Genomic DNA, 69,252 nt, shown 5'->3' with positions numbered 1-69,252 from the left:
TGCATCAGCAGAAATCCTACCTGAAGAAAACTATGAACTTGGCTAAATATGAAGTTTCCAAGTTTATGTGCCCATGAGCTTCCTCCTTTGGGGGACTGGTTCTCCCACAGAACTAAGCTTAAACAACAGCAACCTGGGAAATGCATGCTTAACAAGCTGCTATGGCCTGAGCTGAAATCGGGGAGATTTTTGTTGTTGTTGTTGTTCATTCTTAGCTATTTAATTGCTGCTTAATAACAAAGACCCAAACCATCCTTTTCTAAGTGGTCATCGTGGAATGTCGCGCACTGTGATACATTTAGTAACTGTCGCGGAAGCAGTGTCACTTGTGCGATGTCCCCCACCTGTCCCCGAAATAGCCCTGTCAGTTGTCTGAAGGCTCCTCCCCGTCTGTCCAAGTAGGTGGCGCTTGGGTCAATCTGAAAGCTGGTCAGCTGTCCGCAGGAGCGCCTTCCTGGAGCTATTTTGGGCCCGTGGAATCTAGAGTCCATTCCTCACCCCGGACGTCCCAGGGAGGGAGGCCCCACTCCTTCAGAAATAGGAGATGGGTGACCCCAAGTTGCCTGGGGCTCCAGGCTGCTTGCCAAATGGTGGTGTTCCTCCTCTGAAATGTATTAGACTTTTCCACCCAGGACTTTAGAGGGGGACTTGGCATGGTTATGAGTTACGGAGCTGGGCTTTTGTGAAGGGAAGTGATTTTGTCCCGGTCACTGCTGGACGGGCAAAAGAAGCAACGTGTACTACGCGGGACACGGACAGCTGTAGGAAGCTGATGAAGAAGGAATCTGGAGGAAGTTTTATGAGAGGTCAAGCTGAAGAAGGTTGAAATAAATTTTATCAAGTAAGTGAATTTGAGTATCAAGAGTAAGTCAATGCAAAAGTTAAGATGTTTTCTCTCTCTTAAAAGGGACTATGATCTGCTGCTGGTATCACAACAAGGTTTTGTGCCCAGAAAGCAAAGATGCTGAGTTTTTTCAAAATACTTTCTTATTTAATGTTATTTTAATCAGGTCTTTAATCTCTGTAATGGTAAGAAATGAGTTTTGCTAACATTAACGTAAACTTTTGTATTCGTGTTTGAATTCTTCTATTTTCACTTTGGTTAAATGGATGACTAAATATTGCTCCATAATGGCTTACGATCCTATTTCATCAAATGTCCAGATGGAAGGGGGGAGGGCGCTACGGGGAGGGGGGCAAGGGAGATGTTGAGGGGAATATGAGGGGGGGATGCATTCAGGGCAACACTAGAATCTATGTAAACACAGTAAATTAAAATCAGTAAAAAAAAAAAGTAAAAAGAAAAAATGTCCAGACCATTTATTTTTTTAAAAAGTGCAAACCGCCCTGGCCAGATAGCTTAGTTGGTTAGAGCATCATCCTGACAGGCCAAGGTTGTGGGCTCGATCCTCGGTCCGGGCACATACAAGAATCAACCCATGAGTGCATAAATAAATGGAACAGCAAATTGACATCTCTGTCTCTCTCTGCTTTCCTTTCTCTCCAAAATAAATAAATCAATAAATTTAAGCCTGACTAGGCAGTGGCACAGTGGATACAGCGTCGGACTGGGATGCGGAGGATTCAGGTTCAAGACCCCGGGGTTGCCAGCTTGACCACAGGCTCATCTGGTTTGAGCAAAAGCTCACCAGCTTGGACCCAAGGTCGCTGGCTCAAGCAAGGGGTTGCTCGGTCTGCTGAAGGCCTATGGTCAAGGCACATATGAGAAAGCAATCAATGAACAGCTAAGGTGTCACAATGCGCAACGAAAAACTAATGATGGATGCTTCTCATCTCTCTGTTCCTGTCTGGCCCTGTCTATCCCTCACTCTGACTCTCTCTCTGTCTCTGTAAAAAATAAAAATTAAAAAAATTAAAAAAAATTTTAATGTCCAAACCTTGGATATATTTTAACAAACTTCCCAACATTTATATTATCGAGTCTTGACCTGGAATAATCCTAAAGTATATGATATTTTGGAAGAGTCCCAGGAATGTTTTAAGAGATTTGTTCTCTTTCCTTACAAAAGAGAGATATTAAACTAATTAGGCCTATTTGAGATACCAAAATTACACAGGAAGCCTTGTAAATAAGGAAACAATGTGTTGTATTTATAAATGCTATAAATGTTCCAGAAATCTATGTGAAATTCTTGAAAATCTGTGATGTCCTGGCATAAAAGATGTCTGTCATCAAAACTGTGGCACATGTGAAGTCCGTTCTGTTTTTGCGAAAAAGACCCCTCATTGCCAGACATTTGCCAGCCTGATGTTCTTGTAACATGGCAATAGTCTGTCCCTAAATGAGAGAGATGAAGATGGATAAACAATGACTGCAAATCCAATGAATAGCGGGGTGAGGGGATCCCAAGACAGCCACCCGGGTCTTCTCGGCGCTGTGGACTTGGGGGGTTGGCAGGCCTTCACCCTCCATAGTACATTTGGGACTGCACTCACTGCGCCGCGGGCTTCACTTTGCCAGCCCACCAGCGTCACTGCCTCCTGAAATGAGATGCAACTTGAACTGAACTTTTCCCAAGACTGAGACTGGTTTAATGAGATAGAGAACAATCTATCAACCCAACTTCTAGAACATGAAACTTCCAGGGAAGTTTCAGAGGAGGGACCTATGGGGGCTCAGGGCCAGTCATCCCAAGACATGCCTCTGTGGTATGCAGATTGTTCTGAGCTAAAGGCAACTTTAGCTGCAGGATCAAGAGAAACTTCTAGGCCCTGGCCGGTTGGCTCAGTGGTAGAGTGTCGGCCTGGCGTGCAGAAGTCCCGGGTTTGATTCCCGGCCAGGGCACACAGGAGAGGCGCCCATCTGCCTCTCCACCCCTCCCCCTCTCCTTCCTCTCTGTCTCTTCCCCTCCCGCAGAGAGGCTCCATTGGAGCAAAGATGGCCCGGGCGCTGGGGATGGCTACTTGGCCTCTGCCCCAGGTGCTAGAGTGGGTCTGGCCACGGCAGAGCGTGGCCCCCTGGTGGGCGTGCCGGGTGGATCCCGGCCGGGCGCATGCAGGAGTCTGTCTGACTGTCTCTCCCCGTTTCCAGCTTCAGAAAAATACAAAAAAAAAAAAACAAAAGAGAAACTTCTACCCCTCCTTTAACTACCTAGAACTTGAACTAGGGGCCTTGCCCATAATAACAGAATTGTCACAGGTAACTTCTTTTGACCTTTCCACAGGGCAGGACAAACTTCTATTTACTAAAACTCAATCTGTTCTGATCCTGCAACGACCATTTGAAGCCCCAAGATGCACGACCTCATCCCTGGCTCCGTCTGTCTGCTATACCTCAATCCCCCTTTCTGTCCCCGAGTCTCACGCATGCTGGGCTCCCATACATATGGACGTATTAAGTTTGATTATTTTCTCTACTAAAAAAATAACACCTGCCCTGGCCAGTTGGCTCAGCGGTAGAGCGTCGGCCTGGCATGCGGGGTACCTGGGTTCGATTCCCGGCCAGGGCACATAGGAGAAGCGCCCATTTGCTTCTCCACCACCCCCCCTTCCTCTCTGTCTCTCTCTTCCCCTCCCGCAGTCAAGGCTCCATTGGAGCAAAGATGGCCCGGGCGCTGGGGATGGCTCCTTGGCCTCTGCCCCAGGCGCTAGAGTGGCTCTGGTCGCGGCGGGGCGACGCCCCGGAGGGGCAGAGCATCACCCCCTGGTGGGCGTGCCCGGTGGATCCCGGTCGGGCGCATGCGGGAGTCTGTCTGACTGTCTCTCCCCGTTTCCAGCTTCAGAAAAATACAAAAAAAAAAAAAACAAAACACCTTAGCATGAACTCTTGATGGTCACTTTCATCCATCACCAAGCACGTCAAGAATTCTGCTTTTTGGCAGGAAGAGCCCGTCTCATCTAGGACCTTGGCTTTGCTGTGACCCTTCTCTCCAGCTCCTTGGACTCCATCATTCCCGACTCACGTCATTTCTAAATGATCTCACTTCTGAAAATCTAAAACCTCCAACCCCAAGTCATTTCTTCCTTCCAGCGCATATTGCTTCCCTAGCCCGTCAGAGACCACAGCCTTCTGATAGTTCCTCTGTTCTGGACGTGGTGTCATTTTAAACTTTATGCCAGTTAACTCCTTACCTAGTTATCTTAGTTGGCTTTTTAAAACACAACTGTACATGAAACACTTTTGCATCTACCCAGCATTGTCTTATGAATTACTCAATGAATGTTTACTCCCTGTAGTTGGGCTTCCAGTAATGATTAATTTAAATGATCACAATCATAATATAAGCTGATTTACTTTGCTAACTATAACACTGCCCGGGCCTTTAGCATTCTACCTGGGACATGATTCACATGAAAAATGCAGTCCTTTGCTCTTAAGAGTATTCTCAAAATTAACCAAGAATGGATTAAAATCACAAGACTAAGTTAAGTTCAGCTTACAAAAGTACATTTACGCAGGTAAAACTTGTTCAGAATCGCTAAGAGGGAAAATAATGCCACTAAACTTCAATGTGGGGACTTTAACTTTGGTGTAATTACTGTGTAAGCTGGGACTATTTAAGTCAGGAAATGTGGACAAACGCAAGTATATTTTTGGTAAATTAAAACTTTCACTCTGGCTGGTTGGCTGTTAGTGTCAGCCCAGCAAGTGGACATTCTGGGTTTGATTCCCAGTCAGGGCACACAGGAGAAGCGACCATCTGCTATCCTGACTCTCTCTCTCTTCTCCTCCTGCAGCCATGGCTCAACTGGAGAGTTGGCCTCCAGTACTGAGGATGGCTCTGTGGCCTCGCCTCAGGTGCCAAGAAAGAGCTCGGTTGCTGAGCAACAGAGCAACGCCCCAGATGGGCAGAGCACCTTCTGCACTTGCCCAGTGAATGTCTGCCTCCCCTCTTCCCATTTAATAAAAAATATTTCATGGCCTTACCTTATTATTCTTCATTAGTACCAACAGTCCTTTTATAAAAAGAAGCAAAACGTTCAGATTACTTAAAAAGGAGCACCTCGACTGTGGACCACCCGGTGACAACAAGCACAGAGTGAAGTGCTCAGTCTCTGCCAGGATCATTCATAGCAAAACTTTATTGAACAAAAAACCCAGCAGAAGTTTCCACCTCTGCAAAGTCCCCCGTGGTTTAAAGTAAAGCAGTGCATTTTAAAAAGCAATTATACAGAAGTCTTTCCTAGAAAAGTCCTGCTAAAACATGTCTAGCAATTTCATTGATTATATAAAGTAGTACACTTAGTGTAATTGAAACATTCCAACAGGAATCAGATTGTACCAGCAGAACCACTTCTGCCTCTAGGTCATCTATGTACACACATGCAGACACACACGTCTGGGAAAGTTCCTCAGGCATAAACATGCGACGCTAATGCCTTCTACTTACAATGCCTAGTAAAACTACGTACGGTATATATTAAAGCTCTTCAGAATAAAGACATGAGAAGCCTTGGGCATATTTTTTGCTCATCAATTTGTATCCGGCTTCACGTCTGTCTTTCTGCTTTTGCTTGATTACAAAAGCATCCTCCGTGTGGGTTCTTTTACGAATTCTGTGCCGTTGCCATGTCCAGGTGAGGAAACGCCGCTGGAGCTGAACGATCCAGTCCACAGCTGTCGGAGCCCCCGCGGCCGAGAGCAGACAGCGTCAGTTTGCTATGGCGGGGGGGCCTTCTGGAAGGAGAGAGGCAAAGAAGGTCTTGAAGACGAGCCAGGCTGTGCTCATGAACGAAGGGCTGGTCCGCTCGCCAGCCAGCACGTCCCTGTCTGGAGGGAGGTGGTCAGGGTCTTCGATTTCAGGATCAGGGCCTTCCTACAGGTAATAAGACACAATGAGGAAACAGTCAGGACCTGTGATCAACACTAAGTCATGATGGGCAACTGGCCCGGGTGTCACACACAAAGCCACCAGGCCTCCATGGCACAACTGTGCAGTGACATCGTCACAGTTCTGAATGTTCCCAGCAGCGAGTATCACAGCAAACAAAGTAACTAGATCTTCAACTAGTATTCAACAAGAAATTGAGTTAACCTCTTAATTAAATATGGATACTCTTCTAATTCTGGCAATGTTGTGAGTTCAAAAACTAAAAATGGAAACCCAGGATTCTAAAAACAGATACTAAGGTGCCAATTTATATTATCAAAGAATTATTCTTTGGGATTAGGCATTCAACTGCCTTATAAAAATTCTATTTCTGTGTGTTCTTTTCCAGGAAATCTCTTCTGTGACATGCTTGTGCTCTCCATCCTTAACTAGAATAACTATCCATTCTATTACACCAAGTTTCCATGGTAGAACACACTGTCAGACCCCTGAACACTCAAAACAGTGAGCTTAAAAAAATTATTTAAATATGCCAAAATGCAAATTGCCGTATGACAAAATACATATTTGATAGATGCTATGACATTTAATGTTTTTTAAAAAAGCTGCTGTTCTAAGACTAAATTGGGAAAAAGAATCTTGAAAACAGCCTAATAAAATGCTAAACCACGACACTGGCTGTTCAGAAGGTAAGGTCTGAGAGCCCGGCATCTCACGTCAAGTCCGCCAGGCTGCTCCAGAGGCTCCATACCTGTAAGTTATTGTTCGGGTCCTGGTTTACAGCTTCCTGAAGAGGACCATCATTCGGGAGGTTCTGAACTGGCCTCTGTCTAAACGGGAACCACCCAATGTGATGCCTTCAGAGGAAGCACACAGAATTCACTTTAGCTAACATCACAGTGGGAGTTCCTCAAAAATTCAAGGGTCTTCTCATCAGGTAAACCCGCCCTCCTCACTCCCCTCCTCCAATCAGAGCAGTGCCCCAGTTTGAAGCTCAGCCAGGCAGGCCAATCTGCAGAGACAGCTGACCACATCATCCCTTAGACGTTCTCACTGGCCTATTAGGTTCTTAAAGGCGGGGCCATGTTTATCCACTACTGTATACCCAGCAACATCAACAGTGCCTGGCATGTAGTACATGCTCAGTAAGTGTGATCTGTAGTAAGGGAAGAAAAGGAAAGGGAATCTCCTGCTTACAGGTACATAACCACGGTGGCCCCCATGACCATGAGGAATCTGCTCAGAGAGGAGTAGAAGTAGAGGATGCTGAGGAAAACGGAGAACGTAGCTGCTGAATAGGTCCAGTCCAACCAATCGCGATTTATCTCATCATCTTCTTCCACCATTGGTCCACCCTGTGCATTCATCCGCAAGTTTTGATTGGCCCCGGGATTAACCACTACTTGAGGGGCAGCATTCTGATTGGCCGGCTGGTTTTCAGCTGGAAACTGGTTGTGAATTGGGGCTGGAGCAGGTGTGGAAACCACGGGTATCTCTTGAGCACTTGGTGGGGGAACAAAGGTCCCCGATGCAGCAGTGGCCGCTAAACTAAAACAGAAATGACAGAGGCAGAAACTATTGAGAGCAAAGCACCGTGAAGACTGTGGTTCTCATCACTTCATTCAGGCAAACTATGAAAGTATGATGCCATAGCAAATTAAAATTTTCACAAAATTAAAAATACAGCCCTGGGCCCTGGCCGGTTGGCTCAGCAGTAGAGTGTCGGCCTGGCGTGCAGGAGTCCTGGGTTCGATTCCCGGCCAGGGCACACAGGAGAAGCGCCTATCTGCTTCTCCACCCCTCTCCCTATCCTTCCTCTGTCTCTCTCTTCCCCTCCCGCAGCCGAGGCTCCATTGGAGCAAAGATGGCCCGGGCACTGAGGATGGCTCTGTGGCCTCTGCCCCAGGCGTTAGAATGGCTCTGGATGCAACAGAGCGACGCCTCAGAGGGGCAGAGCATCGCCCCCTGGTGGGCATGCCGGATGGATCCCGGTCGGGTGTATGTGGGAGTCTGTCTGACTGCCTCCCCGTTTCCAGCTTCGGGAAAAAACAAACAAACAAACAAAAAACCCCCAAAAATACAGCCCTGGCCAGTTGGCTCAGTGGTAGAGCATCGGCCCAGCATGTGGACATCCGGGTTCTTCCCAGAGCACACAGGAGAAGCACCCATCTGCTTCTCCACCCCTTCCTCTCTCACTTCTCTCTCTCCCCCTCTCTTCTTGTCCCACAGCCATGGCTCAATTGGAGCAAGCTGGCCCCAGGCATTGAGGATGGCTCCATGGCCTTGGCCTCAGGCACTAAGAATGGCTCAGTTGCTGAGCTATGGAGCATTGCCCCAGATGGGCAGAGCATCACCCTATAGGGGGCTTGCCAGGTGGATCCCAGTATGGGCGTATACAGGAGTCTGCCTCTGCCTCCCCTCCTCTCACTGAATTAAAAATAAATAAAAATACCACAGACTGAAAAAGAAGTAACATATTCTGTGCTTCGGAATGATGCTCCAACCAACCAAGCTAACTGGATAGGTAATGCAGAAGGGGCTTCTCTCCATTTCCGGGGGCCCCAGCCACCCCCAACACCCACGTAGCAGGGAAGGACTCACTACTGCATGTAGTACTGCCGTGCGTAGATCTGCTGGAACCAGGACAGCTGCAGCCACCCGTAGGTCGTGTAGCCCGAGAAGCCAGGCCCCAGGCCTTGGAATGCCAACTGGGCAGCGTCAGGCCTAGGAGGAGAGATGGTTTTAAAGGCACATTACTAGCTGGTTTAGTACAAAGAATGAAAAACTGTGTTTAAATGACAATCAGGAATTCCAAGCAAGAGACTGCAGAATGGACGTTATGACGGTTGCACGCAGATGACCGTGTAGCTTGAGCACAGGAAGTTCTGGCTGAAGAAGCCCCTGCTGTGGTCCAGACCCCTTAGAACACAAGAGCCCGTACCCAGCCCTGGGTTCTCATCGTGCCACCACGATGACGTACAGACAAGCTGGACCAGCTCAGGCGAAGTGGATTCTTGCCCCCATTTACGACTCACTGCAGGTCTAAAGACCCTGTTCATCCTGTGGAAAGTAGCTCTAAAAGCCACATTCTCCCCAAAGCCTTTTCTGAGGGAAACTTCCCGCCTCCCAATACCCACTCCTCGGTCACCTCTGGAGCGAGCTGCATCTACCTAGGGAGCAGCGACGTGTGCTGGGCTGTTATCCTACCGGGTCCCCAACAGCCTGTGGGGAGGGAGTCCTCCCCCATTTTACAGAGGGGAGTCCCAAGCGCAGCCCAGGAAGACAGGAGATTTACTTGCACAAGGTCGACAAGCTAGTAAGTGAAGTAGTAGGGCTGGATTTCAGAGCTGTCCGACACCAAACATACTCATCTTGCTATCATGCGACACAGCCTTAACCCGCTTAGGACAGGGCGTGCAGGTCACTGGTGGCTCTGTGAGCCAAGTCCCAGCGAACTCCACTTCACAAAATGGGAACGAATAGAACTGTGAGATCAGGAGCTGGCTAACGCCATCTCCTTAAACAGAGTGGTACGCACTGGCTTCTCAATAAATATTTGTTAAATGAAATCATCAAGTTTTATTACTGTGAGATGCACAGTAGTCAGACGTGGGCCTCGGTTCTCCAGTTGTGCAGCCAGAATAAGGGAAGCGGTTTGAAGCGTTTCTACGCAGTAACAAAGCCAGTTTACGTGCTGACAGTCTTTCCACCCAATTTCACACCCAGAGCATTTCTCAGATAGCATTCCGACACAAGTGGGTCTTGGTGTGATGCTGGTTTTGATCATTTAAAACAATTACAAGGTCTGAAAAGGGGAGGGTAACCCAGTGCTTCTGTCGGGTCTGATGACAGCGGCATGGCAGACACGCAGAGGACAGAGAGGGTCGCAGTCACGCGCTGGGTACGCGGGGTGAAATGACATATCTGGGAGTTTCTTTTAAATCTTCAGAAAAAATAAGGGAGCGGGAAATAGGTGAAGAGTATGGCGACGCTCTGATCATCACTGGGCCTGGGCGGTGGGCACGCGGTGATTCGTTATATAGTTCCCTATACTTTTTGTCTGCATTTGAAATTTCCATTAACTAAAAAACATCAAAAAAACTCCTCGTTCCTCAAAATCCTGGCTTGATCAATAATCATGTATTACAAAATACTAAGAAAATGAGGGCAGGGGACTTGGGGAGCTACAAAATTTCAACCTGTTGTGGACACACTGTTTTTCCCATGGGAACTGTGATGATAAGGCGTTCCAAGAGCTATGAGGTCCAAAGGGCAGTGTTGCATCACCTCTGGCCTTTGCTCTAGAGGGAAAAGCTCGAGCAGCTCTACAGAAAGCGGCCTTTTGTCCTGGCCCCACCAACACAGGCCTTGGCAGGCTACTTCTCAGAACAGTTGCTTCCCTTCTCACCCGAGGTTATGACAAACTGCTCAGCCGGACAGCTGCGCGTGCTTACAGCAGTTGTTCTCTCTGCCGCAGCACTAACCTCCTCCCCTGAGGTCAGCACATGCAAAAATCACGCCCCTGCAGCCGGGGATATGCCTTTCAGTACGCGTGTCTCCACTGTCTACGTGTTCCTACAGGGCTGTGCAACGAGAAAAGTTAAGTGCACAAAAGATCTCACAGTGAAACCCTGATAAAGCAACACTTCGTACATGCTGAAGTTCTATGACTACTGAGCATAAACACACCTTATTCTTAAATTGACGTGAATGATGTGTCCACGTGGAATAAACCCGGGTCTTGATGTAACACTCACCTCGAGATGTTCTCCCATCCAGAGGGAGACAGGTTCCGAAGAGCCTCCCTTGGCCTTAAACCATCACTTGAGGAATCCCCAGGATACTGTCCCTGATTAAGACCCGCAGGCTGCTCTGTGGATCCAGCAACCTAAATTAAATAAGTGTAATGTGAACTCGAGAACAAAGGGTCTGATGCAACTGGCTGAAATCAAGCTCATGGAATTCTTTTGCTGTGAATGGCATGGGTCCCCCACCCCAACCTCTGAACGTGACACAATTAAATAGATACAATGTTACAATGTAACACGGCAAAAAAACCCAACTTGCCCTGGCCGGTTGGCTCAGTGGTAGAGCATCGGCCTGGCGTGCATAGGTCCCGGGTTCGATTCCCGGCCAGGGCACACAGGAGAAGCGCCCATCTGCTTCTCCACCCCTCCCCATCTCTTTCCTCTCTGTCTCTCTCTTCCCCTCCCGCAGCTGAGGCTCCATTGGAGCAAAGATGGCCCAGGCGCTGGGGATGGCTCCTTGGCCTCTGCCCCAGGCGTTAGAGTGGCTCCGGTCGCAACAGAGCAACGCCCCGGAGGGGCAGAGCATCGCCCCCTGGTGGGCATGCCGGGTGGATCCCGGTCGGCGCATGCGGGAGTCTGTCTGTCTCTCCCCATTTCTAGCTTCAAATACAAAAACAAACAAACAAACAAAAAAAACAACTTGAAAGCTTCCGGGGAATGCTCTGTATATCTTATGGCTACCTTTACTACATCAAGAAATTAAATCTGACCAACAAGATTTATAAATACAACCCAGCCAGCAACCTATGCTATGTTCAAACAATGTTTTGGGAAACATAGATATAATGCCAATTTAAAGCATGTCACCACATTTATTGATACTATATATTTCAATCAATACTGTGAAATGAAAAACAAGATTCTGACCGTCAAACATAGGTCTTTTAAGATCATTTGATAAAGGCTGGCCTTTTCCTATCCAACTAACAAAATAAATAATCATGATGAAAATTTCCAAAGAAAACATACTCATTTTTACTCTTTATAAAAATGAATAATTCCTTAGAAGAAACTTTTGTGCTCAAGTCAATAAAAACTCATTTTAGAGTGCCTTGTTCGGTGATCTGCGTGCGCAGCCACGGCAGGTCAATCATACCCCAGCCGACGGGATGACCCGTCTTTCCCACTCCAACAATAACGGAACTGTCTGCTACTGTTACAGTACACTCTCACCGTACTGATAACAGTTTCTAATTCCTAATTCTCACTGGGGAAGAAACAAAATATGACCATGGAAAAAGGCCATAAAATCTCTTAAGAGTTTTGTCCAACTTCCTTTCTTCCTACCTAGAGAGTCTGAATGACACAGGGTATTAAACTCATGACAAAGCCGACATACCTTTGTGTTCTTTTCTGGCATTTCTGAAGGACTCTTCACATTGCACACCAGATGCAGAACATGCCGGGGTTCCTGCTAGAAGTAATACGGAGGGACTTTAGGACCTGAATTCAACTTGGTTAAGAACTTAAAGACATTCAAAGTTAATATGTAAATGCGTACCTTTGGAAGCAAGTCCCTGAGACACTGGTTATCCAACAACAGCTTCCCAGAATAAATTAACCTCTGGTCCTCCGGATGCTTATCATGGAAAGAGAGAGTAAGAGTCAGCATTTAACCCCCACAAGTCCCTGAACACAAAAGACCCTGTTTTATACAAATATTTAAAGATGTGGTTTTTCTTCCCCCAGCATCACAGGAAAACATTTCTTCAAAAGCCCAACCATGCATAAAATTTTTATTTGGAAAGTGCTTAAGTTTAAGGTGGTCTCTAACACATAAATAAAACCTACAGGATCCTACTTAACTTTCAGGAAAATTGCTTTCTGCCGCTAAAAACACACATTTGATTTGGGGCTCCTAGAGAAACTAACTGCAAAATTTGTGTTTAGTTTCAGAAAAAATTCATATACTCCTGAGGTCAGCCTTCACCAAACCACCAGGCACTGCCCCAAAATAACATGAAGCAATTCTAAACTTAAGCCTGCGAAGAGACATTTCCCAATATATAAATGCAGTCACAGTGGAGATGGTGTGGCCAACCCTGTGAGATTTAGCATCCCTGTTTTAAGGGGAAAAGTCTGAAATTGACTTGTCCAAGGTCACTACCTGCTAGAGTTCACATTCCAACCCCTCTTCTCCACTGCAGTGATTTTAGAACCACAGGGACTCCACACCACTTCGATACAAATCTCACCTTTTAAATCTATCTTTATTCGTTTCTATTTTGTTTGGTTTATTTTATTCTTTGGATTCTGCATAATTCCTTTAAAAACTATACTTAAAAATAATGGCCTCAAACGCGCAAGTCAGTACACCAACCTGTCAACCTGCTCTTATCAGAATAGCTAAGTACACCAAACTGGGAGTAAAGCTGCCCCTGCCAAGTAGCCCGAGATTAGAAAGCAAGCAATTTAAAACAAACAAAACCACCTCATCTATTACCTGCATGAATCCGATCGTTTACAGCTGAGCAACAGAAACAAACTACAGAGCTATTCTGGATGCCGTGTTCACAAACATTTGCACTGACTAACTGTATAGGCAAATACTATGCACATAATTTTGTAAAACGCTATTGCACAGGTGGGTCCTGCATTAGGAGAAAAAGTTCCACATTAAAGAAGGTTTGAAAACCACAGCTGCCTGTCCTTTAAATGTTTTTCCCTATTGACAGACTAAATTGAGGCTCGGTGTTTTTACCCAGATTAGATTTTTTTTTAAAGTTTAATATGTTAAGCAAACAACTATTACAAAGCAAGACTCCTTATATTAAAAAAAAAAAAAAAAAAAAAAAGTGTACTCTCCTGCCATAATTTTTAAAGCCAAATTTATATTATCTGGGAGACCTTTCGTTGATAACTTTTGGGTCTTCAGACTTAATAGGAGTGATGTTTCTCACCCAAGGAAGCCCTTCGGAAAGGGCCCCTCCAAAACACTGCCTCGTACAAAGGATGCAACTGGAGACTGCACCTGCCTCGCCAATTTGTGTACCTAATAGCCATTCTCACAGCAACACAGCCAGCCCTCTCCTTTTTTGGAAGCAGCTATGAAACTGCAGAGCCGCAAATAAATAAATAAGCAAGCAAATTTCAAAAGAACAACTCAGAAGGAAAGCTCACTTCTACGTGGGATACTAAGCAAACATGGAACAAAACAACCGGCCCCATAAGCTAGTACACGCTGCAACTCTTCAGATAAGAAGGAACAATTTCACAATCTTTTCCCGCCCTGATGCCCTCTCCTGTTTGATGGAGAATTACACTAGGCGGTAGAGAACACTGCTGACACATAATACTGGAGTGGAAAGTAAATACAGGAAGGTCCAGCTCAATCACGTGGGAGGGAGGGCGGTGATAGAGGGTGATATTGACAGACGGGTCAACCAAAACAAAGCAAGGAAGTCTCCGTAATTGAAAGACCCAAGTCGTAAAACTCAGACCCAAGAAGGCTCCTTCCGCCTGCGTGGCTCCCAAATCACTCTTTACCAGAAAGTACACCAGCTCCTCCCCGGGACTAAGCAAAGGCTGGTAGAGTGGCGCGTGGCAGGGAGGGACCCACGGCGGAAGGCAGACAGGGAGGGGAAGGGTCACGTCTTGCTCTTGGGTGTGGGACCTTAAGTACACACACTGCCTGGCGAACACCGTGTCTCTCCAGCCAGTGGCCCGGCATTGGCACCTGCGCTCTCCTCCCCGCAAGGAGACGCTAACTATATTCAGAAAACTCGTTCTGCAGCATTTATGTTTTCTTGGTTCTATCCATCGGATGCGATCTTAATGAGGAACACTGGGTCGCCCTGTCGTTTCGGGGGAAACTGAGGCTCGCAGGGTGAACTGATTTACCCAAGGTCAAACTGCTGTTTCAGCGGCTTGGCTAAGGCTGGAAACCAGACCTAGGGGGCCGGAGGACGGGGTCTGGGGGAAGCGGGGCAGAGGGATGACAGCCGTGGGGACTGGGCGACACGCGAGGAGAGGGGACAGGGAAGGCTGCCCGTCAGCAAGGCGGGGCGATGGAGGCCTAGGACGCGGAAGTGACAGCCACTGGGCTAGGAGTGGGGACGCCTCCGGAGGCAGAGGCAGGGAAGGGGAGACCACAGCCCTGGGGGAGGGGAGCTGAGCACCCAGGATCGGGGAAGGCAGCGAAGGGAGAAGCTGCAGGGAAATGAGAGGCGTACGTGGCATCCCCAGGGGGACGCCAGGAGGGCTGGGCGGATGACAGCCGGGGCGCGGGGAGCGCTGGCCGCGGGAGTCGGGGGCCCCACTCACCGGGCGCTCGGGGTAGACGCGGCTCAGGTGGGCCTTGAGGCGGCCCACGCTCCAGCTGCGGTCGCCGCTCAGCTCCAAGTCGCGGTGGCGCTGGTTGGGGCTCTTCACCAGCAGCGTGACGGGCTCCGGCTCGGGCTCGACCTCCATGTCGGCTGCGCCGTGGGCTCGACTGCGCTCCGAGATGCCAGGCAGGCGGCGTCGCAGCCGCCCGCAAGTTCCGCAACGACCGTTCGCGTCTCCTGGGCCCGCGCCCCCGCCCCTCGGGCTCCTTTTATAGGCGCCCCGCGCCCGGGCTCTGCGGCCGGAACCCTCTGTGGCTGCCGCCCGTTGGCTGAGGCAGAGGCCACTGCCCCAACGTGGCCCAATCGAAGGCCGGATCCGTGGGCGGAGGGGCGGGCCGGGCACGTGGGCGCGGCTGATGCAACCCGCCGGGCTGCGTCACCCCGCGTCCTGGCTGTGGCCGGGGTGCTCGGGTTCGGAGGCCGTGTCTGGGTGCCGCTGTGACCCGCTGGGCGCGTGTGTCCCGAGGGAACTGGATTGCTTGTTAGCTCTGGGTGCTCAAGGCGCTTTAGGGAGGGCCACCCTGGCCCATTCCCGGATTGGCACCCTCTGTAAATTATTTCCTCACAAAGCAGCACCCCTCCCTTTTTGACACAGGTGTCAAGGGCCACCTGACTACAGCCTGACCCTACAGCCTGACTGTTGGTCAAATAAGTTTGCAAATATGATGTATATGTTTGCTCGCTTATAGTTTGCATTGGGTGTGGGAGATAGGCTGTAAACCGGCAAAGTCGTTATAGCCTAAGCCTTAGTTTTCAGACTAAGCCTTTCCCTCCCTTTTAATACTAAGATCTTTTCAAAACTAAGCTTTTCTCCACACCCTTGACTGTTGCATGATGTGGGGTGGTGCACTCATATGAGGAATCCTATTTATGCCTCAGATAAGTGACTTTGTATCAGAGACTTCCTTATTTGTATATTGGATTAGAGGTTTTGATTTCTACACTATAAAATGCGGGGAGACCAGGGGCTTGCTCTCTCTCGGTTCCTGATATTAGAATTGCAAGGAGAAGCAGCCAAGATGTCAGAGTGCTGAAGGAGAAGCCAGTTTGTGCAGAGAGAAGGAGATGGGGAACAGAGGTGACTGAGACTGGTGAGGTAGAACCCTTTGATTCTAGGAAACTCAGTGAGTCAGTGGCTTTGGGAGCCCTGAATGGAAAGGGAAGTATTTTCCCACTGTGTGTATTTCTCACCCCCCAGGTGCAAGCTAGGATTAAAGGTAGTAGCTGACCAGTTCCTGGCTCCGTTTTTTCATTACTGTCTGTCGGAGTCAAATGCGAACCTGCATGGGCCAGGTGGCTGTGATGGTGGCCATGGCTTCTGGCTTTACACTGACTCTATGGGGGAGGCCTTCCCACCCTTACTCCGCCCACCCCTACCCCATTTGGGAGCCCATGCGCATTAGAATGGCACTACTTCCTGGGACTGAGGATAGAGGCCTCTGACCCAATGTTGCCAGTTCATCTGTGGCCTCAGACTTGAATGACACACCCTCAAGTCAGGACATCAGACGTCACCCTATGAATGGCAAGCAGGCCACAGTCCAGCCGACACAGGGAGACACTGGTCAAGGGCCCCACCTTATAGGCTGCTCACAGATGCTTTCTTTGAATTAGGGTGGAGGCGAGGAGGGCGGGGTTCTCAAGTTTTCTACAGTGTGACCACAGAGGCCTTGCTGAAGTAGACACTCCCTCCTCCCTTCTGTAGGAAAAAACGGTCTAAAAACAAAACAAAACTGGCATTGTGCTGTTCCAGTCCTGTTGGGACATCTGTTCTTCCAGGTGTGTCAGGAGCTTGGCAAAAGCAGGAGGGAAACGGGAGGAGCCTGAGCCGGTTGGCCCGTGTCGGACCACAAACAGGTGGCGTGAAGGCCTAAAACTTATTGTTTCACAGTACCAGAGGCTAGAAGTCAGATCAAGGTCTTGGGCGAGGCTGGTTCCTTCCGAGCGCTATAGGGAGAATCTGCTCCCTGCGTTTTCTCCTGGCTTCTGGTGGTCTGTGCGCCATCTTTGGGGTCCTTGGTGTGTTGCTACCTCACCCCAAACTCCTGCTTTCATTGTCGTGTGGCTTTCTCCTTGTGTGTGTTCCTCTGTGCATGTCTGTGTTCCAATTCGCTCCCTTTTTATTAGGGCACTGGTCATATTGGATTAACTTATAAGTTGGCTCCATTGTTTTATTACCATCTGTCCAAATCTAATGAGAACCTGCATGGGCCAGGCTGCTGTGATGGTGGCTGTGGCTACTGGATTTACAACAATATTAGGCCCCTTAAAAAAGAGAGAGAGAGAGAGACAGGGAAAAGAAAAATACATGTTAACCATATTTTTAAATAAATAAAAAACACTATGTACTATTAATGTTAAAATTACACATATGAAACCAAACTTGGTGTCATTAGAAAAAAGTGTAAAGTTGGGGTTTTGTTGGGCCCTTCAGAAGTCAGGGCCCAGGGCACACACCTGGTGCGCCCACCATTAAATCTGCCTCTGTGTGGGACCCCGTGAAGAGTAAAAACACACTGTTCAAAATGTATTCAGAATTTTCAGATGTTAAAACCAAGGCTTGTTGTAAAGTACCGTACCCCAGATTCTGAAAAGTACCGTACCTCACTTCAGCAGGTTTTACATAGAGACACCAAGTCCAAAAATAAATTTTGAGGAGTTTTACTGATTAAGCCGGCCGCACACAGGAGGAATTCTTCAGACCCAAATCATGCAGCCCCAAGTATATTTCAGAGGCTGGTTATATACCCTTTGACTACACACAGGTTGGGGGGGGGGGCAGCATAACAGCATGACACAATTATTAACAAGATTAACAAGCTTATAACATTTGTCTAAGGGATCTATAAAAAAACGTTAAAACTTTCAAGGTAATACAATCAAAGACATTCACAAATCTTTTAGTGTCTATCTCTCCTCCTCTGCTTAGAGGTACACGTTAATCTCAGGATTCCAGGAAGGGAGGGAGAGCTAAGATCAGTGTAGGGTGGTACGTAAATTCTGTCTCTTAGTGAGAGGAAGCTCTTCAGATAACCTTAATCCTTTCCAAGAACTAAAACCAAATGATCCAGTTGTTCCTGTAAATCAGGGGACTTTCATATCCTTCTCCCTCCATTTTCCAAAGAAAGGACGGGACAGAAAGCCTGACTTTTCCTTCTAAAATGGCATTGCCAATACTAAGTTTTACAGTTCTCTGGCACCTTACCACAGGGTGAGGGCTGTGCCCCTGAAGCCAGCCCTGATGACAAGAAAACAAGCTTTTCCCAAGCAGACAGAAAACAGTCCTAGGAAGCTGAGCATGGGGACAAAGGGTCTCCAAAGCCTTCCACCTCCCTTCTTCACATAAAGACAGCTGAAAAGAAACCAGCCCATGTTCTGTGTTGTATTAAGGCCAACTGTTATGGTTTCATCATGTCCTTCAAAATGATGGAGGACATGAAGCTCTCACCCCATTTGCTATGAATGTAACTGTTTTTGGAAATGGGGACTTTGCAGAGTTCCGAATTAAGATGAGGTCAGTAGGGTGGGCCCTACCAGGCGTCCCCAAACTACGGCCCGCGGGCCGCAATGCGGCCCCCTGAGGCCATTTATCCAGCTCCCACTGCACTTCTGGAAGGGGCACCTCTTTCATTGGTGGTCAGTGAGAGGACCACTGTATTTGGCAGCCCTCCAGTGGTCTGAGGGACAGTGAACTGGCCCCCTGTGTAAAAAGTTTGGAGACCCCAGGGCTCTTTAAGGTAGCACACCACTTCCACTCAGTAGTAAGAGCGTAAAGGGATGTCCCCCCACCCCCCGGGGAAAAGGTAACCCAGTGTCAGTGATTCCCTCTTGGGTTACATCCCAATGAGACAACCCCTTCTAAAAGTCTTTGGTGATTTTGCCTGTAGCATCTTTAGAAAAAGATTAAATTCAAGTCAACAGACATGCCACAAATAGAAGGAGAAACGTGAGTGACCCTGGCCTTCAGGGACCTTACAGAAAAAGGGGGGGATAGACTGTACAAAAACACAGAAATAAAAGACAACCCAAAGTCTCCTACATCGAGGGGGCACACAAAGAAGAAGAGGGGAGGTAGGGAAAACTTGATGGAAGAGGTAGAATTTAAGTTGAGCTTTGAAGGAAGGGTGACATTTGAATAAAAATAACAGTAACAATTATGGTTGAGCCCCAGAGGGTACCTGTTTAAAGTGTGCTCAGTGGTTAAACTCATGGGCCCAGAGCCAGACTGCTTGTTTCAAACCCAGTTTTTGCCACTTATGAGCTATGTGACCTTAAGCAAATTACTTAAACCCTTTGTACCTACTTCTCTCATCTTTAAAACGGGATGAAGAAGAATAGTATCGATTGTAGAGGGTTGTTGTGAGGCTTACATGATACAACATTGTTGAAGGTCTTGGGGCGGATCTAGACACTTGAAGTGCTCAAGACATGTTGATCATTAATATTTAGGGAACTATGAGTCCAGTCCAGTGGCGCCTGAATCTGGCTGTGAAACTGTACCAGTAAGGAACTCTCTCTTAAAGTGAATTCCTGCGACACCTAGTATTAGCAAAGATATGGAACCATCGAAACCTTTCCACGTGGCTGGTAGGAGGGTAAAGTGGGACACCCCTGTGGGAATCACCTGGAAGTTTCTCATAAAGTGAAACACATATACCCTCTACAACAGGGGTCCCCAAACTTTTTACACAGGGGGCCAGTTCACTGTCCCTCAGACCATTGGAGAGCCGGACTATAAAAAAAACTATGAACAAATCCCTATGCACACTGCACATATCTTATTTTAAAGTAAAAAAACAAAACGGGAACAAATACAATATTTAAAATAAAGAACAAGTAAATTTAAATCAACAAACTGACCAGTATTTCAATGGGAACTATGGGTTTGCTTTTGGCTAATGAGATGGTCAATGTGCTCCTCTCAATGACCACCAATGAAAGAGGTGCTTCTTCCAGAAGTGCAGCGGGGCCGGATAAATGGCCTCAGGGGGCCGCATGCGGCCTGCGGGCCGTAGTTTGGGGACTCCTGCTCTACAACAGCTATTACACTGATAGGTATTTACCCAAAAGAAATGAAAGGCTTGCAGGAGAATGCTGATGGCCGCTGATGAACACATCATAGCACCAAATGTTAGGAACAATCCAGGTGTCAATCCCCAGAAGGCTGGATAAGCAAACTATGGTGTATCCATACGATGCAATACCACTCCGTAGTAAAAAGGAATGAACTACCGGCTCACACAGCAACATGAATGGATCTCAAAACCACGCTGAGCAAAAGAACCCAACAAAAAGCATATGTATTATATGATTCCATTCATATGAAACTCCAGACTAAGAAAAATGGATCTATGGTGACAGGAAACAGATGGTGTGCTGAAGTTGGCTTGTACTGATTCACAGAACCAATTGTGAGCTTCAGTAACATGTTGATAGCTTGATGTTGGCCATGGTGGGAATATTTACACCACAGAAATGAGCAAATACCACATAGCAGAGCTTTACACCCCCACTCCACTTTTACCAACAGACCACTGGGTGTGAAGGAAACTTCTGGATTGGTGAAATGTCTGTCTTGGTAGTGTCTGCATTACATAGGCACAGGCATTTGTCAAATTGGATCAAGTTGTACACTTAAGATTTGTGCGTCTCACTGCATATACATTATACCTCAACTAACCACAGAAAAAAAATGGGATAGGTGTCTGGGCCCCATTTCAGGCCTAGCAAACAGGGCCTGATGCCTCCAAGTGGGAACCGTTCAAGCACCAGATTTGGAAACCACTGGTCAAGAGTGACAGTCAGTATAGCCACACTTATTTTAAATAACAACAATATTGATGACATAACGATGTACAGTATGCAAGAGGTAAGACTGGGAAGAACCCCTGGGACCAGCTCAGGAAAGACTTTGCACGGTCACCCGGAAGAGTTTGGACCTATTAGGGGGCAATGCGGTTTTTGAACAGTAGACGGGGTGCGCTCAGAGCTGGTACGTATCCGGCTTCATTACGGAATCTGGGTTTGAGTGGGAGAGACTTGGGACCAGGAGACCTGTCTTCAGGAGGAAATGTAGATCAGCACTAGGAGAGGCAAAAAAAAAAAAAAAAAAAGGGAAAATGAAAAAAATGGAAATTGTAGAAATCAAGCAGGTGGGAAAGGGGCTTAGTAACAAAGATTGATTCAGGAATAGAGATAACAGCTAACACTATGTAGTGTTTATCACATGCCGGACACACAGCTCTGAGAACCTTGCATGGCTTTATTCATTTCACCCTCACAGCAACCTTATGAGATAGAATGCTATTATTCCTTTCCATTTCACAGTTAGGGAAACTAAGGCATAGAACACTTAATTAACTTGCACTAGGTCACAGAGCTAGTAACTCTGACATTACTATTTTTTTAATTAATTGGTACCAAGGTATAATTTACATACAGTAAAATGCAGGGATCTTAAGTATACAGTTCCAAGAGTTCTGGCAGATGTGTTCGCCCGGAACCGACACTCTATCGAGACACAGAACATTCCCATCAGTCCAAACGCCCCCTAGTGCCCCTTCCCGGTCGACCACTTGCCCCGTCACTGACGGGTTCCCTGCCGCTCCGGTTTAATTTGTGCCTGTTCTAGAAGTTTATAGCAACGAAATCATACAGTTCATATTGTACTGTGCTTCTCAATGATAGAAATTCAAGCAGATCAGGGAAAGAAATTTAGTCAGCGGAAGCAAAATCTACATTCTTCAATGAGATTTCTGGAAATCGTGAAACTCTGAGGGGTGGGGAGGAAGAAGGGACCAAGCTCTGTCCTGTTTTACAGTTGGCTCAGGAGGACCTGGAAAGGCCTTTGCAGATCCAGACCAGCAAGAGGTCACTGACCACACATGTGTTTCGTTTTAAACCATCGTAGGTATCTTCATGTCTTAGGCCCTGCTGAAGTGCCGTACTTTGTGCTTGGAGCTCTTGTTTCTAGTTGGTTATTAGAGATCTCCCCAAATAATTCCAGCTCCAACCAGAAACCTTGCTTTTTATGGTCATGGCTGAAGTTCTAATTTGGCCACACACACGAGCCATCTTCTTGAGCATGAAATGGACATCTGGCTCTAGACTCATGGAATCCCTCCCATGGCAACTCTTGTGCCCATGCTAAGCCAGAAGCAGCTTTCTTTCCTCACCAGAGGTAACTCCCTGGGCAAACCTCTCCAGACAGTGTGGCTGGTAATGGGGAAGTGTTTTCACGTGACGAACGGAGGCGGGATCTTGGATTATGGTTCCTAACCTTTGAAGAGGATGACACCATTTCCTTCTTATTTTCTGACTGTGCTGCCTATCTCTTAAAAGAGCTTGTTACATACATTTTAAAAATGGAATCAAGTAGAAACTAAGCAGGTTTTTGAGAGCCCCAAGTGTCTCTCGAACAGGAGACATCAAGTGTTACGGCCAATCAAGGCTGACAACCGGGCCCAACAATGTGCCTAACAGTTCACTGCATGATGTATTTCTAAACGCTGCCCTTACATGATGTACCCAGGGTTCATTTACTTAATAAATTAAAACAGAATCGCCATATGACGTAGCAAGTCCGCTCCTACATATGTATCCCAAAGAATTGAAAATAGGCATTTAAACAAAAACTTGTCCATGAATATTCATAAAGCACTAGTCACAAGAGTCAAAAGGCAGAAATAACTCAGATATCCAGCAACTAATGAGTGGAGAGACAAAATGTGGTAAAACCAATTCAACGGAATATTATTCAGCAGTGTAAAGAGTGAAGTACCGACACGTGGGACAGCGTGGAGCGTCTCTGAAAACATGCGAAGTGAAAGAAGGCAGACAAAAGGCCACAGATGGCTGATTTTGCTTATGAGCAATAGGCAGACTAGGCAAACCCTTAGAGACAGAGAACAGTAATATTTGCTAGGAGTTAGTGGGGAATGATTACTTAACAGGTCTGGGATTTCCTTTTGGGATGATGAGAACGTTTTGGAGCTAAATAGTGGTGATGGTTACAAAACACTGTAAATGCATTAAATTATATAATTTAAAGTAGTTAAATATTAAACAAATGTTTTAAAACCTACTTGGCTCCTTCTGTTCTGTTGAATGCTATGTCCTAGCCTTCCTTCCAGTGGAGAGAAAAACCCAGATGAAATCAGCACCAGCACACAGCAAACTCCTGATTACCCCAGAAAGGGGCTTAGCCCCCAGACGGGACAGGGGGGTGGTGTCTGCCTGATGTAAGAAACTCGCACAGCGTAAATGCCTCACTCTGCTCACGACTGCACGTGTAGCCAGCTCCAGACTTACGACTCTTCCTGGCCACCTGGGTTTGGCCCCAGGACAGAAACGACCCAGCTGCCCAGGCCAGCATCCTGGGCAAGGTCATGGCTGTCCTCCGAGGCCCAGGTGACCCCAGCAGCCCACAGTTCCCATCCTAGCCACCTGTCTCCCTCTCCTGATTGCAGCCCAGCATTTTAAAGAGAAAAGGAGCCGGGGGGGGGGGGGATTCATTTACTTCAGGTTTCATAGGATCTTTTCACAAACACAGACTCTTTCCAGTACCACAGGGGAGTTCTGATGGTGTGTTAGTTTCTCTCTCGCTTCCCTAGCAAAGCACCCAGCTGGTTTGAGACTAGCCCCAGCCCTTAGGCCAGGATGCAGAAGGCTACAGAAATCATTTACAGGAACATCCTTGCTCAAGTGGTGCAGCTTTTTTCATCTCCAAGAATGGAATTCTGCTTGCTGAGCTCTCCCGTTCAGCTCTGGGTGAACGTCCCTCTTTCCCAGGCCACTGCACTCAGTCTAACCCTCGTCCCTCTTTCCCAGGCCGCTGCACTCAATCTAACCTCGTCCCTCTTTCCCAGGCCGCTGCACTCAGTCTAACCCTCGTCCCTCTTTCCCAGGCCGCTGCACTCAGTCTAACCCTCGTCCCTCTTTCCCAGGCCACTGCACTCAGTCTAACCCTCGTTTCTGACCTGGTCCCCTCTGCTTTCCCAGGGCAGGCCACGCCCGTCACTCAGGTCTGCCGGAGTTCACCCCGGTCCGGTCTGGTCCGGTTCTTTGTGGGCAGGCTCCCACCCCCTCACCCCCTGCACTTTGCCCCGTTCTTTCCCCAAACCCCCTTCCATTCACCAACGCCACGCCCTTCTCCAAGACACGACCCTTGAACTTGACCGTCTCCTGTTCCGTTTTTAACTCTGGCCTGAAAAACACCTGTCCTCTCTTGCCACCGGCTTTCGTCCTTGTGACATTCTGCGGTCTGGCCGCCCCGCCAGCTGGCTTTTCTCAAGGCTCCACCCCCCCCCTCATGGTATTTTTAGAAACTGAATTTGGTGTGGTTCCCTTTCAGGGAAGAGGCGCATGTCACGCCTGAGGTTTCGGCCACAGCACTGATCCTCCTCGTCTCGAGTGGGGGACTCACTGACAAGGCAGCCACTGGCTGGGCTTTCCTGGGCCCTGTTTCTGTGAACACTTTTGAACTTAGCAGCATTATTTTCCTCCTGACATCCGGAGCTCTGTACAGGACAGCCAGCAGCGAAACCAGGCTGCTTTGCGAGTGCTTAGGGCCCGCCGGGCCGGGCGGCTCCCCTGGGACATCTCAGCTGGTCTCATCCCTGGGAAACTCCTGGTCTCATCCCTGGCAGACCCACCCTCGTTGTGCAGGAGAGGCCAGCTGGGCGCGTCAAAGGGCTCCCAGCCCGTGCGGTCGCCACAGGCTACTGAGGCCTCAGCTCATCAGAGGCGGAGCTCAGAGGGCCCATTTGGTGAAAAGCGGGCTGTACGGGACTTACTTTAAAGCCAGGACAGGTCTGGGGCAAGAACTGGAGGAGGCTATGAAACCTGGAGGGGAACTGGGAGCTACCTGGGCCTGAGGGTGGGGGAGGGAGGAAGGTGAAGAGTCCCTGCCATGGTGGCCGGTGAGGCTGTGGGCTGGGGTTGGGGCTGGGCCCGGTGCTGATGACCCACCTGCCCGAGGGCCAGTGCAATGGGGAGGACGAGGTGGAAAATGCTTCCTGCCACTGCAGCTCATTAGCTCGGAGCATTCTGTCATCCACAGGCACAGAGGGGCGCACTGTGGACTGAAATCTCCTCCCTTCCCAGGCCCAACAGTGACTGGGAGAGCCTTCGAGAGCCCCTGGTCACTCACTCAGCAGGGCAGAAGGATGTGGTGGGCCGCAGGGTGGGGGGGCAGAAGGCTGTGCCCCCCCCCCCCCAGCAGCCACAACACTGATCAACCATGTGTGGGCCGAGCCACAGTCATCAGCTGGCCCGCTGGCTGGTGACACCTGTTCCGGCCTAGTCCTCTCATTTCAGAGCCTGAGGCCCAGAGAGATCAGGGGGGTATCAGGGTCACACAGCAGTTTTGGGGGGAGATGGAAACTCAAACCTAGTCCTCCCGGGGGCCACCCTGTGGCTCTTCCCACCCAACCTGTTCACCTTTTTGTTTGAGGCAAGATTAACAATACTGAGAGACTTTTACACAACCCATGGAAACAGGTTCCCCGGGAGCCTGCACACGCTTAGGAGAGAAGCAGAGGGGAAACAGACAGCAGCCGTCTGGCCACAGGACCTAGAGAGACTCTTACACAACCCACGGAAACAGGTTCCCCGGGAGCCTGCACACGCTTAGGGGAGAAGCAAAGGGGAAACAGACAGCAGCCGTCTGGCCACGTGACCTAGAGCACCGGGTGGAAGCTCTGAGGAAAGTTCAGTCCAGGGTTGAAAAAACAATACAGTCAGATCTTTTCAAAACACTCAGCAGAGTTAAAAAGACAGTATGTTCCAAAACAAGTAAGTTCTATTGCCTGCGTGAGTGTGCTTCTTCTCCATCACATTGTTTTGACCTCGTGGTTAACTCGAAGCTTTTCCCATCCCTCCAAGTTATTATTATCATTGGTAAAAATTCAGTTTCCAGCAGAGTGAAATTTCAGTTTTTGCTTTAAATGCCCGAAGCCAGAGCATTTTCTGTTCTTGGATCAGGGTCTCCCTGAGGTCTGGAGAGGGAGTGTCCATTGGCCAGGAAACGGTTTCCCATGAGGCTCTAGAAAAGCCAGTGTTCCCTGACGGGGTCTGAGCCTGAACTGGAGTTGGGGACGGGGTGGTTGGTGTCAGGTCCACTGAATGGCTCAGGGGCAGGCACCCTTCTCAGGTCCCCAGGGGGCAGAGGCGCTGTCCCCAGTCAACTCCGCCATGTGCTAAGTCATCCTCAGGGAGCCCCGATGAGCCAAAGAGCACCGGACTCACAGCAGCCTGCGGGACCAGCGCCTTTGTCCTGCGCAGGGCACAGTGGCATGACCTGCGGAATGCTAATGTCCTTTGGGTCCTAACCCTAAGAAAGATTCTTGCTTTCACAATTAAGTAGGTGCTGGCCTGACCTGTGGTGGCGCAGTGTATAAAGCGTCGACCTGGAAATGCTGAGGTCGCTGGTTCGAAACCCTGGGCTTGCCTGGTCAAGGCACATATGGGAGTTGATGCTTCCAGCTCCTCCCCCCCTTCTCTCTCTCTCTCTCTCTCTCTCTGTCTCTCCCTCTCCTCTCTAAAATGAATAAATAAATAAAAAATTAAAAAAAATTAAAAATAAAAAATAAAAAAATTAAAAAAAAAAATGTGTTAAAAAAAAACCAAAAAAAAAAAAACCAATTAAGTAGGTGCTTAAGGGGGCCCGAACGGGCCGACCAGACCCAAAGAGGCCTCGTTCCTTCCGCCACCCCCGTGCTACCAGTAAAGGCCCGGCCAGCTGCATCCGCCAACAGCCAGCCTTTATGCTGCGTGCCTAAGCCTAGAGCTGAGATGTCCTTCTGGGAAGCCACACCCCCTGGCCCTGGACACCTCTCAGTGTTCATTCTGCTCTTGCATCCAAGCTTGGTCGGTGCAAGCTTTCTGGGGGTGTTCAATCCCCGGGAACCCCAACACCCTTGCATGGACAAGGTCCATCTTTCCCAGGTTGTCTCTCCACTCTGAACCCCTGTGACCACTCACACGACCACAGCAGCCTGTGGACCTGTGTCTCTCTTACAGTGGCTCCTCCTCCCATCCTTTCCTACAGCCTTAGGCCGGGTGTGCCGCTTTCTGATCCTTTGCCCAGTATTGCCATCTTTATACACTGCCCCCCGCCCCTGCTGCCCATACCTGCACCCCTAACCAAACCTGGAACTGATCCCTCTCCCACCAGTCTCCCTGGACCTCGCCCCTCTTTGAAGCTCTTTCCTGACACACGCTCGTCAAGGGCCCCCTCCGCTGTTACTCTGTCAGTTCCCCTTTCTTTCTGTGGGACTAGGAAGGAAACGGCAGTGACGCCCATCATGACCTTTCTCATATCAGCTGGGCTCCCCCCACTTTGCAGAAAAAACCTCCGGGCACAAAGGGAAGTCTAAGCTGTGTTTTGCAAACTGTGGGTCACCACCCATTAGTTAGGACCCCAAACTCATGTTAGTGGATTGCAACCAACACTCAGAGGAGAAAAAGAATGAGAACAGCAAATACCAGAGTGCGTCGCCCATGGTAAGGATAAGAATTGTTTTGTGACACTCTAGTTTCAGCGTGTGTTTGTCCCAAGTCTCAATGTCAAATATGTTTCTTACTGTGAGTTGCAGCCCCCAAAAGTTTAAAAGTCCCTGGTCTCCCAGAGAAGCAGCCAACATTTTTTTTTTTTTTTTTACAGAGACAGAGAGAGAGTCAGAGAGAGGGATAGACAGGGACAGACAGACAGGAATGGAGAGAGATGAGAAGCATCAATCATTAGTTTTTCGTTGCAGCACCTTAGTTGTTCATTGACTGCTTTCTCATATGTGCCTTGACTGTGGGTCTTCAGCAGACCGAGTAACCTCTTGCTCAAGCCAGCAACCTTGGGTCCAAGCTGGTGAGCTTTGCTCAAACCAGATGAGCCCACGCTCAAGCTGGCGACCTCAGGGTCTCGAACCTGGATCCTCCGAATCCCAGTCCAATGCTCTATCCACTGCGCCAACACCCAGTCAGGCGCAGCCAACATATTGAAGACACGTTATTATTGAAAGTGAAGGGAGTGAGAGGTGGTTAAAGGAATTTGCATTATTATAGGGGTGCCAGGAGCGCCGCATCCCCTACAAGGGTTGTAGGTGTGTGTATGTGGGAAGCCCCTCTCCTGACCTTGGAGGAGGCGGGCCTGGGTAGGAAGTGATCCCCGAAAAAGTCTGTAGAAATGGCCAAGATGCACACCCAGCACTCAGACTCAAACTCGTCTATAAATCAAAGACTGAAATCTTAATTTGTTGTAATCAAGATCAAAAGAACTTATAGGGACTACTATGGACCCGCCAGCAAACTCTCCACCCAACTTTCAAAGCCACTTCTCCGGCCCACAGAGCAGAGCCCACAGGACATGTCTGATGGGGGTGGGGTCCAAAATGTGGAAATCTAGCAGCTTCTTCAGTCAGATCACCGGGTGCTACCGCTTCGTGTGACAGAGCGTGGGTCTGGTCCCCGTGGGCAGGCGGATGTCCCGAGCACCCTCAGCTTCGTGCAGGCGTGGTGGCCTGGCGTGCAGTCACTGGCAGTAAAAGGTGAGCACGTTTTCCTGGTTTCCTCGGATCAGGATGACGGGAGGGCTGAGGTCCTGGGTCAGCGTCTCCAGCCAGGCCATGTACAGCGAGCTCGGGCACTTCCCCTTCCTCCCTATGGGCAAGGTGCTGAAGGGCAGGAAGAGAGGCAGGTAAGACTTCACCCGGGGGCCTTCCGCACTCAGAGACACTCGTGGTTGGCTTTCTGGACAGCAGCTCTCGTGACCCCTTCAGCGCTCCTCTTCCCAGCCACCCTAAGAATGACCTCTCCCTCTCCTTAAAAGCAGGACTCCGAATGTACCTTCAGCTGTGAAGTATTTCTGAAGCAAGTCATGACCTGGTCCCCACCGGCTTCTCCAACTTACCTCCTACCCCTTTCAGCCTTGCTCACACCCCAAAGCTACAGTGGCTTTCTTACTACCCCTGAACAACATGGCGAGCTTGCACCTGCCCCAGGGCCTTTGCACCTGATTCTTTTGCTACCCAGAAGGCAGTGCCCCCAGGCTGGCTTCTTTGAAACACTCAAATCTTGACTCAAGTGCACCTCCTTCTCTGATCACCCATCTCTCTCCATCATAGCACCCTGTTTCATTGTCTTCACAGAACTCCACACTCTCAAAGTCCCCCTTTCATTTATGTGTTTGTATCTGTCTCCCCTGACCCCCCTCTAGAAGTTATGTTCACTCATGAACAGGCCGGGTCCGCCTTATTCACTGCCCTATCCCCTGGGCCTAGAACACAGTCTGATACGGTTGGGATGTTAAGTGGGTGATCCCACCTGTCCGCCACTTGAATCATCCAGCCTCGCCTCTCCAGCCACACACCGGCCTGTGGCCACAACGTGACAGGTTCATACTCTTCTGAGTGTCCTCGCCCTGCCTCCTGCCCTGAATGGAAGGCCCAGGGAGCAGGTCTCCACCCCTGCCTTGGGGGGACCCCTTGTCTGAGCTGCCGTGCTGTATGAACAGCAAACCGCCCTGGGGAGGCTGCTCAGCCATATTTTCATGGCTATTTCCAGTAGTGACTTTGTCACCATCTTCAGATTCCCAAAATGCCTTGCCATGGCCACCACTGCCTGCTCTCAGCTCTGGGAGAAGCCAGCATAGCACAGAGCTGGCCAGGGTTACAGGAAGTTAGGGCCCCAGCACCTGATGTGTTTTCCCAAAGTACTTCCACAGGCGCCATTGCATCAGAGCCTCACAACAACCCTGGAGAAACCAGGGCAGAAGGGACCGCATTGTGCGATGCTGGGCTCCAGAGCATGGCTTTGGCGTCAGAGACGCTACCTGAGTTGTGGCTTTGCCACTTCCTCAGCCATGTGGCTTTTAACAAGTGGCTCACTGGCCCCGAGCCAGCTGTCTGCTCCCTGGGGGAGGACACACCGCTCCCTCCTGGGCTGTGAGCTCTGAAGCAGACAGCACACAAGGGCGCCTAGCCAGTGTTTCATCACACCAGCAGTTGTTCGCATCACTTGTTCTTATTTGCCAGCATCAGATGGCCAAGCTGGAGAGTGGCAGAGCTGGGACTTGACCCAAGGTTCTGGGATTGGCCCTGGCCCAGTTGGCTCAGAGGTAGAGTATCAGCCCTACGTGTGGAAGTCCTGGGTTCAATTCCTGGTCAGGGCAGGCAGGAGAAGTGACCATCTGCTTCTCCACCCCCCTTCCCTCCCCCTTCTCTCTCTTTCTCTCTCTTCTCCTCCCACATCCATGGCTCCAATGGTTTGAGCAAGGTGGCCCTGGGCACTGAGGATGGCTCCACGGCCCTGCCTTAGGTGCTGAATAGCTCGGTTGCCAAGCCACTAAATAGCAGCCCCAGATGGGCAGAGCATCGCCCTGTACGGGGCTTGCCGGGTGGATCCTGGTTGGAGTACATGCAGGAGTTTATCTCTCTCCCACCCTGCCGCCCTGCCTTTATCTTAACAAAAAACAAAACAAAAACAAAAAAACCCAACAGAACAGAAAAGGTCCCGAGATCGCCCACCCCAGCTGCCTCTGTCACTGCCACCCCCACTTACTCTGAGAAGGCGAATCGAGGTCCCTAAACAGCCGCCTCTTATTTAAAATGCCACTCTCACGGCTTCACTTGGGACAACACTACAGTCTTTTAAAAAGCAAGGTCCCCAGGATTGGGGGAGGCAGGCAGGAACAGGGACATTCCATTAACCGAGCATCACCTCAGTTAGAACGGATCTGTGTTCGTTGCATTTCCAGGGAAAGGGAAGTGGGCACACTGAAACTGAGCTTCCTGATAGAACAGTTATGCCAATGGCTGAAAATGCCCTCTGAAAAGCATGACATCATTTTCAGGGACTGACTCCAGACACTTTCAAGGCCATGAGGAGAGTGGTGGCTGCATCACCAGGGGTGAGGGACCCCCATCGCTCCTGCGGGGGCCTGTCAAGCAGAGCCTGGCCACTCCGCGGAGAAACGGGCTCCCTCGACGCTCAGCCCAGCGCCAGGCACCGGCACGCTGCTCCGGTAACCAGGTGCGTGCCTTTAAGCTACCAAGCTGTAGCCTGACCAGGCGGTGGCACAGTGGATAGAACGTCGGACTGGGACATGGAGGAGCCAGATTTGAAACCCCAAGGTTGCCAGCTTGAGCACAGGCTCATCTGGTTTGAGCAAGGCTCACCAGCTTGGACCCAGGGTCGCTGGCTGGAGCAAGGGGTCACTCGGTCTGCTGTAGCCCCCCGGTCAAGGCACATAAGAGAAATCAACCAATGAACAACAAAGGTGCCACAAAGAGGAATTGATGCTTCTCATCTCTCTCCCTTCCTGTCTGTCTGTTCCTCTCTCTGACTCTCTGTCTCTGTCACACACACACACACTCACACACAGCGACCAAGCTTTGGAAATAAAAGCCACTCTGGCACAAGGGACTTTTTGTTCAGAACTGTGTCTCTTAACCAGAGAGAAAGGCAGCCTTGGATCTAACCCAGATGCAAAACAGTAACACTGCATCAGAACCACCAGCACAGCTTCAAAACCCCAACCCCGCTCTGCAGCTGCAGGGTCCTGGGCAAGTTGCTTAGCTCCGCTGAGGCTCAATATCCGTGTGTGTGTGCGTGCGTGTGTGCGCGTGTTGTGTGTGTGCGCGCGCACGTGCGTGCGTGTGTGTGTGTGTGTGGTGTGTGTGTGTGTGTGTGTGTGTGGGTGTGTGCGTGCGCGCGTGTGTGTGTGTGTGTGTGGTATGTGTGTGTGTGTGTGTGTGTGTGTGTGTGTGTGGCGGGGCGGAGGGGTGTAGGTAAACAGAACCACCTCACAGAGTTTTGAACATTACTAAGGCCAATCCCTTGAGTGTCAGGCTCAGTGGCTACAATGCGGCGTTGATCATGTTGATTATGGTTTTGATTATTGCTATCTGGCGATGAGGAGGAAGTCTTTATAGTAAAAAGAGAGGTCTAGATCCCAAAGTTAGACCAGGCATATGGTTGTTAGTCCGGGCAGAGCTTGCTGGGCTGGTTACAAGGCCAGCTTGTCAGCTGCCAAGGCTAAGCCGAACTGAAGCCATCAACAGATACACGTGGCCTTGAATGGAAACAGTAAACAGATGAACTGCTGATCGGTAGGTAGCAGACAACCAAACCCTACTTCAGACCTGCTCTAGAAAACATTCCCGTGTGCTCCAAAAATGCTGGGAAATGTGACTTTGTCGTTTTAGGGAGGCTTGGGAGGACTTTTTGTTTCCTTGGAATTTCCGGGGAATGTGTGCTTCTGGACTCCACCCCAGACTGCCGGGGAAGGAATGGAGGAATTTGTCATTGCCCACAGGGCGGACAGTTGGAGATTAGCAATACAAAAATGCAGCTCCCTGCCCTCCCAGAGAAGTGGCCCAACAGCCAACAGCCGGCCCCTTTGGCCAACAGCTGTAGCTGCCACCACGGGGTGGGATGCTTGCAAGCCGTCCCTCCGAGCTGACTGGACTCGGTGTTATTTGTATCAGCTAATCTGACAGGGCTGGTGGGCAGGGGGGTTGGATTCCCTGTGGGGCCCTGGGGGCAGGGGGCAGGGGGGTTGGATTTCCCTATGGGGCCCTGGGGGCGGAGGGGGGTTGGATTTCCCTGTGGGGCCCTGGGGGCAGGGGGCGGAGGAGAGTGGGGGGCTGAGAGGCGCCAGTACGTGGTCACCTCCCACCTGCTGAGAGAGTGGGGGGCTGAGAGGCGCCAGTACGTGGTCACCTCCCACCTGCTGAGAGAGTGGGGCGCTGAGAGGCGCCAGTACGTGGTCACCTCCCACCTGCTGAGAGCCTGACTCATCTTAGTGGCAAATCAACTTAGAACCACAACATGTTAGCGTGAAAGAGAACCTCGGAACTCCTTTAGTTTAACTCTTCTCTCTAATCAGGGGACTGAGGCTCGGAGAAGTCCAGCTGTGTGCCGAAGGCCACACCAGCAGGCTCACTGCAGACCAAACGCAGGCCTGCTTCCCTGAACAGAGGTGGCACCCAGGAGGGGGCGGTGCGGCATGCCCACACACCTCAGGTGGCACACACCACGTCCTGCCTTGCGCTGTGACCCCGTCTCACCCAAGCCACCGTGCCCTGGGGACAGTCCCCGCAGGGTGCTGGCCAGGGCCTTGCAGATAATCCAGCCCCTTTCCTTGTCGCAGTTTCTACATCAAAGGAAGCATTTTCTTTGTACAGAAATGGTCTCCCTACGCACCCCAGGAGGCATCGTGTGTCGGGAGAGCCAGCTTCACGGGCCTGCAGGCTGCACGTCCGCACAACCCTGAGCTTAGAAGGCTCCCACGCCGGGTTTACCGCCCTGCTGACGCCATCTTGACGATCTTACTAGGGTTTGGCCCAAGGGCGCTCGCCTTTTCATTTTGCACCAGAGCCTCACAAACTGTCCCCACGATCCTGCTTTCAGGTTAGGCAAAAGCAGGATCCACAGGTGGCTTAGCTGTCCTGGGGAATTCCCAGGTGGTTGGCCCCCAGGAGATGTTGCCAGTATTTGCCTTGGCAACGACCCTCATTCCTTCTGAGCGGGACCTCCCTGGGAGGGGGACGCAGGAGGCACCACTGGCCTCCGAGAGAGGAGAGCCACCCTGAGACCTTCTCTGTGCCCCTGCCACCTTCCACGGTCTCAGCCTTGGCCGATCACCACCAGCGGTGGCGCATTACTGCACACGGCTGCAGGTCTGGGAGCCTCAGGGTCTGACGGGCACTGAGCCTGGACTGTGGGCTGGAGCGGCCCCTGCCTCTGCTGCCAGGGCCTGGCACCGGTGTCACCTGGGGGTGGCTGATGGCCAAAGAGACCTGGGTGATTCCCAAACAGACAGAAATTGATTTTCTTCTGGGATGACCTGGGGCCCCCTTTGCCAAGCTGAGTTTGGCAGAAAAAGGTGACAGATAAGGGAAAAGCAGTGGCGAGGGGCAGCAGTGAGACCTTGGCCAGCTGGCACTGCCTAGGGAACAGGTCTGAGATGTCCCATATTAAATGACAGTGAGCCAGAGGGTGGAAGGAAGAGATCAGAAGCGGTTAATCAGTTAACAGCTGCAGGGCACAACCAACAAAGAGTGCTCACACCCCCAACGCCTATCTATTGGAACGCTGGACTAACTTCCAGGTGGCTATTTCCACGATTATCTAAAAGACAGAGCCTGCCCAGCGCCATCAAAGCTCAGGCGTCTCTGTTTACTTACACGTGAGCTTTCCAATCTGCTGCCCACGGCCGGTCCACATGAGTGGACACTTCTTCCTGTGGACTCTGCACCCCACTTCACAGTTCTTTCAAAACAACTTAGACCTCTCTCCCTCTACTTGATGTATAAACACCACCAACTCCAGGACACAGACATGCTGGTTCCTCTGCCAGGCACAGCCATGGGGGTTTAGACTCCCTGCCCAGAACCTGGTGCCTTCGTTTGTCCCTCCCTCCCTCCCTCCCTCCCTCCCTCCCTTCTCTCTCTCTCTCTCTCTCTCTTTTGCTAGCAATGGCCCAATCAACCCTTTCTCTTAAAGGGACTTGGGCCCTGGAAGCTGAGGTTTCAGTGTAACGGCACTCAGGTGAGAACACAGAGCAGACGTAGGCCTCTGTCTCACCGGCGAAGGCTCGGGCCCCCAGCAGCGGCCACCCTCCCAACGCTCACGCCCTGGGCCTCTGTGCCAGGCTGGTCCTCCTGCTACTTACACGACGACCAGAGCAGCGTCTCGGGAGAAGTCCAGCAGGATCTCGTTCAGCCTCACCTGCCGCAGGGACTGGGGCGAGGAAAGCCACACGGTCACTCCCCACATCCCTAGGACCAGGCCCCACCAAGCCCAGGGGCCTTTTTTAACATTCCCAACAGGATGCAAATTGTTCCCCCTAAATTATTATCAACTTTCCTGCCTCTGAGAAGGAAGGGGACCCTCGTAGGAATGGAATGCCAAGCTCATGCATGCTCACCTCCGTGAGAAGCCCTCCTGGGTTTTTCCTGCCTGACCTTATTACCATGACCAGCAGGACAGCGGGGGCGTGGGGGGGGGGGCACAAGCACCTTCCCTGGTGTTGGGAGAGCTGGTAGTTCACAGTAGAGAGAACTGAGAAAGGCATGTGAGCCCCCCCTGCAACCCGCTGTCTCCATCTGGGAAATGGGTATGATAATCGCCCCCAGGGGAGTTGCGGGAAGTGGAGTGACATAACCCAGGGGCAGAGGGCCTGGCGGGCAGAAGGCACTTGACAAGGTGGACTCGAGCAGGGGTGGGACGATCTTCCATAACAGGGTGGGTGAGAGCCTTGTTTGGACACCAGGCTTCACTTAGCTCTTTCCAAGGAGCTGGGCACCTGTGTGTGGCCTCTGGGGCAGGGCCTCCAGGTGGAGAGGCCAGATGGAGAGCCCCCCAAAGCTTGTGTGGGGCTGGGTTGTGGGGGAGACTCCCTCCCACCCCAAGGCCTGCCTCCAAATTGTTCAGAAATGATTGGCACTCTGGGTCTGGTCGTGGACGGACACCCGTTTGGGAGAAAGGAAAACTAAGGGGAAGTGAATGATCCCCGATCAGGGCTTCCGGACCACACTCTACTGACATTTGAGGAGGAAGAATTCTTTGCAGAGGGAACTGTCCTGTGGGCTATAGGACATTTAACAGCATCCTAGCCCTCTACTCAACAAGTGACAGTAGCAACCCCTCCCCCCAGGAGTGACAAACTGATTCCCCATCTTCCCAACCTCAAAGTGGCCACAGAGCCACCGCGGTTAGCCTTTACTAAAGTCCCGAAGGTGCTGTGTGGGAGGTGGCCATGGCTTTGGCTGCATCTGGGGTGGGGTCTACAGGGCAAGGCAGGGTCTGCAGGGAGCTATGTGGGCCCTCAGGACAAATTCGACCTCGGCCTTCACCACTTGTCTCATGAGTCGCCACCAGGCACAGAGGAATGGGGGCCGAGAGGGAGACAGACCCTGGGCAGTCCTTCGCCGTGGCAGGGTGACTGCAGGTGGGCTGGAGAACCAGGCCGTCATGCCAAGGATAGCTCTGACTCTTACAGCCCACAGTGGCCACCCATCAGCTCCCTGGGGCAGCAGAGGCCGGGTGTGTGGGGAGGGGAGCAGGGCTGAGGGCTGAGGGAGGGGTGTTGAGGAAGCTCAGGACAATGGGCACAGGGTCCCCCACTCCCCCGCCCCAGAGAGGCCCTTCTCCCTCCGGCACCTTGACCCTGTTCTTGTTAATCTCCTCGTCCGAGACCTTCCAGGGGCAGTCTCGCCTCATCTCGGTGACGGTGGCCTCATCCTTGAAGCCGTCATTCAGGCGGAAGGGCGCAATCATGTCCTCAAACCGCTTGGTGCTGCGGACAGAGAGAGCAGGTGAGACCAGGTAAGATGGCCCGTTTCCGGGGAAACCAGGTCCCTGGAGGATGCCACAAAGACACACTACTTGGGCTGAACCCCGTTCTGACACTGCTGTTAATGTCAAAGCAGCTTTTGTGTTGAACTCAGCACCGATGGTGCTTCCACGAGTCGTCATGACGACTGACCCGGAACCCACCTCCACCTGCCTGACCGGTCCCAGGTGTTTACTGAGCACTATCCTGGGCCAGGCCTGGTACTACACAACAGTGGACAAACCAGACCGCGTCCCCTGTCCTCACGGGTCTCATGCTCTGCTGGGCGACAAACAGGACCAGCAGTGTTATGAAGGCACAAACCGAGTACCAGGGTGGGGACTCACAGGGGTGGGGAAAACCTCTGGACCCGAAGGATGTCAGCGACTCACAGGGCAGGGCACCGAAGCCGATGGAACGGGAGGTGCAAAGGCCCTGGGCAGAGCGTGTTTGCTCTGCCTGCAGAGCAGCGAGGGGCCGTGTGGCCAGCAGGGTGAGTGCAGGGACGTGGGGCGAGGCAAGGACAGACAGGTGTGAGGGCCAGGTCCACAGGCCATTGTTGTTTGCCCTGAGTGGGGCAGGAGTGTTGGAGGGCATTCCGTGTGGTCTGCCTTCCGTCATCAAAGATAGAAATTCAGGCCCTGGCCGGTTGGCTCAGCGGTAGAGCGTCGGCCTGGCGTGCGGGGGACCCGGGTTCGATTCCCGGCCAGGGCACATAGGAGAAGCGCCCATTTGCTTCTCCACCCCCCCCCCCCTCCTTCCTCTCTGTCTCTCTCTTCCCCTCCTGCAGCCAAGGCTCCATTGGAGCAAAGATGGCCCGGGCGCTGGGGATGGCTCCTTGGCCTCTGCCCCAGGCGCTAGAGTGGCTCTGGTCGCGGCAGAGTGACGCCCAGAGGGGCAGAGCATCGCCCCCTGGTGGGCAGAGCGTCGCCCCTGGTGGGCGTGCCAGGTGGATCCCGGTCGGGCGCATGCGGGAGTCTGTCTGACTGTCTCTCCCCGTTTTCAGCTTCAGAAAAATACAAAAAAAAAAAAAAAAGTAAAAAAAAAAAAAAAGATAGACATTCAGACGGGGAGGCATTCAGACGCCGCCGTGGGCAGCCACGTGGATGGATGAGCCCACCTGGGGACAGAGTCAAGAGGAGAGAAGAGAGTCCAGGGCCGGGCCCCCAGGATGCCAGCACCTGTCACTCAGACGAAGGAGGAAGAGGCAGCCCAGGAGACTGAACGACACCACTGAGGCGGGAGGGACCCAGTGGAGCGTGGCGTCTCGGAAGCCAAAAGAACTATTTTGAAAAAGGATCGCTGTTAAAGGCGGCCGAGAGACAGAGACAGCTGAGGTCGGAGTGGCTCTGTGGACCCGGCACGGAGGAGGTCACTGGAGACGACAGTGGTTCCCATGGATCAGTGGGGCGGAAACCAGACTGCAGTGCGGTGGGGGAGGAGGGGTGGGAGGGAGAGGCGACAGGGTGCACCACCCCGTTGGAGAAGTCCGGCTGTGCGAGGAAGGGGAGAAGCAGACCCAGGGTGGAGGCGGGCGCAGGGGCGAGGAGAGGGGTTTAAAGCGCAGAGGTGCTGGGCGGGGCTTTGGCGCCTGCTCTCGCCGTCCCCCTCCCCCCACCACCACGGGGAAGGTCTTCCCCGTCTCTCCAGCTCAGGGCCTCCCTCAGGGCTTTGCTCCGCCTCCAGCAGAGACGACCCTATCCTCTCCCGCATTCTGGTCCGTCTCTGCAGCCTTCTGATGGCTCCTGACGTCCTCCGGCAGGAGTCTACGGATCCCTCACCATTAAACAGTCCCTTTCTCCCCAACTTGATTTTCTCCTTTCTTCGGGGAATGAGAGACAGAACGGAGAGATAAGGGCCAACAGGTCGGGGTGGACCTTACTCTACTGAGGAGACAGAGTCCTGGAAAACCTGAAGTAAACTGATTTACCCGAAGCAAATCCTATTGTAAACGTCTTGTTTTTAAAACATGCAACCGAATGGTTGGGAACATACACGATTCCTTCTGAGGCCACAGGTGAACCTCGCTGCAGTTCCCGGGGGGGGTTTGCTCAAAGCCCGAGCACTTGCTGTTGCATGGGGTGGGGGGCGGCTGCCCAGATCATTCAACGTTTTCCCCACCCCAGCCCCCCAGTGTGCACACATCACATGGGGCTGCAGCTGCCTGCTCCTGCTTCAGGGCCTTTGCACATTCCTTTCTCTCCAGTGGGACAGGCCCAGCCTCTGCTCTGGCCCCTGCGGAAGGAGCTGCCCTCCAGCCTTGTGTTTAGAGCATGTGACTCTGTTGGATCAAAGGTAGCCAAGAAGTGGGATTTCCAGTAACCTCTGCCTTGGCTTGGCAGGAAGGAATACGCTGGGCCCGTCCCATTCCTTTCTCAGGAATTTAAATTAGGCAATGCCTGGAGAAGGAGGCAGTTTGATTGTACAGAAAGGTCAAGATGCAGAGTTCAGAAGCCACATGAGCAGGCAAAAGCCACCAACCCGGTGTTTATAAGAACACCGACGGTAGGCTGGGCCCTACGTTACATACTTGACGCTGTTGCTAAAACAGTGGTTCTCAGAGTGGGGTGCCTGGACCAGCACTGAGAACTTGTTCGTCTGAGACCACTGCTTTACAAAATTACTCCAGGGGCTGGCGAAAATGTAGAAAACTGTCACTTTTTAGGATAAAATCAGCCTTTTATAAACAGCCAGAACCCTGGGCTTGTGAAGCGAGTAGACAGAGGCTCCCTGGGCCCCCAGGCCTGCGGGTGGGGGCCCTTGTGGTTGAGACCCCAGCTCTGCTCAAATGCAGAACAGCCGTGACCTGCACCACTAAGAGTTTCAGAAACACTTGCTCTAACCAAAGCACCGATGTCAACTCGCCAGCCTCCAGCCCAGGTGTGCTTCTGGCAAAGACCAGAGCTCTGTATGCAAAGCAAGGAACAGGAACGGGAAAATAAACAGCTGCAACCTCTTTTGTTCCATGAGCCCAGTCTGGGGGCGAGGGGTGGGGGGTGGGGGAGGACAGCGCCTCCGCCCTTGGCTCACCAGAGAGAGAGGGTACAATGGGCAGAGGGGGCTGCAGGGCCCCGGCTGGCCCTTCTGCCTGGAATCCCCACTACAGAGAACTCACTGCTCGGCTCGCGGCTTCTGGTTGATGTCGGGGAGGACGTGAACTTCGTGGAATCTCAGTCGGAACTTGCTCAGCAGAGAAATGATCCTGGAACATGCAGATAGGGAAATACCTTTACAGTCAACTCATCTATTCATTCCACGAATTCTTCTTGTGAGCAAAACAAATCAAATCCTGCCCTCGTGGCATTTACATTCTAACCTGGGAAGAGGGTAGACCCTAAGTGAGTTCTGATGAGGTAGGTCAGCTGATGACAAGGGACGAGGATGAGTCACGGGCCAGTGTCTGGTGACCAGCTCTGGGCCAGCACACCTCCCATCTTAACGTGTCTGCACATCTGCTCTCGTGACACGGCAGGTTCTGATTGAGCTGGTCTGGCGTGGGGCCGGGGAGTGCATTTCTGACAAGCTCCCAGGTGGTGGCATGCTGCTGGCCCATGGGTCACACTTTGGGGAACGAAGGATGGTAAACCCACCCTCGGGGGAGGGGGATATCGCCCTGAAGGATTCTACGCTCTGCCTCGTTTCTCAGGAGGAAAGGCCTTCTCCATCCCTCATCTCACACAGGTCTGTTCTCCAGCTCGAGCGGATGTGTGATTTTAAAATGGAACACCCCTCCCTGCCGTGGTTGGGACTGGGGTATCTGCACCCGATCCAAGGGGGGGGGCGGGCCCAGAACGACTTCTGAAATGGACAGCAACCTGTTCCTGCCCAGAGCTCCCTCACCACGGCTGTGACCTGGACAGGGGCAGAGGGTGAGGGGACCCGGGACGGCCCCGGTCCCCGCCGGCGCTCCCCACTCACGCCTTCCTCTCCTGGTCCATCCTGTTGATCTGGCCGCCCACGAACACGCGGATCCTGCATTTGCTCCATCTCTTCTTGCGGCCGAGGAGGTAGGGGATGAGGAGGGTGAGGCCTGCCAAGGAGGGTCCCCGGGAATCAGGAGGAAGATGCTCGCAGGGTGGACCGCTCTCGGGGTTCTCACCCCTCCCCCTCTCTGGGCCTCAGTTTGCCCAGCTGTATAGTGGGCGTGCCGGACTAAACCAGAGCGGCACACAGGGTTCTGTGGGGTTCTGCGGGCTCAGGCTCATTCGGCCCACATCACGTTTTTAAATAAGTGAGCTGACCTTTAACAATTAGGGGGATTTCACATAAAAAAAAATCAGGCTATCTGGCATTTCTTGAGGATTGAGAATTTGACCAGTGGATAGAAGCCCCCATCCCTCCCTGTCATGTCTCCACACAAGGCCCAGGACCTGCCGTCACTTCTCGCTGTGAAACCTGGGCCTGATTGTTTCATCACTTTGTGCCTCCGTTCCCTTATCTGTATAGGGGGTTGATGACAGCTCCCGTCTGGGATGGCGTTCGGTGGACCCACGGAAAGCCCTCCATGTCGGCACAGAGGAGGCGCTCGGTCACGCCAGCTATCGTTAGCAGAATACGTTGGACCAGAGCAGAGATTCCTCTCTGTCGTAGACTCTACCACAGGTGGGAACAGCGGAGCTGCGAGGCACAAGCTTTAGGGAAGGAGGTGCGAGCATCTCTCTGGGAAGTAAAGACTCTCCCTATCCCTCCCTGTGCACCAGCCCGTCCTCCCATTTATGTCCTGTGATGCGACCTCAGGGCCATCGAGTCTGAATGTTCTGTCTCCTGTTGACATCAGCTGCCCCCTGTATGTCCCCATTGGACAGCTGAAAAATTAGAGGCCAAGAGAGGGGCCCAACTAGGTTCCCCCAAGCCCAGGGGTGGGCCCAGGGGCCCCTGCCCACCCTTTACGGGGTTCTGAGGTCCCACCAGTAGCCTTGTCAAGAGCAGCCAGGGAGGCCTGACCAGGCGGTGGCACAGTGGATAGAGCGTCAGACTGGGATGCGGAGGACCCACGTTCGAGACCCCGAGGTCACCAGCTTGAGCGCAAATTCTTCTTGTTTGAGCAAAGCTCGCCAGCTTGGACCCAAGGTCACTGGCTCGAGCAAGAGGTTACTCGGTCTGCTGAGTAACCGCAACGAAGAATTGATGTTTCTCATCTCTCTCCCTTCCTGTCTGTCTGTCCCTGTCTGTCCCTCTTTCTGACTCTCTCTCTGTCTCTGCCAATAAATAAATAAATAAATAAATAAATAAATAAATAAAATTAAAAATGAAACTGCCTTAAAAAAAAAAAAAAAGGCAGCCAGGGAGGGCAGGCCGAGAGGCAGAGTCACAGGGCGGGTCCGGGAAGCCGGCCAGGGGGAAGCACGCCTTCGAGAGGCACCGACCTCCGTCGTCGAAGAGCCAGTAGATGTCGATGGTCTTCTTGCCCTGCTCCGACTGGAAGATGGTGCTGGCCTGCTCCTCCCACACCAGGGCCTCGGGGTCCACTGCAGGGGCGGAGGGGCCAGTCACCGAGGAGCAGAGCCCGTGCAGACCCGAGTCTGTCTGCAGACAGCCCGCTGTGCTGGGAGGGGGCCTGGCTGTCCTCGGGGCTGTGCACCCAGCAGAGGGCATGCCGGGGTGGGAGGGAGGCCCAGGGCACCCCCAGCGGCCCCTCTGACCCAAGACTCTGGTTGGCCCCTCACAGAGGCTCACAGAATGTTCCCTGCTCCTGTACTGTGGGTTCCCCCACCTCTCGGGCACCCCTGCCCCTCCCCTAACATTGGAGCACAGCCAGAGAGCCTCGGAGGGGTGGGACAGGGGCCCCAGAGCCCGCTGGGTGGGTTCTCATGAGGCCCAGGCACCAAATTCCCCGCAGGTCTGCAGTTTTTAAAACTGCCCAAACCACCCCCATCCCCCACCCCCCAGGTTCCCAACCCCAGGGGTCTCAGGGGCCTCCAGCCCTTGGCCAAGCTCCCGAGTGGCTCCCCTGGTGGCCACACAGGGTGAGCGTGTCCCGAGCCTCTGCTCGAGCAGGGTGGGGACTGACGTGTTCCGGACACAGAGGGCCTGGCCGTGCTGGCGCTGGCCTCCTTGCGGTCCTCCGCTGGGTCAAACACGGGGTTAACTGCAAGAGAGGGGTGACAGCTAGGCTCCCACCGGTCCTCACCCGGGCACTGCCAGTCCTCCTCTCCTGGGCCCTCACCCGGGCACTGCGGGCCCTCCTCTCCTGGGCTCCCCTCTACACAGAGAAGGAAGTCGCCACCCCTCACCTGCCCCTGGTCTGGCCCGGCCTCCCTCTGACCCGATTCCTTCTGCCCCTTAGGCCACCGCAGTCCCCGCCTGGAACGCAGTCTCCAGGGGTTGGCGTTCCGGCACCAGGTGCAGCTCTTCCCCAGAACTCCCTTCTCAGCCCAGGGCCCCCTCCTCCGAGCGGGCTTCCGGCCCGTGCCCTGTGCTGGCCACGCTGCAGCGACTCGTGGATCCACCCACCAGGCCTCACTCCGCAAGGGCAGACCCAGCTTCGTTCCCTCTGCGCCCCCAGCGCCTAGAACAGTGCCGGCCAGGAGCTCGCTGCTGCCCTGCGGACACTGGAGGCGCTGATGCTCGCTGACCCGCGTGGTGCCAGGCCAGACCAGGCCCGGCCTGTGAGAAACAGCGTCCACTCCTTCCGGCTCCCCAAGCGCCTCCACCCCATGCATTTTCATGTATGTTCTGCATGTCAGAGTCTGCGTATTCGTGCGTGACTTTGCATGTTAAGCACATCCCTACTCTGTGCCCCGGCCCTGGTCTTAGAGACCGAAGCACCCCGTTTCCACGGGCCTCTGTGAGCATTTCCATGTTCTGGTGTGTTGTGTGGGCTTTCTCCTCTCCCCTCTTCCCTCTGCGCCCTCTCTGAGGTCCTGTTTGACCCATCTGGCGACAAAAGCACGGACCGTGGTTCCAGGAGCTCTGAATTCTGGTCTGCCCACCCCCACCCCCACCCCCGCTGGAAGCTGATCACTCCTCAAACTGATCACTTCCCCTTTCTGGGCCTCAGTTTCTCCCTTTGGAAACCTGCTGAGCTCTAAGGGGCCATCAAAAGCTGACATTCTAGGACTCTGTGGCCTGTATTCCTTACTCGTCTCCCTCCTCTTCCCTTTACCACTTTAAAAAAAATTAGGTTCTAGAACTTTCTGGGATCCCATCCCCGTGTCGGACAGGGATGCCGAGCAGGTGGGGCGTGCACTCACTGTGTGCCTGCATCACCTCCGAGACGTTGAGCCCCTCACGCATCCTCATGACGCACACTCCGTAGTTGAAATCGAAGGCGTCACTGGAGAGAGAGCCCCGGCCCCCCAGGAGACCAGATGTCAAGGGCTGGCCCTGCCCCCCGCCACCCCCTTTCTCCTCTCTGGGCCGCGGTCTCCCCATCTGTGAAATGCGCAGGCACAACTGGGGAGTCCCCGGGACCCTCCAGCTCTGCAGTTTGTGCACTGGGATCCCGTGGACCCTGCACTCAGGGGGAAACTTGAGTCCGGCCCTGTCCCCTGATACACATTGTGAATAATCCTCACAATTCTGCCAGCAGAGGTGGGGATGGGAATTACTACCCTCATCTTACACAAAAGCTGAGTTCTGGGGAGTGACTTGCCCGCAGTCACACACTAGAGAATTAAACAGCTGGCACCGCCCACCCTGCCCGAGGCTGGGCGTGAGCACAGGAACGACCTCGCTCATGCAGGCGGCATGGGTTGTCTACATGGAACATATGTCAGGGCAGGTTTACTGCCGGGGTGACAGTGGGCCCGGGAGCCCGCTCGCCATTCGGGCTGATCTAACCGGCTAAGCACTGCTCTCAGTCTCCTTTGACTGCACGTTTCTGGGACAGGGACCTGTCAGGCCCCGCGTGCTGGAGCCGTGGGATGTTAGTTAGAGCTGGGGGAGAGGAGACAGGTGCCCCCCCACCTCCGGCTGTAATTCTGAGAGAGGCCGCTGAGGGGCGCTGCTGAGAGCCACACAGCTGGTGCACAGCAGACCCGCAAGCAGGTCCCCGGTCCCCACACTCAGCCCGCCCCGATGCTGCACACCGCCCTTCGGCACCAAAGCAGAGAAGTAACTCAGACGTGCATTTTCTGGACTTTGCACAGCGAGAGCTAAATGAGAAAGGGTCTGGAGTGAGCTCTGAAATCCCCAGGGCGTTCACCCCAGCCTCCTTCCCCATGCCTGTCACCTCTGCAGAGGCCTGGCCTCACTTCTTGCTCTGAGGGACTATCTCACACTCCTCGAGCAGGCTGTCCACAGTCCACAGGAGGCCGCGAGGTTTCCACCTAGACACCCATATTTTCAACCTCTCTGTAAAACTACAAGATATGGCAATACTGGGCCCATATCTCCTCCTCGGCCCAATTGGCTAGAGCTGAGTAGCTCTCCCCAGTTTGCCACAGTCTCCACCGCTCCCTGTAGCCCCACACCTGGGCCACTTCACTGTTTGTGTTACCTACCAGATCCCATTCTCAGCCTTGAACCAGTGACTCAGCGTCTTACGTCCCCACTGCTTCCACCCCAAAGGCGTGACTCAGCGTCTTTTGTCCCCACTGCTTCCACCCCAAAGGCGTGACTCAGCGTCTTTTGTCCCCACTGCTTCCACCCCAAAGGCCCAAGCTGACAGGCCCAGCCCCTCACTCACTGCAGGAGGCCAATGTAGTCCTCCACCGTGGCCGGGTGAGCCGACTGCCAGTTCTTCTTGAACCCGACCACCAGAATGTTGGGCTTCATTCTCCCGAGACCTGTGGCCTGCGGGGTGGGGGGGGGGGATGAGGTGAGGAATTGGGCCTCACACCAGGGGCCCTGCTCCGTGACTAGGGGGGGCTCTCTCTCTGTCCCGGCTGTCCTCTCTACCATGTGGCCAGGGCGTGTCTGACGTGGAGAGCTACAGCCACAGCCATCCCCTGTGGCCTGTCCAAGCCTGGCCTAACGCCTGGATTGTCCCATTCGTCCTAAGTGATCCAGCTCCTGTCTCTCTCGAGCTGTTTCCCATAACAAGGGACTTGAACTTGGATGTGAAGCTTGGAATATTATTCCTGGGTCATCTACTCCATACATCTTTGATGGTTCTCTCTTTTTTTTAATGTTTAAAATATTATTTAAAATTTTGAGGTGAAATTCACATAGCAAATTTAACCATTTTAAAATGTTTAATTCAGCGGCATTTGGTACAGTCACAATGTGATGCAACCGTCCCTCTGTCTACTCCTCAGTTTTATCACCCCGATAGGAGGCCCTGTTGGATCTTTGCTTTTTCAGTTTTGAGAAATATGTAAAACCATGAAAAGGGATTCCTGGATGTTGACTCAGAATTGACAGCTGTTATGTTCTCTGTGCTTCTCATTCTACAGACGAGAAAACTGAGCAGTAAAAGGAAATGTCCTAGAACTTGAGCTGAGCGGAGGTTTCATCCCACTGAGCAGCGCCTGCGTATTTGAACGTTTATCAAACTGTATGCTTAACATTTTTTCACTCTGCTGTTGGTAAATGGTATCTTTAAAAACCAAACAAACAGCCGCCTGACCAGGCGGTGGCACAGTGGATAGAGTGTCGGACTGGGATGCGAAAGACCCAGGTTCGAGACCCCGAGGTCACCAGCTTGAGCGCGGGCTCATCTGGTTTGAGCAAAGCTCACCAGCTTGGACCCAAGGTCGCTGGCTCGAGCAAGGGGTTACTCGGTCTGCTGAAGGCCCGTGGTCAAGGCACATATGAGAAAGCAATTAATGAACAACTAAGGTGTCTCAATGCGCAACGAAAAACTAATGATTGATGCTTCTCATCTCTCCGTTCCTGTCTGTCTGTCCCTGTCTATCCCTCTCTCTGACTCTCTCTCTGTCTCTGTAAAAAAATAAAATAAAATAAAAATTAAAAAAAAAAAAGAGTTAAAAAAAACACACCAAACAAACAATAAAACAAGAAGAACCCAGCGGGCTTCCAAGTCAGCCTTCCCAAAGCAGCATATTGGAGAGGCAGGAAAGGTGGGGCCCCTGGGGCGGCAACAGGGACTTCAGCTAACCCCTCAGGAGGGCCCGCCTTCCAGGTCGTCGTCACACCAAGTTACAGTCCCGCGGGGAGCCCCGGGCCCAGGCACCTGCATGAGGGTCTGGACCCCACTGCGGAGGTCCTCAGCGATGACGTCGGAGTAGAAGGCCTTGATCCTCCTCTTGTTCAGCCACTTAGTGTGCCCGCTGGCGATGGCCCGGAGCTCAGGCATCCTCTGTTTGCGGGGTCCCTGTGGGGGGGCAGGCGACATCAGGGGCTGCCTTTACCTTCTGGCCTGAAACTCAGCCCCTCTCCTGCCCTGAAGGCTTGGCAGCACCCAGTTTCCAGATATAGGGAAGGGAAAGAAGGCGGAGGGTAGGAAAGTCTCCCTGGGGGAATATCTCGCCCCGGGCCCCTGAAGGAGTACAGCCCCCCCACCCCACCTCCGGGCACTTACGACGAGCACGTGGCCACAGATCATCAAGCTGAGGTTCCGTGTAAAGGTGCCCACAAAGTCCACCAGGGCCGGGCGGAAGTTGGGGGGCCCCGTGAGCACCAGGCACTGTGGGCTGCGGAGGGGAAGGGAGAAGGGCGTGAGCCGTCAGGACACCAGGATTGTCACCACCTCCTGGGTCTCCCTTCTTAGAGCCACTGTGAAGCCTCTGGAAGGACCCTGCACAGTTTGGGCCACATCTTCCCACCCATGACTCAAGGGTGAGTTTCGGGGCCCTTCCAGGTCACACTGGTCCTCCTTTGTCCTTCCTGCTCGGGCCGCCAAATGCTCCTCTTGGGCACAATGTCCTCTTTACTACTCTACCTGGTGTTCCTGCCCGCCCAGCATGGCACAATGTCCTCTTTACTGCTCTACCTGGTGTTCCTGCCCGCCCAGCATGGTGCCGGGAAGAATAAAGATGGGGAGGAGAGGCTCATCCCTCGTAAGCTCACTGTGTCACCAGAGTGGGTGACTCAGCCTCTGGGTCGAGATGCAGCCAAGGGTCATGATCAAGGGCTCAGTTAGAGCCAGACAACACTGGCTACTCAGCTGTGTGACCCAGGGCTGTCACTAGGCCACTCTGAGCCTCCATGCTCTCGTCTGTGAATGGGGTTAGTAACTGCATGGCCCTCTGAGCCGGTGGCGAGACCGTGGAAGGCACTTTGTGCAACAATGTGACACGAACAGAACCGATTGTTAGCATTACAATCTGGTGGGTGGGTGGGGTCCTGGGCACGTGACCCTCCTCGCCAAGGAGGGGAGTCCTCTTTGAAGAGAACGCAGGAGACAGGTCTTGGCCTGGAGGCGCCCAGAGTGGGGCCACAGTGGCCCTGGGTCCCAGGCGGCCCGGAGGCTGTGCTCACCGGTAGTTCTTGATGTGCTCGTCCACCTCGTTGAGGCCCACCGAGTAGCTCAGGGCCAGGTTGTAGGAGCCGGCCTGTACAGAGGAGCCCCAGTTCACCTCTGGGGGCGGGGAGGGTGAGTGTCAGGTTAGAAACCACAGGGCAAACCGGACACCCGGAGGGAGCGAGGGAGGGAGGGAGGGAGAGAGAGGGTCGGCATTCCACCGGGACAGAGCACCTATGGGAGCCGGGCTGCCTGGCCGGGAGACAGCCTGAACATCTGTTCCTAATGCTGCACATGCCATATGGCTACATGTTTAAAAGTTATACATCAAGGTGCTACATTCTACAGAGTATTCTCCTCCCTTGACAAACAGACCTTTTCAATGCCCTGGAAGGCCAGGTTCAAATGCAGAATTCTAGGTTTCCCTGGAGTTCTGCACGGCGCCCCCAGATCACTGTCCCCCGCCAGCACCTTGCCTGTGTGCGCGTGGATCCCCTGCCCGTGTGTCAGGCTTTGTGTCCTGCCCTACAGTCAGCCGGCGCTTGGCCACCCTCAGGCCTGCGTGTCCACCAGGCGGCTGGGCAGGGAATTCCAGGGTCCCGGGTGCCCGGGGGAGGGACCGGAAGTGGAGGTGTGGGCTGTGAGTGGCACATCCCCATGGCTCCTCCGGCCGAGGGGAGCCCAGAGCGCGATGCTGGCCCCTCCGCTGGGCCGACGGGGTGGACGGCCTGCTTGGTGGCCTCGGGGAGTGACAGGGTCGCCCGAGCCCCTCGGCAACGTGACCGCGCACACCTGGCTTCTTGTAGATGACGTAGAGCAGGAGGAAGAGGACGACGCCGATGGCGATGAGGGCCGCCCACCAGGTGAGGAGGAACATGATGACCACGGAGATGACCGCCCCAAACAGCGCCGCCCACTTGCTGTAGTACCGGAACGAGGGCCTCCAGCCTGGGTGGGGACGCCGGTCAGCGGCTACGCCCGGCACTCTGGGGCTCCGCTGTCCTGGGCCCGCACTGCTGGGCTGTGCCCACGCCCGCCCGCCCAACCTGCCTCCTGGGGCTGGGCCTGGGGGCTCTGGGGGCACCACGCGCCCACCGTGGCTGGCATTCGGCCACGGTGACAGGCGCCACCAAGGAGGAGGCGTACAGCTCTGGCCAAATACAGCCACAAGACGGCCAGTGTCAGCAACGGCACGGGCTCCCGTGGCTGCTGCAGACCCGGGGGGTGGAGGGGAAGGAGGTGAGTCTGCCTGGCCACACCGCAGGCCCTGCCGGGGCCTCCTCTAGGGACAGCCGCTCCGTGGCACCCCTCTGGGGCACCACAGGCCGTTGTCTATGGAGGAGGCAGCCCGGCGACCAGCCCATCAGCAATTTGGGGCTAATTAGAAAGAGTCTTTCTCAAGACTCTTTACTGCCATCTGCCAGAAACTGTTCATAATAAACACAAAGCTATGACATCTGTGACTGGTGGCCCCTAGCGCTGTGCAATGTCCAGCCTGCAGCAGCCCTGTGGGTGACCCTGGGCAATTCTCTTCCTCCTCTGCGGAGTCAGACAACTGACTCCGGTAAAACTGGCAGAGGAAGGCGCAGGAAAAAAATCTCTGCACGCTCGCTGTGTGCGGACACGGACCCAGGGACAGTGTTAGCTGCAAGTGCTCGATAAAGCACAGCTCCGACTGTTATTATTTGAACAGCGCCTTGCATCAGTTTTGCTGTGAGAGGTGACCTCGGTCTGTCCACCTGCATCCACGCCTCTCACTGCCCGCCTCCACCCCCCTCCCAAAGTGCCGCCTCCCTTCCCCCTCTCCTCCCTTCCCCCTCTCCTCCCTTCCCCCTCTCCTCCCTTCCCCCTCTCCTCCCTTCCCCCTCTCCTCCCGCCTCTCGGGAGGAGCCGCTTGCCTGGCGAGTTGGTGATGGAGGCGTGGAAGCAGCTGAAGTTGATGAGGGCGTAGGAGCACAGGAAGAAGTTGGAGATGATGGGGGCGATGGTGTTCAGCTCGGCTTCAGGGACCCAGGGAGAGAGAGGGCGGTCTGTTGGGCCAACTCTGCCAAGGAGCCACCTGCCACCTCCCTCAAAGGGTGGGGACCCCCCAGACAGGCCTCTGAGGCTCCGCGAGTCTCAACCCTCTCATCTGTGAAATGGACCCGTCACTCTGTGACACTCACAGGGCCGATGTTTTGAAAACTGGAAACTGCCAGCTCTTAGGGAGCTAGAGAGCAGTGGGAGAGTCGATCCCACCAGGCGAGGGGGTGACCGAGGATAGGGGCAGTCACGGGTTTGTGTGACCCCAAATTCCAGGAAGAAATCCATTTCACAAGGTGACCCAGGGCACTCGGCTCTGGTCTGAAACCCTGAGGCCGTATCGCAGTCCCACCCACAGTGGAAACCCGCTTGGAACCAGCTCCTTCGGGTCCCCGGGTCCCCATCTCCCTGCGCCCTGCACCCTCGGGCAAACTTGAGCATGCGAAGTCCGTCCGGGGCCCTGCTTCTGGGGGGAGCCCAAAACGAGACAAGCGCCTTCCGTCTGTACGTGACTCCACTGAATGGCTGCAAGAACCCTGCCCCAGAGCTTCGGAGATCATATCCTCACTCCGAGGTTCAGTCAGAACCCACCAGATAAAAAGACGTCCAACCCAAGTCAGGGTGGACTGCAGGGTGAGCAGGAAACAGAGAGGGGTCAGGATGCCAGGCCTGACTCGAGGTCTCCACCCCGCGGGCGTGGCCCTGCTGCCTCCTGATCTGGTTCAGGACCCAGGAGGGTGTAGTGTCTGGAGACGTTCCCCTGAGCGAAGTGGCCAGACCGTTAGGGTGGGTCCCACAGGTGGGTGATTCTGCCTGAGCAGCAGGGATTCGTCGGTGGCTGGGCCACAGGACCTCCGGCGGCCGACCCTGCCCTCTTCCTGCCTGGGGGGCAGGGGCCAGGGAGCCACCATGCTGTGCCACGGCCGCTGCCTTTGCTCTCCATGGCCACCTCTCCTCCAGCAAGTCCTGCCTCGTTGGCTAAGAAATCAGGAAGTTCTAGGGAGCACGCCCGCAGGAGAGCACTCATATGGGAATGCACATGCGTGTGTGTGCACATTTGTGTACTCGTATACTACAGGCTCTTCCTGCCCATCTGCGACACGCCAGCCATGCACTATTGTTCCTATGTTGCAGATGAGGAAACAGAGGCTCAGGGCGGTGAAATGGTTTGTCCAAGGTCACACGGCTGGCACATGGCAAAGCCAGGCTCGAAGGTCACTCTAACTGAGGAACTGGGTCCTTCCTCCTAGGGCCTCCCTACTTTGAAGCCCGAGAGATTTAGCAGCTCACGGCCTGAGAAATGAAGTTTGTCTAGTAACACACCTACAGAGATACTGATCTCGCTGCTCGTGTCAGCTCCTACGGGGACCATCAGCTTGTCCTGGGCTCCATAGGTGTGTCCTGGGGGCTAATTCAGACAGGGGTGGGGTGGGGAGGGCTCCCAGCTGCCAGGAGACAGGAATGCAGTACGAGAGAAAGCAGAGAGGGCCCCTCCTGACAAAATAGGACGGTTCACCTGCCGGGCACAGTGTGGTCTACACCCTGTCTGGGGTCCGGGGAAGGGCAGGGGCTACAGGACTCCCAAAGTCTCCTTCCCGCTAGGGCCTCACTCTCTCGAGTTATTCACCGATTGCCCACGACCTGCCAGGCCCTCCTGGGCACAGAAGTGAGCGGGAGGGAGAGGAGCCCTGTCTCATGCCCCCCCACCCTCCTGGCCAGGAGAGGCCAGGCCCCTGCGCGGCCGCTCACCAATGATGATGAAGGCCACCGCGATGGCGTAGGCCAGCAGGTAGCCACGCACCGGCTCGTTGTTCCTGCCGTAGCCTTTGCCAAAGAAGCCGATCAGTGGGTACAGCTTGTCCTCGCACAGGCACTGCGGGCACAGGACGCAGCGCTCAGCCCCCAGTTGGGCCCCCTCCCCTGCCGCCTCCCGCCCCGAGTCTCTGCTTGCTTCCCCCGACCTCAGAAGGGCTCGGCTCCGTCTGGGTCCTGGCTTCTGCCTCTGTCAGATGGGAGTGATCTGGCCGCCCTCCCACCTCACCAGGAAGACAGGAGGGCCCAAGGAGAGGGGTGGACGGCATCACCAGGAAGACAGGAGGGCCCAAGGAGAGGGGTGGACGGCCTTGGGGTGGACGGCGGGAAGGCAGGCCGGGTGCCAGGCTGCCCAGGGGAGAGTTGGCGGGAAAGGCAGGTGCTCCGGGGACCCTCGCGCCTGGGCCCCTACCCCTCCGCAGCCTCACCTGGAAGACTTTGGCGGCAGAGACGAGGCAGGCCAGGGCCGAGGACAGGGTGGCCCCGAAGATGCCGGCCGTGATCAGGGGTGCGAAGCCTGACACCATGCTCATGGTCTGCAGGGACACGGGGCTCAGGGCCTGCACGGTGGGGGATGGGCCCGAACCCCCTCCTGGGGCACCCCGGTCCCCTTTGCCGGCAAGAGTTGAGTCCTAACGCCTCTATCTAAGTCCACAACCATCCCCTGGGGCCCCAGTGCCATGAGGCAGGGACCGGGCACAAGGGACCCCCACCTAGCCGCTTTCCCCCAAGCCTGGGACCCAGCCCCCAGCCCATGTCTGTCCTGCGCCAGGCGGGGCCGGCTTCCCGGCCAGGCCACGGGTACCTGGTAGTAGTTGATGAGGCCGTAGTGGCAGCGGTGCTGCTGGGAGCACTCGGTGAAGTTCCAGCCGTAGCCGCAGGCCAGCCCCTCGCAGGCGCCCAAGCCGGGGGTCACCGTGTCATTCAGGTCCCCGGAGGCGTCACGAACCACACAGGAGCCTGAGGAGGAAAGAGGGCGTGGGGCGGGCTACCCCTCCCCTCCTCGCTGCCCTCGTCCCACCCCCAGACATGGCCACCCCTGCAGAGGGGGAGACGCCGCTCTCCCTTCACGATGTAATAACAACGATGTGATAACAACAACCGAGACAGCGAGGTTAGTGAACACGCAGCACGTCTGATGCACCGGCACGTGCGGAGTACCTGGCTGAGGACCCGCTGTTACTGTGTTGTCTTGCTACAGGGTCACAGCGAGCTTAAGCGACCTACTTAAGGTCACAATGTCCTCCTCAAAGTGGAGGCCTGGGCCGCAGACCCTGACTGGCTATGACCTGGGCCATGTCCCTGGGCCACCTGTGAGTTGCTTACCTCACACGGAGCAAGAACACCTGTGAGGATCTCAGTGAGAGGCAAATGTCAGTAGCGCAGGCCTGGGTTCAAAGCCCAGCTCTTCCACTCAGTGGCTGTGTGACCTTGGGCAGGTCACTGAACTTCTCTGAGCCCTTGTTTTCTCCTCTGTGACATGGTGGAAATGGCAGTGCCCGGATTAAATGTGATAAGGCAAATAAAGGGCCGGGCCGTCAGCTGGTAGTGTCGCCTCCACCATCACCATCACCATCATTGTCATTATTACCACTATATTCGGAACACGATTCGTCCTGTAGTATTTTCACACCCTTGAATCGGTAACCTCAGATCTAAAGGGACTGAAGAGCCTGGTCTGACACCCTTTCCATGAAGACACTCTGGTCACCACCAAGGTGGCCTCCAAATAAGGTCCAAGGCTCTGCCTCCTGGGGTTGCGAAGTCCTCCCAGCCCAGCTCTCCCTGTTAAGAGAGCCAACCCCTCCTGGGACCCACTTACCGATGGTGGCTGAGATGGCCAGGTAGGAGACAGTGGTCCAGAAAATGGCCATGAGTGTCCCCTTGGGGATGGCGATAGCAGGGTCCTGGGGGACATTGGGAGGGAGGGCGTCAGGCGGCCTCCGGGCCTCCGGCCAGCCCTGCCCTTGTCTGAGGCTGCGGGTGGCACAGACAGAGGACGTGTGCACGTGAGGACACAAAGAGGAGGACAGGCCACAACTAAGGGCCCGGGGCTGAGACCACATCCAGGGCCCTGGGAGCCCAAAGTGGAGAGAGGAACTCCAACCAGCTCTGTGCCTGGTCTGTGCTCAAAACAGTCTCCTGAATGACAACACTGTTGCGATAAATTGAGGCCTGTCTTCTAGCAGCTTGCACCCTCTGCCACCGGTGTGTGTGGCCAGCCCCCCTCTGAGCTTGGCTGGCTGCTCTGTGACATGGGGGTGATGGTGGCCGGAGCCCTTCCGGCTTCCCGGAAGCGCCATGCAGGACGCGTGGTAACCGTGACGATGACCTTGACAGCCAGTCTTTAGCGCTTCCTCTGTGCTGGGCGCTATTCTGAGCACTTCATGTAAATTAGCATGTTGAAGCCTCACTTCCTGTCCTATGAAGTGGTGGGGGGGCTATGTTAGCCCCATTTGACAGTTGGGTAAGCTGAGGCCCAGAGGGGTTTTAAGCACCTTGCATAAAGTCTGCATTAAGGGAAGGAACTGCCCCTCTGCTGAGGACAGGCTGTCCCGCGGGATGGGCAGTGGGCCGGATCCAGGAGGCCAGTGCCCCTTTTGGGCTTGAAAGCATTCAGGACAGAGGGGAGGTGCCCCCGCCACTCAGCTCTGAGACAGCTGCTGGCCCGGATGCCAGGACACCAGGCCAGCTGTAACCTAAGAAGCTTGATGAAGCATCTAGATGAATCCCCGGGCCGTGATGGTCTGTAACGGGGCCGGGAGGAAACCCGGCTGTCTGAGCACCATCTGACCACTGCAGGGAGGAAACCCGGCTGTCTGAGCACCATCTGACCGCTGCAGGGAGGAAACCCGGCTGTCTGAGCACCATCTGACCGCTGCAGGGACCTCAGGGCAGGTGGACCCTGCCAGGCCTCTGCTGGCCCCTCCCCAGGGATGGGAGAGGAGCCGGGCAAGGGTGGCTGCTCTCTGACTTCCCCGCCTCCCCGTGCACCCCTAGGGCCCAGGTTCAAGGTCGTCTCCTGTGCGCTTTCATTACCATACGCTAGGGAAGGCTGGTGGGGGCACCTCTGCAGCGGGACTGCAGCTGGAGGGCGGCCAGCTCCGGGCCAGGCTCCTCGCCCTCCACCCCCCTCGCACGCCGACTCCTCTGATCCCCCGGCCAGCACAGACTTCACCAGCTTTGGCACCTTTCAAAGCCCAGGTCCAGCCACACCTCTGTGCAGAAGTTCTGCCGCAGCCGCTGCCGCTGCCGCTGCCGACGGGCTCCTCCGTCTCCCCCACACCACGCGCTCTGTACGCCCGCTCTCACACTTCTCAGTTGCTACGATTCTCTGCTATTCACTCAACATACATGTACTGAACACCTTGCATGTCTCTGACCCTTAGCTGCACACAGATGCGTGACCCTCAAGGCCTACAGTGTCGCTGGTGCCAACCCACAGCCTGAGACTTGAACGGAGTGAATGGCATTGACCTGGATTGGCGTGGATTGGGTTGAGTTGGACTGGACCGGATTTTGAGCAGTTCTGGCCCTTTGGTCTCAGTGCCCGGCTCAGTGTCCCAAGGGAGGTCCCGGTGGATCGGGCCAGGAAGAGGGAGGGATGAGCGTGCCTCTCACCTTGAGGTCCCCGGAGATGTTGGCCCCGGCCAGGATGCCGGTGGCCGAGGGGAAGAAGATGGAGAACATCCCGAAGAAGCTGCCGTCTGGGCCCCGCCAGTCGGGCACCAAGTTCTGGACAAAAATGTCCCCTAGGAAACCGAGGCCTGCGTCAGAGCCGCCTGGAGGGCTTTGCCCCCTCACTGGGCCCAGTGGGAAAGGCAGGGGACTCCGATGGCAGCTCCCGGCCAGGAAGTAGGGGTTCCCACCCTCCCGGTCCCCACAGGGTGGGCCAGATGGGTGGGCAGGGGTCCCCAGCTGCACGTACCCCGGTAGCTGAAGAAGCCTTTGGCGGCCTTGTCCTCAGATGGGGGAATCAGCGTCCCCACCAAGTAATTAGCAAAAGAGACCATGATGACCAGGAAGAATAGCACCTGGGCCTAGAGGCAAAGGACCCAGAGGTCAGATGGCCTGGCCCCCACCTCCTCAGGGCACCGCAGCAGAGAAGAAGCTGCCCAAGGCCCCCGACTCTCACTCATTCATCCATCCATTCATTCGTCACCAGCACGCTGCAGGCTCTCTCCTAGGAGTTGACAATATCACAAGGCCCTTGTCTGGCTGACGGGCAGGGGCCATGAATCCAGAGTAAGAGCCGGGTTGTGATGGGGACTGGGTTGGGGGCCACTTTAGCAGGGTGGTCTGGAAAGGTGTCTTCAAGGGTCCTGAAGGAGGAGGAGGAGGGAGCAGAAGCTTGGCGCACTCAAGGGGCAGCGAGGAGGCCGGCGTGGCCGGAGGTTAGCATGCGGGGCAGAGAGGAGAGGTGGTGGAGAGACCAGCTGTGGCTCAGCGTCTGTCCTCCTCTCTGGTTGTTGGCTGGATAGGGGTTCAAATGAAGACTACCTTCCCCCAGCGCCCCTGCCGCTGGGTGTGGCCATGAGACCAAGTTCTGGACGATGGGAAAGAGCAGAAGGGATATCTCTGGTTGTGGCCGTCATGGACCGGGTGGATGCGGGTCACACCCCAGGGTTGGAGAGGCCACAGGATGGAAGGAGTCTGGGCCCCTGAGCTCCAGCAACCAGAGACACCTAGGCTGTTCCAGGGGACAGAAATGAATGACTCTGGTCGAAGGCCCCTCCGTGGGCTCTGTCGCGGCAGCAGACCGCCAAGCCTTGCTCAGGCGGCTCAGAAGAGGCAGAACCAGGAGCAGCCCCCGGTCTCCCGACTCCCCCTTCCCCACGCGACACTCCCACGACCCCTCTCCCACACCTGTCCTCACCTTGGACTCCCACTCCATGCCGGCCAGGGAAATGGCCAGCAGCACGGTGACGGTGACCACGCCGATGATTCGGATGTCGTTGGTGGGGTCCACGATGGGTGCGCCGTTCTCCTGGGGAGGGGAATGGGCCAGGCTGCGTGCTGCCCCCTGGACAGCCCCCCACCTGGATTCGCCACATTTCTGGGCGTCCTCTCCCGGGCAAACAGGCACCCAAACACTTCCCCTCCAAAGCGGCTACTGAAGGGCCCGGACAGTTCGGCCCTGGAGGCAACACGCACCCCAGACGGGGATTTCTGGGAACGGTCTTTCTCTGATGGGATTGTCGTGGTCACCTTCAGCAATCAGACTGTGGCCTTGGTCCCAGCCTGTGGCTGTGAGCCTCACCTGGAGCAGGTCCCGCACCGTCTCCGCGAAGCCCACGGTGTGCATGGCGACACCCACGGCGTTGGCAAAAGCGAAAATGAGGCCGATGGAGCCCCCTAGCTCTGGGCCAAGACTCCGGGAGATGAGGAAGTAGGTGCCACCTATTGGGGACAGAGCCAGGAGCCACGAAACCGGAGGAGTCAGCTGGCTGCAGTGGACTAGGGCGGGCAGAAGCTGAGGCTGGGAGGGTGACCCCAGGTGCCACGGGGCCCAGGGCACAGGAGGTCACCCAGGCAGGGCCGTGAGGGTGCACAGCCTGCCCCAAACCCTCACGCGGAACCAGAAGGAGCAGCCTGGGTGTCCAGTCTGGCTGGGGGAGCACAGTTCAGAAACCCATTCCCAGGGTGAAGACCCGGGGACCCGCCACAAGAGGAGGTGGGAGGGGGGCGGGTCCCACCTGACTTGACCTTGCCGTTGGTGGAGATGGCGGAGATGGAGAGGCCCGTGATGGAGGTCACCATGACCGAGAGCAGGATGATGATCCAGGTCAGGACTGTGGGGGTGGGCAGGCATGTGTTCACCCCAGGTCTCAGCTGGAGCATTTCCCAGGTCAGGAGCCAGCTGCTTCGCCATGTAACTTAAGTCACTTCCCTTCTCTGAGTCTCTGTTTGCTCATCCGAACAATGGGTCTCTGTCTACCTCCTGCTCTATCCTGAATAGTCAGGGAGCTGGAGAGTCAACATGTAAAGGACCCATAGGTGTGGAAGAGAAGGTGCCCTTCTTTAGTAATAAAAATAATAAAAGATAATTTTTATTTTATTTATATTTACTGAATGAGCACCTCTGGGTGCCAAGTCCTGGGCTGTTCAACTGCATCACAGAAGCCCCACAATAGGTCTGTGATTTAGAGACAATTATTACTCCCCCCCCCCCTTTACTAGTGAGGAAACCAAAGCTCAGAGAGGTTAAGAAACTTGTCCAAGGTCACACAGTGTGGTACAGAGCCAGCTAAATACTGGTTTGTCCAGACTGCCAGTTTCTAACCTGGCCGCTCCGTAGGAGACATTGGCTCTACGAGGTTTAAGTGACTTGCTGAGTGTAAACACAGCCAGGGACTCCTCAGGCCTGCTGACTCCACACCCCTGCTCCTCTGCCACACCACCCTGACCTCTGTCACTGCAGGGGCCTCGGGTCTCCGCAGCCCAAGGGCGGCACTCACCAATGCCCGCCTGGGCCGTAATCCACGGGAGCCGCAGGTAGAGGATCACGCCCCAGATATTGAGCATGCAACGGATCTGGGAGGAGAGCGGGGTCAGAGGCCACCTGGGGGTGGCAGGGTACCCCAAGGCCAAGTGCACAAGTCAGGGCATGGCATCGGGCACCGAGGCCTAGGGGACACCTGGGTCCTTTTGCTGCTTTACCCACTTTAATGCCCCTCTGGAGGCCAGAGACCCTCCCCTCCCACCTGCTTTCCCGCCCTCCCGTGGAGGCCTGAGGACGGGCGGCAAGCACCTGCACCCCTGCCTACTCCAAGCTCAAGGGCCTGGGCCTGGCGGGGGCGGGGGACGCAGCGAACTAGCTGAGCCAATGCCCCAGTGCCCTGCACACAGGCAGAAATCCGGCCTTGGGTTGCGGTGACCTCAGCTTCCAAATTTAAAGCCGAATTAGAGGCCTGGGCTAAGGCTGACATTCCCCGCGGGAAGGACTGGCCCACACAAGTCTTAGGTTGGGAGGGGGCACGTGGAGGATTTCTAAGCCCCCCCCCCCCCCCATCAGCTCTGAAATACAGAACGGGCCACGCTGGGCGCTGGCTACCCCAGTGCGGGAGGGAGATCCAGGATCTCGAGATGAGCCTCAGGTTAGGGCTTCATCTCCGCGCAGCCGGGAACATGCCGGCGCAGCCAGAAGACAGTTTGGCAGAGGGAAGTTCAGAAGTTACTGCCTCCCAGAGCAAGACTATACAGCTTTCTCTTAAATCTCAAGCAATTGCCTCTATAAAGTCCTACAATGGCTTCCAAAGCCAAGTTCACTTGACTGTGCTCTCTGGAGACTTACTGGTGCCCTCCACTACAGCAAACCTTCCCCTTCCCATCGTGGAAAATGAGAAAAACACATTTGTGGGGTTCGTGTTTAGTGCTGCCACCTGGCGGCCTTTTGAGGGAAACACAGTTTCCTCTTAAAACTCCAAGGCAGGCATTTCTCCAAGCACTTGACATACATCCCTTCATTCTGTTAATATCCATCACTTTCACAGAGGAGGAAACTGAGGCACAGGTTAAATAACTTGTCCAAAGTCGCAGGACAAGTGATTAGCCAATCAGAGATCTTCCCCAGGGCCCATTCTCATTCTGGAGGGTAAATGGAGTTTAGGGGGTAATACAAAACCGGAAAATTTGAGGTCACTATGCAGATAGGGAAATTGAGGCCCCGGATAGGCCTTGGGTCTGCTCTGGCCACTAAGGCCTGAGAGTCAGAGCTGAGGCTGGATGGAGTTCCGTCCCCTCACTCTCATTCCTGAACACCCTGCCCACACCCCACTCACCATCACCCCCTTGACCCAGCCAAAGCGCACGGGCTCCCCTGAGTTCTTCTCGCTGCTGGTGCCTGCCTCATCCTCCACCAGCCCGTCCGTCATCTCGTGGCTGGGCCGGCTGTCAGAGGCCAGGGCGTGCAGGTGGCTGCCTTCCTGCTGGGAGCCCAGAGACCGCAGGTGAGGCAGGCAGGGGTCGTAACAGTGCAGCTCGCAGCCCCCTGCCCCCCACCGTCCAGCCTTCCAGGCAGCCAGCCTGGCAAGCCTCTTCTCTGATGCAGACCTCCCTCTCCTCTCTTCATCTCTTTCCGGTATGTGCAACTTCTGTTTGCATGCTTCCACTGACGAAGAGCTCATTATCTCTCTAGGCAGCCCTCGCTTGCTTGATTGGCTTGCCAGGGACTGGACAGTGAATGTGACAATGTGAGTCCAGAGCTTCACAGCTCCCATGTCCACATTTCATCTGGGCCTCTCAGTGCATAAGGAAGACACTTATCTTGATGATATAAGTGACAGAGCTGAGGCTCAGAGAGGTTAAGTAACTAGGCCAAGGTCACACAGCAGGGAAGTGGCCAGGCTGAGACGATGCTTACCTTAAGGAAGGAGTGCAGGTCCGCCAGCGTGGGCCGGACCTTGCGGGGCTCACCGGGAAGGGTGCTGTTGGCATAGTGCTCGTAGGCCGGTACCACGTCAATGGTGTTGTAGCCGAAGGTTCGCATGTATAAGGTGCTGCCATGGGTCAGGTGGGTAGGGTGGCTGGTGTCGTATGCGGCCGGCGGTAGGGGCTCGTCGCCCCCCAGCAGTGTGCTGATGGTGAAGCGTCCACTGCACACACTGGTGTCCCCAGGCGCCTCAGACGCCGGCAGCTCTGCCATTGTGGCTCTGGGAGTCAGGGGAGGGGGCCAGGGTCGGCGGGGACACTCAGGGTGGCTTTATAGGCTGGGCCTGCTGCTGAGAGGAGGCAGGGAGGTTGGCCCAAACCGCCCACGGCTGGTGAGCAGGGTCCCTGGACAGGGTGGGAGGCAGAGCACGTGCCCGTCGCCGTCCTGCCCACCATGTGATCGCCGAGATAGCGGCCAGTCGGGGACCGGAGGGCCGGGTGGAAAGGCCTGGTGCCCCGCCCCAGCTGTGAGGGGCCGCCCCAGCTGCTGAGCTCCCGGGCCGGCTGAGGCTTTGTGTCTACACAGCAGCCTGCCATCCGCTGCTCAGTCCTGCCTCTCTCCCTGGTCCCCAGAGGTGCCGACCCCAGGAGCCCACCCTGCTGCACGCCCGGCACGCTCACTTCTGTCTGCTACCCAGGCAAGGGTGTCCTGGTGGCTCACAGAAGAACCGCTGATCTCCCTGGGTTTTGCTATTTTAGCCATTCATCCAACTTTTTTTTTTCTTGAGGGAGAGACAGAGTCCGAGAGAGGGACAGATAGGGACAGACAGACAGGAAGGGAGAGAGATGAGAAACAATCAACTCTTCGTTGCGATTCCTTAGTTGTTCATTGATTGATTTCTTATATGTGCCTTGACCGGGGGCTATCGCAGATCGATTGACCCCTTGCTTGAGCCAGCGACCTTGGACCCAAGCTGGTGAGCCTTGCTCAAACCAGATGAGCTCGCGCTCAAGCTGGTGACCTTGGGGTCTCGAACGTGAGTCCTCCGCATCCTAGTCCGACGCTGTGACCACTGTGCCACCGCCTGGTCAGGCCCAACAAACATTTAATGCCCACTCAACATGCCATGGGTGGCGACAGGAGCAGGGAACCATAGTGGGCACTGGTGCCCGCACGCTTGTGTGCTGCTGAGTTAGTGGGGGAAACGGGCGTGGACAGAGGCCAGGCGAGCTGTGCGGTGAGGGCAGCAGTGGGAGAAAGGACTCTGGGAGAGAGGACTCTGAGAGAAGGACAGGGCGGGGACCATCAGGGACAGCACAGCCCCTGGTCAGAGTCTTGGAAGATGAGGTAGGTGTTGAGGTCTCAAGGCCACCCCCAGTTCCCGGCATCCGAGCTTGGCTTATGCTCAGGCTCCGGCCACCCTTGGGAGGGACACATTCTCTCCCCCTCTGTCCCCTGCCTCTCACCCTCGGTGCTCAGAGCTCACACAGGCCCCCAGGAGACCAGCTCTGTGATGCTGAGTCCTTGGGACTCTGTGGTCTCCAACAGTGAGTCAGCACTTGTGGACTGAGGACCTTCACAGGAGCCTGGAGACTAACGCTGTCCCCTCGCTCCTGGCCCTGAGGGCCCTGGACAGGTGTGCCCAGCAGTAGCGCCAGGCAGCAAGGGGCATCGGAAATGCTCAGACTGTGTTAGAGCAGCAACCGGTGTTAGGGAGTCACCCTCTAAGACGAGGGTGTTTAAACTGGAGTCCAGGTGCCCCACAAAATTGTAGGAAAGTTCTTGTATCCGAGTGCCTCTTTCTGGGAAGGAGAACATACATTTCCTGCACCTTGCTAGAAGGCCGGCCCACAGGGGCACAGGTCGTGCCCATCATGTTCACTGATGATCCCAAGCAGCTGGGGAACGTGGAGTAGGCCCTCAATAAATACTGGTGTCAGTGACAAAGGGGACCCGCCCAAAGAGGGCACAGAGCAGTTGCCGTAGGAGCCCTCGGCAGAGAGACTCACCCCAAGTGGGGGTCGTGCGAGTGGCAGCTCCTTGGGCTCCTCCAAGGTCAGCCAGGCATGGTGATGAGCTCAGGCTGAAAGGCTGTGATCACTGTGAAACTAGGTGCAAAGTTCCTGTGTTTCCCTGATGTGTTCATTTTTTAAAAAGGCTTCTCAGGGGCTCCTCTTAAAGACTCACAGGCTTGCCTCCCCCCTTCCCAGGAGTTCCAGCCCGTCCTCAGAGAGGCTTCTACAGCAGTGTGTCCCCAACCCCCATGACAGCTGCCAGAGGGGGTAAGGCTCAGAGCGAGGACTCCAGGACAAGGACCCCAATTATGGTCAATGTTCTACTTTCCTCGTCAGTGGGGTGGGGAGAGCTGTTACTCATTAGGGGCCTCGGGCAGATCTTATCGCCTCCTTGCTCTGAAACTGCCACCTGACCGGTGAGAATCAAGGCTGCCAACGTCCCCTTAAGCCATTCCTACACACTGGGTCCCTGGGGAAGCTGTGGAAAATTCCTGATTAGGATCTCAGGAGAGGAAGGAGCGAGGGCTGGTTTCCAGGGGCACCGGGCCCTGGGCGGGGCGGGGGCACAGATTTGCGGGGTGACCCTGGGTGACCTTGTCTTCCTCTCCACAATACCGGGGCCAGGTCAGCTCCAAGGTCCCTTCCAGCCCTGGAGGGGAACAGTGCCCCTTACGGGAGCGTTCCCTGCCCCCCCCCATCTCTCTGGGGACGGAGGGGTATATGCAGGACCCCTCCAAGAGCTCCCCCATAGGACAAGCTGAGGGACTGTAAGAACACCTTGTGCCAAGGCACAGACCTCAGGAAAGAGGATCCCTACAAGTGGATGGGATCCTCCAGGGGGCCCAGGGCCCATCAGGCCTGAGACCCAGGACTCAGTGGGATGTACTTGACTGAGCAAAGCCCAGTGACGGGGCCGCAGGGGGTGTCGGGCTCCACCTCAGTTCTGTTTCAGTGTGACTCTGAGCAAGCCACCTGACCTCAGTGGGCCTCGACTTTCTCAGCAGCAAAATGAGAATGGCAGCCACACCTGGGTGAGTTATGGCTCATCTGCCCAGTGCCAGCCCCTCGTTGAGCGGCTTGGGGGTCCTGTGCGTCATCCCCCCATTCTCAGAGGGCCAGGGGACAGAGGCCGCAAAGGCACTGGAGAGACTCAGCGTCAGGACACTCCGTAGAAGTGACAACCCTAGACACAGGGCACCGAAATGTTGAGGACGGGGGCCGTGCTGCAACCCCCCCCCCTCCGTGTACCAGGCCCTGAGACTCACAGCCTAGCCTGGCAGACAGACAGGTGGAGGAGGGGGCGGCCCGGAGAGACAGGGGAGTGGGGAGGGGGAGGGGGCGTGAAGGGAGGGGACTCTGGGGCACGGGGTTTGGGAACGGTGCTGTGTTGTTGGTGCAAAGGGAGAGGTGAGTGGGGGTGGGGGGAGGGAAGGGTGGGAGGTGAGGTGAAAGGGATCCGAGTGTTGCTCACTCACACACATTTATTCAACGCCGACTGCACAGCACGCTCTGTGCTGGGCCACAGGCACCATGGGGAACAGATGACAGCCCTGCCCTCCCGGGGCTCACATTCTAGCGAGAGACACAATAAATAAACGATCAGTCATTATACATTTAGTGAAAGTGCTATGAAGAAATCAAGTTTGTTTGTTTTGGGGTTTTTTTTGTGGGGGGGACACTCAGGTCCCTCTGAGAATGAGAAATTTGAGCTGAGCCCAACAACAAGAAGCCACCCATATACAAACAGGTAAGAATCTAGGGGTTCCAGACAGAGGAAAGAGCATGTGCAAAGGCCCTGTGACAGGAGTGTGATGTGGTATAAGGAAGCAGGTAGGGCTGGAACAGAGGAACCTAGGAGATGGGTTCTCAGACATTCTGGAAAGGGGAACATTGGGACTTCTAAACCAGGAAGTTCCATGTCCTATATAATGTGATGGTCAGATTTATATTTTTTCAAAGCTCTTTGGACACCGTGTGGGGAACAGACTGAGGGGGGCAAGGTCAGGCAAGACTGGTCGGGGGCCAGGGCAGGTGTGTGATGGTGAGAGGCCAGGGGAGCAGCTGCGGGAGGCAGTGGTGAGAAGTAGGGGGAGCGAAGACGTCTTCCGAAGGAGAGCTGGTGAACAGCCCATTAATCCGTGCAGGGCAGGGGTGCAGAGAAGGGGACAGGGAGGACGCTATGGTGGAAATGACGGCACCACTTCTGAGTGGGGAAACCTGGAGAGAGGGCCTCTCATGCCAGGCCAAGGCGCCTGGCCTTTGTCCTGGGGTGTTTCTGGAAAGCTGCTGGGGGTCAGCTGTGGGGCGGTGAGCAGGACAAGGAGAAGGAATGGGGTCGGGAGGGCTGGGAGGGGCTACGGCAACCCTCAGCAAGGACGACAGCCCCAGCAAGGAGCCTGGGGCTCAGCCCCGGCTGCACACGGCTCTGAGCATCACACTGCAACACCTACTGCGAGCCGACTCCCCGGCCCCACACGGGAGGGTCTGTGGACCTGGGGCGGAGGAGGCCCCACACGGGAGGGTCTGTGGACCTGGGGCGGAGGAGGCCCCACACGGGAGGGTCTGTGGACCTGGGGCGGAGGAGGCCCCACACGGGAGGGTCTGTGGACCTGGGGCGGAGGAGGCCCCACACGGGAGGGTCTGTGGACCTGGGGCGGAGGAGGCCCCACACGGGAGGGTCTGTGGACCTGGGGCGGAGGAGGGCGGACAGCCAGCATCAGCATTTCTGGAAAGCTCCCCAGCGGGTCCTGAGGAGCAGTCTGACCGAGATCCTGCTCGCTCAACAGAACAACCTGTCACACAGCCCGCCCTGCCCCACCCTGTCCCCAGGTCCTTGTCCGCCTGGTCCCACGAGGCTTGCCTGGAGAGGATGGGTATGATGCAACCCTGGTGTCGTGAAATAGCCGGGTAAGAGGATGCGCTGCTCGTCGGCCTGATTCACAACACCAGCTGCAGCAACGATACCAGAACTCCGCCGGCTTCCTCCTCTGGACGCGGCTCCGTGGCTCTGAGACAGCGACCAGCCTGTGCAGACACCCTCCCGACCACGGCCCCCTGGACCTGCACGGCACCAGGGCATGGGGATGTGAGCGCCGGAGGCTGGGTCCCTGCCCACGCGGGGCTCACAGACTTCATGGTCCCAGGAAGAGGGAGCACACACCAAACCCCATGCAGGGTGTGCAGGGTGGCAGGGCAGAGAGGGAGGGACCAGGCGCTGGGGGGGCCGGGGCTGGACTGCAACCCACCCCCATACCGCAACCAGGACCAAGACACCAGGATTCCTCGTGAGCCCTACCAGCCACATAGTGTGTCTACTGCGTTCCCGCCCTTCCCCCCACACAGGGCGACAGCAGCTGGACACTGAGGCACCTTGAGGCTACCGGCAGCTACAGCAAAACGCGCTTGATGAGTTAACATATTTTCATTGTTAAAGGAAGGACACCTGTTTTTTGTTTTGTTCATGGTGAGACCTGTTTTTTTTTTTTTTCTTTAAACCTGTTTAGCCAACATTCGTTCCACAAGTAAAAGTAGGCATTAACAATGTATTGGATACAGTCCAGCTGTTTTGAGGGACAGAAGGACAAGGCATGATCACTATCCTTAAGGAGCCAATAGTTCATCAGAGGTGGCAAAGCCAACAAGTGTCCCGACCCGAGGCGTAAAGACACAAATCCCTGCATAAAAGGTGACCTGGGTTCAGAGAAGGGACGGCTGCCTTCGGCTGGGGCCAGGGTAGAGTGGGGTGTGTGACACGGCATCGGTAAAACGAAGGCAGAAATAAGCCATCACTGAATGAGGGAGACATCCAAACGTTAGCTTGGAGCTTCTGCTCTTCCTCTTCTGATAAGTCTCTACCCGCTCTTACCCCTCTACCCAGGCTTAGCTGAGATCTCTACCACAGGAGTGGCCACGTCAACACAAGCTGAAGCAGCAACTGTAATAAAAATTCAGTCCTGTAGTAACTGACCACGTGTCCGTCCACTCTGATGGCCGTGTCAACGTGCTCTCCAAGAGACCAAGGAGCCAGCCCTGCTGTCTCTTCACCCCAGCCTTTCGTTCCTGTAAGACTGGTGCTCTGACCCAGGAGCTGCAGAGCCTAGCCTTTCATTTTCAAAACACACCTTTAGCTTTTCTAACTCGACTGTAAACCATTCTGTCTTAAAAGCAATAGGGAGGACCTGGTCATTCTGTTCGATTTTGAATTCCACGGGGGTGTTTCTGATCAGAATACACTTTAATGGGCTCTAAAGCCTCTGACCAGCTTTTGCAGCAGGGACCAGCGGGCTTAGAATCACCGAGCTCCTTTTAAGAGCTTAGCTCCTTTACCCCCACCCCCCAAACCAGGCCCAGCCCTGGCACAGGGAGGGAGTGGGGAGCACGTGAGTTGAAAGAAGCGTGGACCTGGTTCTGCACCGCCTACCTTATGACCCCAGGGCCGCCCCTGTGGGCCTTAGTTTCATCATCTGTCAAATGGATAAATCCTCCCGGTCAATGAGATTTTTTTTTTTTTTACATACAGAGACACAGAGAGAGGAATAGATAAAGACAGACAGACAGGAACAGAGAAAGATGAGAAGCATCAATCATCAGTTTTTCATTGAGACACCTTAGTTCACTGATTGCTTCCTCATATGTGCCTTGACCGTGGGCCTTCAGCAGACCAAGTAACCCCTTGCTCAAGCCAGCGACCTTGGATCCAAGCTGGTGAGCTTTGCTCAAACCAGATGAACCCGTGCTCAAGCTGGCGACCTCGGGGTCTCGAACCTGGGTCCTCTGCATCCCAGTCCGACACTTTATCCACTGTGCTACCACCTGGTCAGGTCCAGTCAATGGAATTTTTGATGATCAAGAGAGGAAATTTGTAGAGGTTTCACGGGGTCTCGAACCTGGGTCCTCTGCATCCCAGTCCGACACTTTATCCACTGTGCTACCACCTGGTCAGGTCCAGTCAATGGAATTTTTGATGATCAAGAGAGGAAATTTGTAGAGGTTTCAGAGGACATTAATAGTGCTCTACAAATATTATATAGACAAATATATGCAGCTATAAAAATATATATGCAAACATATGCAACTATACAAATATATGTGTGTATATATAAGGTCTACCGGAAAGTTCTGTCCGTTTCTATCACAACAAGTTTCGACATGTAAGCAAGTTTATTTGTTGCATGTGTGCCTCTATTTTTATCACTTAATGTATACATAGTGACATAGCAAATTAACTAAAACAAAGTTGATTCACGTTAGTCTTATGTGTGAAGCGATAGTGTACCCATGGCTACTGATAAAGTTCATTTACGCCACTGTAATTTTTACGAATTTCAACAAGGAAGAAATGCTACAGAAGCGTGTCTGTCGCATCCACCATATTCCCCAGAATTAGCACCCTCCGACTATCACTTGTTTTTGTCCTTACAAAATTTTTTGAAGGGCAAAAAATTCAAAAATGAAGAAGATATCAAACAAGCACTGGTTCAATTTTTCACATCAAAAGATAAAACATTTTTCAAAAATGGGATATATAAATTGCCCTCACGCTGGCAAGAAAATATTAACAATAATGGCAATTATATTATTTAATAAAGTTTATTGATGGTAAGAAAAATTTGTATTTTGTTTTATTCCAAAAATGGACAGAACTTTCCGGTAGACCTTATGTATACACACACATATATTATATATATGCATACATATATATAATATATATACATATATAATATATATACATATATTATACATACATATACATTATATATACCTATATAATATATATACATATACATAATATATATACATATATATATAATATATATATATATTTGGGGGGGGGGTGCCAGCTCTCTAGCTACCAGAGAAAGTGGGAGAAAACCAACCTATCCTCAACTGTTTCCAGCAATGCTTTCTGCTAAGGGCAGATGCTAACATTTATTACTTTATTTTAGAGAGAGGGGAGAGGAGAGAAGGGAGAGAACACAGGAAGAATCAACTCATAGTAGCTGCTTCTCGTATGTGCCTTGACCGGGCAAGCCCGGGGTTCTGAAATGGCGACCTCAGGGTTCCAGGTCGACATTTTATCCACTGCGCCAGCACAGGCCGGGCAGGGGCTAACAGTTATTAAAAACAGAAGAGCTGGGGCAAGGGAGGGGCAGGGGAAGCGTTGCTCAGGAGCAAAAAGCAGAAACCCAGAGAGTCATTTCTGAGATTTTTGTGGGAACCAGGAGAAACCAGAATTCCTTTCCCCTGGAGTTAACCGCTAGGACAGACGTTGCCGAGCTGGGGAGACTTGGCCTGAGTGTGAGGGGGTGTGTTGAGGACGGTGGGCTGCAGAGGGAGAGAGACACACTCCCAGCGAGCTTGCACGGGCACCTGGATCCAGCCATTCCTGGTCGGAATCCCTGGCAAACGTTCAGGTACCTGAGGAGAAAGTCACCTTTTCTGCCTTCCCCATTTTCAGCTGGTACTTCTTCCACTAATGCTGACAGGATGCTTGACACCGCTGGGCTCACTGTAACCGGGCTCGTGGGTGGCACCCGCCCCATGTCTCCCACACCTGTGGGTCTGAATCCTGGTCACTGGCACACGGCTCCTTCGCCCCCCAGACACAGGAAATGCTGCCTTTGATCTTATCTGCCCTTTCATTTCCTGAGGCTTTCTATTTTATTATGGCTCGTGTGTGTGTGTGTGTGTGTGTGTGTGTGTGTGTGCGCGCGCGCCTATGCACACACGCCCGCTTCTCTCTGTCCCCCAGCCACACCTAAGCTGAAGAGCGCAGGGACTGGGGCTCAGCCTCAGGAATCACTCCACAGCTCTTGCCCCACGGCCTCTGGTGCGTGCTGGATGGTGAAGCTCTCAAGCCAGCCCATGGAGATCCGCTCCTGCAGGAAGAGGAGAGGCCCTAGGCTGCCAGTCTCACCCAGTGACATGTGACCTCCTGGAGGGCAGGGCCGCCACTCGTGTCACCCGTGTCCCGGAGCCTGGAGCAGTGGCTGGCACAGGGCAGACGCTCCAACGCTCAGCTCACTCAACTGCCTTCTCCACTTGTCACTGAATCAACAGGGCTCACAAGCTGAACTTGACATATCAATGTCTGTCTCTCCTGTGATAGCAGTTTTAGCCTCATGACTTTGATCTCAATTTTCTCTTGGGAGGAAAAAAGCCGTCCGGGCATCGGGGTAGCTGATTCCACTGGCTGCGAAGGACAGAAGCCACAGGGCAGAGGACATCCCTATCGCTCTGCACACCTGTCTGAACAAGGCTAGGAGCCGGGTGGCCAAAATCAACCTTTGCTGAGGGCTCACGGTGTGACAGGGAATAAACAGATGGGTGATTTCTAGGAATCAACTTAAATCTCCCCAATAGGCTGATGCAACTGGAACTTGCATCCTGCTATACCTGAGCAAACCGGTTCAGAGAGGTCAAACGACTTGCCCTCAGTCACGTGATTACCAGACGGTGAAGAGGGGAT

The 69,252-nt window shown here is 54.1% G+C and overlaps 2 protein-coding genes across 5 annotated transcripts; both read right to left on the bottom strand.

The window, feature by feature from the left end:
- Positions 1–5,020: 5,020 nt before the first annotated feature.
- Positions 5,021–15,134, bottom strand: HERPUD1 (homocysteine inducible ER protein with ubiquitin like domain 1). 3 transcript variants are annotated; one of them, XM_066348483.1, is made up of 8 exons: positions 14,864–15,132; positions 12,102–12,179; positions 11,940–12,014; positions 10,550–10,680; positions 8,394–8,516; positions 6,990–7,340; positions 6,544–6,649; positions 5,021–5,777 (listed from the first exon to the last, which is right to left on the bottom strand). In XM_066348483.1, exons 1-8 carry the CDS (start codon positions 15,008–15,010, stop codon positions 5,613–5,615), a joined length of 1,176 nt encoding a protein of 391 aa, XP_066204580.1. In that variant the 5' UTR covers positions 15,011–15,132; the 3' UTR covers positions 5,021–5,612. The 3 variants fall into 3 exon arrangements, with proteins under 3 accessions (XP_066204580.1, XP_066204582.1, XP_066204583.1); XM_066348485.1 differs by having other exon boundaries at positions 11,940–12,011; XM_066348486.1 differs by lacking the exon at positions 5,021–5,777 and having other exon boundaries at positions 7,147–7,340; positions 14,864–15,134.
- A 13,012-nt stretch (positions 15,135–28,146) lies between these two features.
- SLC12A3 (solute carrier family 12 member 3) lies at positions 28,147–60,068 on the bottom strand. 2 transcript variants are annotated; one of them, XM_066349341.1, is made up of 26 exons: positions 59,761–60,068; positions 59,180–59,326; positions 57,857–57,932; positions 57,095–57,190; positions 56,659–56,798; positions 56,275–56,385; positions 55,327–55,438; positions 55,020–55,150; positions 53,221–53,305; positions 52,204–52,358; positions 51,827–51,934; positions 51,336–51,459; positions 49,463–49,564; positions 48,357–48,512; positions 47,582–47,681; positions 46,683–46,794; positions 46,335–46,475; positions 44,886–44,992; positions 43,450–43,532; positions 42,267–42,344; positions 41,623–41,724; positions 40,175–40,286; positions 39,372–39,458; positions 36,085–36,220; positions 34,595–34,662; positions 28,147–28,592 (listed from the first exon to the last, which is right to left on the bottom strand). In XM_066349341.1, the coding sequence occupies exons 1-26, from the start codon at positions 60,040–60,042 to the stop codon at positions 28,451–28,453; spliced, it is 3,093 nt and encodes a 1,030-aa protein (XP_066205438.1). In that variant the 5' UTR covers positions 60,043–60,068; the 3' UTR covers positions 28,147–28,450. The 2 variants fall into 2 exon arrangements, with proteins under 2 accessions (XP_066205438.1, XP_066205439.1); XM_066349342.1 differs by having other exon boundaries at positions 59,180–59,323.
- Positions 60,069–69,252: the final 9,184 nt, after the last annotated feature.

Source organism: Saccopteryx leptura, chromosome 9, assembly GCF_036850995.1.
Source record: "Saccopteryx leptura isolate mSacLep1 chromosome 9, mSacLep1_pri_phased_curated, whole genome shotgun sequence".
NCBI lineage: Eukaryota > Metazoa > Chordata > Mammalia > Chiroptera > Emballonuridae > Saccopteryx > Saccopteryx leptura.
The sequence above is the reverse complement of the archived record's forward strand: the minus strand, read 5'-3'. Positions and strand labels throughout refer to the sequence as shown.

Coding starts and splice junctions, on each gene's coding strand:
- HERPUD1 (XM_066348483.1), bottom strand. CDS start 15,010: ATGGAGGTCGAGCCCGAGCCGGAGCCCGTCACGCTGCTGGTGAAGAGC. Junction 12,180..14,863: donor GCGTCTACCCCGAGCGCCCG/GTGAGTGGGGCC, acceptor TTCCATGATAAG/CATCCGGAGGACCAGAGGTT. Junction 12,015..12,101: donor TCAGGGACTTGCTTCCAAAG/GTACGCATTTAC, acceptor TATTACTTCTAG/CAGGAACCCCGGCATGTTCT.
- SLC12A3 (XM_066349341.1), bottom strand. CDS start 60,042: ATGGCAGAGCTGCCGGCGTCTGAGGCGCCTGGGGACACCAGTGTGTGC. Junction 43,533..44,885: donor GACTACATTGGCCTCCTGCA/GTGAGTGAGGGG, acceptor CTCTCTCTCCAG/TGACGCCTTCGATTTCAACT. Junction 34,663..36,084: donor TTAACAAGAACAGGGTCAAG/GTGCCGGAGGGA, acceptor TCCTCGCCCCAG/TCCCTGCGGCAGGTGAGGCT.